Below are 72,089 nucleotides of genomic sequence, written 5' to 3'. Positions count from 1 at the left end.
ATTATCCTTTAATTTACCCTTGAAATTGACTTCAATCTCTAATCAAAACCGAATCCAGATCCAAATACCACTTTCTCAGCCCATCTCTTTTTAGTATGCAAGGCTGATGATATAAAATGAAGAAAATGGGTGCAAAATGCAGACCCCTCAAAGTTCTAAGAAAGACCAAACTAACTCCAAACTGTTGGTTAAAAGGAAAACAAAGTTCAAGTAAATACAGCATCAAAGAGACAGCATTAGGTTAAATATAATATTTCTTATTCATAACTTCTTTAACATCATAGATAATCCTTGAACTCAATGACATTACACTGGAGACCAAAATTTGGCCCAGTGGTTAACGTGGAATGTTCTAATCTTCCATTCGGTCTTTGCTCTGGAACTAGGGGTCCAATAAATTTATGAATTTTTTGGAGTTCAAAACAAGGCATCCAAGATGTCTATAGTTTAACATCCAAATTGACAAAAGATACCCTGTCCTAAAAACTCCCAGTTACAAGGAGCAGTGATGATATTTACAACTTTTAATCATGGGTTTGAATTTAACTTGCAATATGACAGCAGTGCTTTTGCTTTTACATTTGTGTATTACTGACTTAACTGAAGAGATTATTGGAGTTTATAATTTTATGAAAAAGTTGTATTTTTAGGAGTGATTTATGCTCATGGAAGTGAAAGAGCTATTTGCACTAACTAGATACTGCCATCCACCACAAAGCCTAAAGTCCTTATTCAAAACTTTGTTTAGGCAAAATGTCCACTGATTTTAACAGGAATTTAATACGAAAAAATACTGTATGATTAGGCCCATATTGTGGGCAGATTTTATGCAAGTTTCCCCACGCTGCTCTGCCAGTGACTCTCAGTCTTGCCTCGGAGTACCTTCTATATTCTAGTCCTGGCCCTCTGTGTCACAGGTTGCCCATTATTCCACACTGTAAGATTGTTTTACAATGTATACAAAGGAGGACTCAGATCAGATCATTTTACTCATTTTCTGCTGTAGCCTAAATTGGCTTTACCTTGATTCTTGAGGTAAAATGCTAATGCATCTGTACTTTGGGGGCCTAAACCAAATCCCACTGACATTAAATAAGAGCATTTCCATTACTTCAATGGGCTTTGATCAGTCCCAATGTGCACCCCATGCTACATCACTTAATGGGCAAAAATTATGAAACTTGAATTCTATGAACGCAAATCCACTACTGCTTATGGTCTAGACTGTGGCACAACTGGCTGCCCTGGATAAGGAAGAGTCACAACTCATTCCCTGGTTCCTCCTATCCTCCAGAGGAGAAATAATCTGCTGTTGGTTGTTAGATGTAGTAATTTACTTCTCCCTCAGTTGGCTCAGCTCCACAAGCTGCTGTAGCGAGGGCCAGAGCAAAGGCTTCACCCATTCTATATTCTTGCTTGTCTACTTCCTGCCCACCTGCATGGCAGGGGAAGTAGCTGCCCCTCTGAGGTGGCCCTCACTGAGGCCTGTAATGTGGGTAACCTGCCTATATAGGGGAGGAAAGTAGCGCCTTAAGTCCTGGCAGGGCACATAGGCCAAAAGACTATCATGCCCTAGGTAAACAGATAAGGACTGGGCCCTTTGAAATGCAGCTTGAATGATAAATGATTGGGGATAGGTCTACACTTAAAATCCTGCAGCAGTGCAGCTGTAGCGCTCCAGTGAAGACGCTAGTACACTGACAGGAGAGCTTCTCCCGTCAGCATAGTTAATCTACCTCTGTGAGAGGTGGTAGCTATGTTGACAGGAGAAGCCCTCCTGTTGACACAGGGCTGTCAACACTGGTGTTTGCATTTATTAATAAAGGGTAGATCATATTTAAGACTTAGAAGTCATTGTCATTCTGATACGTGACTTTATCTACCTAGACTCAGGAAAAAATGCAAATTTACCTTCATTAAAACAAATTTGATCCCTCTAAGTCATATCTCTTGACTAGTGCTAGGAAAGCATAACAAAAACTATTTGTCAAAGGGAATGTTAAACTAGATAATAAAATATCTAGGCATGAATCCATTTTGTATAAGGATCTCTCTGACTTTTAAGGTAGTAAAATTTTTCTTTGTGGTACAGTGAGAAACACATTTGTTTCCACACTCATCTGAGATATAGTTACTGATTTTCCTGATGATTATCATAGATTTTGATTTGCTTTTTCTTTTCACAGTCACGACTCCTTGCCTCTTTTGTCTAATGCCATTGCTCAAATATTAATGTAACCCTAGTGGCAAGCTTTCAGTAGTCCAAATGAAATGCCAAAGGTTACTAATGACTTTTGAACAAACACTGTTAAAATGGCAATACACACTTTAAAAAGACACAATTTTTCCTAACAGTTCAATATTTTACTTTAACATTGCACGCAGTTAGCCTGTGGGTGTCTTTTTCATTTGCCAACAATGAATAACAGAGCACTGTCATTGTGCACTATAGTTGGAGAATGTTACTTCAAGTTAATTGCTTCTTTTTACTGCATGAAACTTATTTACCTTGCAACACTACAGCAGAGGGCCAAGCAGCGTTTAATAAAAATAATTACTTAGATTTTGTTAAAGGATTAAAAGTTGTGTTATAGCAGTAGCAGCCGTTATTTTTAAAGTTAAAAAGCAACAACCATCAAACAAATGCCTTTTACATGGATATTTTCCATATATTGTTGTGATTATGATGATAATGTGTGTGTGCAAGACAGACGGGAAGTTTCAACCAAGTCCATTTTGCCATGTTTGAATTATGTTGCAGTCAATACTTTGGGCATGCATCACTGAACAACAACAGTTATTTTGGATTGAATCTGATTTATTTTCTAGATCTTTTTGAGACTTAAAAGCCAAGTTTGAAGATTGAAGGCATAATACCCATACTGTAATTCACTCTGAGTTGCCAACTTTCACATGGTAAATAAGCATCCTGACTTTCACAATAAACCAGAAATCAAGCTAATCCCATTTCCAAACAAGGACCAAACAAGCCAATCCCTAAGAACCCCAACACTCTATGTGATTAGATCACCCCGGCGTGCAGTCTGGGACTGTGGTGGGCCTGCTGTGCACCCCTGACTCTCTCTCCGCCTTGCCCCTGCTTGCCCCCCCTTGCCAGGAGCCGATTTAAAAAAAAAACACAATAAGCTACAAGCCAAAAACTAGCCAACAAGCAATTCACAAACCACTTAAGCCAAAAACAAGGCCAATTTCTGCATTGGGTTTTTTTTGCGGGTTTGGTGTGTCTGCTCACTCTATTGGTATGTCTACATTGGAGCTGAAAGGTATAATTTCCAGCTCATGTATACATATCCGTGCTAGCTCTGAGCAAGCAAGTTTACTAAAAATAGACATGTAGGTGCGACAGTACAAGTGCTGTATGGACTAGCTGCCTAAATATGTGCCTAGGGTTTCGGACAGGCTTGTACATGGAGCAACTAGCCGCTTCTGCTACTAACCCTGCTGCAGCTACTGTAATATTTGTAACACTCTAGCTCTAGCAGAATTAGCATGGGTATGTCTGCTTGATCAGGGAATTACACCCCTAGGTTCAGTGTAGACCTGTCTAAGGTTGTAACACATAAGAAATGCCAGTTTATATTGTATAATGTATTCACTGATTAAAAATGTAAGAAAGATCATACTTAAGCCATAAACACACAGAACATTAAACCTTCCACCTTAATTCTCTTACCAGATTTTTTAGTGGCATTAACATTAGTTTTTGTTGTTGTTCCCTTGTTTATTGGCACAAAATTATAATAATTCAAATGTAGCACCTGTAAAGCTTTACATTTTTAAAAGCATATTGATAACATTAAATAATTATTCCTCACAACTCTCTTGAGAGGTGACTAGCCTTATTCCCAGCGCCATTACACATGGGAAAACTGAGGCACAAAGAGGTAATGCAAATTGCTGAAGCCCCATCAGCAAGTCAGGACTATTAACTCAAATATATAATTTTAATCATTATTTCTAGAATGTGTAATACAGCATAGTATAGTAGTCTTGTGAGAGGTAAAGTAAACTGGAATAATCTAACTTTACAACTTTGAGAAGTTGCAATACCGCAGTGAACATGGTGATATTGTCTAACGAGGCCAGTGCTTTTGCATTCCTGTGGGACAAATACCCATTTAAGTCAACAGGAATTTGGTGTGTGATTGAATGATCTAATAAATTAACTTTGGATGCTGTTTGCTAAATTTCTGATTCTGTTCTCACACACATGAAAATCAGAAATAACATCACTGAATGCAATGAAGTTACCTCTGTGTAAACCTTAGCAAGGGAGAAAGATCAGGCCCATAATTATTCTGACAATTGTCTTCCGCCCCATACACTCTTCAAGTTGACTTGCAGGTTTAATGGTTTTGATTGATTTGTTTTTCTGACTGACAATGTATGAGTATTCGCAGATTTGCAGCTCAGAGGAGATATATACAGCACCGTCAGTATTGCAGCAAAAGATCTGAATGTTTGTTCTTTGATATCATAAGAAGACTACATCATCAACTTCAACACGGCAAATCCCCAAAAGATGTAGCTTTCTTGCAGACTGAGCACCATCCAGATCAAAAAACTGAAAACTGGGGGAGCTGCACTATACGTCTTGTGAGCACACACCACCTTTACATCTGCAGTTTTGTGCTGCTGCTGCTGCTGGTGGCACTGCCTTCAGAGCTGGGTGCCGGTCAGCAGTCACCGCTCTCCAACCAGCTAGTTCTGAAGGCAGTGCAGAGAAGTAAGGGGGCCAATGCCATACTATGCCATCCTTACTTCTGTGTAACATTTGACCTTTGTGCTGGGAGGGGAGGCTACAGGAGAGCCAAGGTAAATTTTTGGGTGGCTATAGCCTCGTCAAGCCCCCATTCTGAGTGATGCCCCAGTCTCTAGCTAGGTCCTTAATATCCATCTGTCTGGGTGTTTGCCAGTGATGGACATGGACCAATCTAATCACGGCACTGAAGCTTTCACTGACCAGGTAACCACATTCCTTGGTAAACACATGCATAGCCGTTAATACTTATCACATAATGAGTACAATTTTGTAAAGGTATCCTTTCTATCCCCTCATATGTTTTATTTATGACATATTTACCAAAAAGAACACTGCTAAATAAAAAAAGATAAATACGTTTACAACCTCAGTGTGCAAATGCAAAAATATCCAGTGTTTACACTGGTGCTATGGTATACTCTGAGAACTACACCATTATTGGTACCCTTCTCCAATTGATGTGTCAGTCCAGGTTTTCTTTTCATTTCTAGTGGCCATCCAAGAAAATTATAAAGAGCCTATGGTATTATTTGCATATCGCATGGGATAACCCATTGTCCTGGTAATGGTTACTTTTCTCACTAAAACAGTTTCTAAGGAGCAAGAGAGGTATGCGTTATGGCTGCTTCATTTGCTTAGGTTGTTTTTGCACTACTAATATCTAACAATGCTCTGCAAAGCACTTTGGGACTCATATTATGAAAGCTGCTAAATTGTACCAAATCCGATTTAAAGAACTAGACTCTAAATGGTAACAAAAGAGCCTGAATTTTCCTTGTTTGTATCAGGATAACCTTAATTATTATTAGGTTTCATTCTTTTGGTCCATTATATTCTTTGTGTTCTGTGATTACCATGGGAGGGGTTTTTTGGTCAACTACAACATTTAAAAGTCAATATAATACATTTATTTTTTTCCATGATCACATAGTATGTGATCCTCTAATTATGAACTCATTTTTAGAACTTGTTGCACACCGCATGGTAGTATGACAAAGCACCAAATTCATCCCTGGTGTAACTCTGCTGACCTCAGTGCAGGTTCCTGAGGAATGAATTGGGCCCTCTGGGTTTTAATAGGCTGTTTATACAATTACAGTGAATAACTAACACAAATGAAACTGGATTTTCTGGGTGGTTGTATAATACACATGCCCTGAAGTTTTCTACATTATTAATTTCCCCTGGGCTGTTTTCCTGGAAATAATCCTGACCGTGAACTATGGATCCCCCAGTTCCTCCTCCAATGAGCTGATGATAACTGCAGCAGATGTGTCTATTTTTCAGCCCAATGAAAACCCGATGAGTTGCTTTCACCACATTTCCAGAGAGAAACAGACAGCTTATTTAAAATACTTCATACCCGTAAGAGTGTGTACTCCTGGAGTAGTGAAGGTCACTCACAAGGACAGCTAACTGAAAGTTACACATGCAGATTTTTTTTTAAAAGGAGATAAATAGGGAGATATTAAAATAGTCTGGATTGACGTGTCAGTTATCCACACCCACACAAGAAGTCCCAGATGCTGCCATTCCCCACTTACAGCCCCCTGTAGTGGAAGGGACAGACAAGCATACGAGTAACCGTGTTGAGGGGCAGGGCTAGAGAAAATGTAGACTCGAAGCTGCTCTGGCTTAACTTCCTAGCTAAGGGGAAGAGACAAGGCTGAAAGGGGAGCTGCTTCTTGGGCAGAATCCCCACAGCATCAGGGCAGAGAGAAGCCATTCCTGCCAGCCTTGGGAGGGAGTGCTATACAGCAGTGTTCCTCTACAAACCATTTCCCTTTGTCTTCACCGGCCTGCAGTGGGGCAGAGAAGAGAATAGACCACCTCTCCAGGCCACACAGAGAACTGGACCACGAGGCATATATACAGTCGCCCAGTGGCTGAATTTTTGCTTGTGAAGCAGGGAAGGCAAGGGGAGAGGTTATTGATGGATGAGTTATTTTGTTTGTGTTAGTTAAGACTGACTCGAGTAACATTTATGGCCTGGTCGCCTCTTTTTTGTAGTTATGGTTCTATCCCTACAATTGAATTGTGGCTATAAATCAAGAAGTGAGGCACCTAAATAGATCTGGATGAAAAAAATTTGATGCCATAGTTTTCCATCAAACAATGTTATTTCATCAAAACCAAACATTTCACAGGAACATAACATTTTCTTATGGAAAAACTTCAAAATGTTCAGAAATCAAAATGGAGTATTTAGCTCTGAATTTCTCACTTTGTTTCAATTATATTATAATTGGGCTGTCAAGCAATTTTAAAAATTGTACAATTAATTGCACTGTTAAATAGAATACAATTTATTTAAGTACTTTTGGATTTTTCTACATTTTAAAATATATTTATTTCAATTACAACACAGAACACAAAGTGTACAATACTCACTTTGTAATAAAAAGAAACAAATATTTGCACTCTAAAAAACAAAATAAAAAGTATTTCAATTCACCTAATACAAGGTGTAGTGCAATCTCTTTATCCTGAAAGTTGAACTTACAAATGTAGAATTATGTACAAAAAAACCTGCATTCAAAAATAAAACAATGTAAAACTTTAGAGCCTACAAGTCCACTCAGTCCTGTTTCTTGTTCAGCCAATTGCTCAAACAAGTTTGTTTACATTTGCAGGAGATAATGCTGCCCACTTCTTGTTTACAATCATAGAATCATAGGACTGGAAGGGACCTTGAGAGACCATCTAGTTCAGTCCCCTGCACTCGTGGCAGGACTAAGTATTATCCAGACCATGCCTGACAAGTGTTTGCCTAACCTGCTCTTAAAAATCTCCAATGATAGAGATTCCACAAACTCACTAGGCAATTTATTCCAGTGCTTAACCACCCTGACAGTAAGGGAGTTTTTCCTAATGTCCAATCTAAACTCCCTTGCTGCAATTTAAGCCCATTGCTTCTTGTCCTATCCTCAGAGGTTAAGAAAAACAATTTTTCTCCCTCCTCCTTGTAACAGCCTTTTATGTACTTGAAAACTGTTATGTCCCCTCTCAGTCTTATCTTCTCCAGACAAAACAAACCCAGTTTTTTCAATCTTCCCTCATAGGTCATGTTTTCAAGACCTTTAATCATTTTTTTGCTCTTCTCTGGACTTTCTCCAATTTGTCCACATCCTTCCTGAAAGGTGGCACCTAGAACGGGACACAATACTCCAGGTGAGGCCTAACCAGTGCGGAGTAGAGTGGAAGAATTCCTTCTCGTGTCTTGCTTACAACACTCCTGCTAATACATCCCAGAATGATGTTTGCTTTTTTGTAACAGGGTTACACTGTTGACTCATATTTAGCTTGTGATCCACTGTGACCCCTCATGCAGTACTGTATGTACATACTTTAAAAAAATCTCTATTTTCTTTTGAATGCTGAATACAGTTTGTTTATGTTTTGCGACCATCATGAAAAAGAACACTTAAGAACATGGAGGCACTCACACACAATTTTTCTGAGATGTGACTCTCCGGAGACTAAGGTACTTTCACCAGAGTGCTGGAAGGTCACCTTCACCCTCACCCTGACCGTGTGTGACTAAAGCTTTCTGCTCAGCCATTTTGTATGTAGGCAACTGATTGTTCCTTCCTAAGTGGAGTACTTTGCATTTGTCCTTATTGAATTTCATCCTATTTACTTCAGACCATTGCTCCAGTTTGTCCAGATCATTTTGAATTATAATCCTATCCTCCAAAGCACTTGCAACCCCTCCCAGCTCGGTATCGCCTGCAAACTTTATAAGTGTACTCTCTATGACATTATCTAAATCATTGATGAAGATATTGAACAGAACCAGACCCAGAACTGATTCCTGTGGGATCCCATTCATTATGCCCTTCCAGCATGACTGCAAACCACTGATAACTACTCTCTGGGAATGGTTTTCCAACCAGTTATGCACCCACCTTATAGTAGCTCCATCTAGGTTGCATTTTCCTAGTTTGTTTATGATAAGGTCATGCGAGACAGTATCAAAAGCTTTATTAAAATCAAGATATACCACATCTACCACTTCCTCCCATCCACAAGGCTTGTTACCCTGTCAAAGAATGTCAGCTGAAAGTGAGAACAGGCATTCACATGACATTGTTGTCGTTGGCGTCACAAGATATTTATGTGCCAGATGCCCTAAATATTCATACACCCCTTCACGCTTCATCCACCATTCCAGAGGACAGGCGTCCATGTTGACGACAGGTTCTGCTCAATAACAATCCAAAGCAAAGCGGACAGATGCATGTTCATTTTCATCATCTGAGTCAGATGCCAGCAGCAGAAGGTTGATTTTCTTTTTTGGTGGTTCGGGTTCTGTAGTTTCCGTACTGGAGTGTTGCTCTTTTAAGATTTCTGAAAGCATACTTCACACCTCATCCCTCTCAGATTTTGGAAGGCACTTCAGATTCTAAACCTTGGGTCGAGTGCTCTCGCTATCTTTAGAAATCTCACATTGGAACACTTTGTGTTTTGTCAAATCTGCAGTGAAAGTGTTCTTAAAATGAACAACATGTGCGGAGCCATCATCCAAGACTGCTATAACATGAAATATATGGCAGAATGTGGGTAAAACAGAGCAGGAGACATACAATTCTTCCCCAAGGAGTTCAGTCACAAATTTAATTGATGCATTTTTTTAAAATGTGCATCATCAGCATGGAAGCATGTCCTCTGGAACGGTGGCTGAAGCATGAAGGGCATATGAATGGGGCATATCTGGCACATAAATACCTTGCAATATGGTCTACAAAAGTGCCATGCGAATGCCTGTTCTCACTTTCAGGTGACATAAATAAGAAGCCAGCAGCATTATCTCCCATAAAGGTAAACTAACTTGTTTGTCTCCGCAATTGGCTGAACAAGAAATAGGACTGAGTGGACTTGTACGTGCTAACGTTTTACATTTTTTGTTATATAACTCAAAAATAAAACAAAGTCTACATTTGTAAGTTGCACTTTCATGATAAATAGATTGCACTACAGTACTTGTGTATGAAGTGAATTGAAAAATACTATTTTTTGTTTATCATTTTTACAGTGCAATTATTTGTAATCAACAATAATAATATAAAGAGAGCAGTGTACTTTGTATTCTATGTTGTAACTGAAATAAATACATTTGAAGATATAGAAAAACATCCAAAATATGTAATAAATTTTAATTGGTATTCTATTGTTTAACAGTGTGATTAAAACTGCAATTAATTGAGATTAATTTTTAATCGTGATTAATTTGAGTAATCGCGTGAATTAACTGTGATTAATTGACAGCCCTAATTATAAATATAAAGTTTCAACATTATTGAAACAAAACTGTCAAAATAGAATGTTTTGATGAGATCATTCAGCTGTTTCTGAATAGCAATTTCTGCATTTCTGTTCAGAGAAAAAAATCAAAATCTGAACTTTTAATTTCAATTCCAGATGAAAACAAAATTGCAAAATATCAGAATTTCTAGAGGAATAGAAATTCCATTTTCTGCTCAGCTCTACATCTAAATATGAGCCCTTATGCACACAATTAGCTGGAGACATAAAACTGTGATTCACAAAAATACAAGTCAGATTTTAAAAAGTCAGACCTAATAACAGTTGATTGATAGGTGCACTGTATAATAAAGAAAAATGTTTTGGGGGAAGAAAAATTGTTATTTATAAATACTGTGTTTGTAAAAAATAAAGTAAATGAGTAAAAATCCTGAAAAGTTGTACTTTCTTGTGACTAAGGTAAGGTTGAATTACCAATCTATGCATTTTAAAAGAACACAGTTGCATTAGCCATAAAAGAAAATGTGCATGAGAATTTAGAAGGTGAGGAATCTACTGAGTGGTGTGTTTGTATATCTGTCTCTAACTAACAGAGACATATGATGGAGGCAGTAAGAAAATGAAGTTGCTATTTTATTTCAGCAAGTTTTTTGGCATGAGACCATCTACAAGACACACTCACCTCAGTATTAAAAATGGTATTTAGCTGGAGTTCTGAGAGGGGAATTGTTGCTGAAGCTTTGTTGCTGCTTTTCTTTGTTCGAGAATATAAACATTTTTGAATTAAAGAGACTAGGATTGCTGTGTCTTTTGTTTCTCTCTCTGCCAACAAGAAATCATCTCACTCCAGAAATCCAAAACATCTTCAACCATTAATAAGACAAGATAATAGATAGAATTCTTCAATAAGGAAGAAAGCTAAATAAATCCAATACACAGAAAGAAACTTCAGTCTTTTATGAGAAATGTTGGCCATGATCTATGATTAATCTGAACAGATTGTTCAAGAGCCTTATGACTGGTAAAAATTCACTATTTTCTGCCAGAAAGTTATAATCAGGAAAAACTATTTTTGAGATTACGTGATCTTATTCTTCTGTCTCTTGCAACTCTTTCTGTATAATTTCCTTCACCTCTGTACTAATTCTGATTGCTCAGAAATCTACCTCCTCACTCCTAACTTGTTCCTCAGTCAGTTCCACATTTCAGCCTGTCTGAAATCTCTCCAACCATTGAAGCTTCATGTTGCTAACTCCTTATTTTTCCACCCAAACCTTCTCCTTTTGCCTCTCCATTTGCTACTATTGACACCATTACCATTTTACCCAAGTTTGGTGCCATCTTCAAAGCTTTCCTCTCATTCTCCTCTAATATCCAGGCCATTTCTAAATATTTGTTTCTTCTTTCATCATATTTCAAATAGCTGATCCTTTCTCTTTGTCCCAACAACTAAAACTCTTGTCCATATTCTGATCATCTCCCATCTTGATGACTGCAATCATCTCCTCTCCAGCCTCCCTGACACTCACATCACCGCTCACTCCATGCTACACAAAACACTGCCTCTAAAATTACTGTCTTCACCTGATCTGACCATGGCACCCCATCTCCCAACTTTGAATCTCTCCTATTGGCTCTTGCTTTTTTCGTCACATCAAATTTTAAGTTCTTGTCCTTGTCCCTAAATATCTCTGTCTCTTCCTGCCTCTCTGACTTAGTTTCTAATTGCATCATTTAGTGCTCAACCTAGTACTCTCTCCCTTTCAGCTACACCAGCCTTGATAACCCATTTGTCCATTGTGAAATTCAAAGATCTGAGGAATAGAAAGTCTGAATGTACCTGTTATGGTGCCAGATGAGTAATGGGATCCAATGTATGCTGTAAGAAAAGGAGTACTTGTGGCACCTTAGAGACTAACAAATTTATTAGAGCATAAGCTTTCGTGAGCTACAGCTCACTTCCGATGAAGTGAGCTGTAGCTCACAAAAGCTTATGCTCTAATAAATTTGTTAGTCTCTAAGGTGCCACAAGTACTCCTTTTCTTTTTGCGAATACAGACTAACACGGCTGCTACTCTGAAACCTGAATGTATGCTGTATTTGTCAAGAATATTAAAAGAAATCCTATCCTTACTAGAAAGATACACAAGAAGTTGATTGCAGCAGGTGCCGTTTCTATTGACATGCCAGCAATAGATGTCATGAAATTTCAGAGGTGCAAATACTGTAGTATGCAAGTGTAATGTAAATTTCAGTGTGCTACAAATAAATGGCCTCCAAAGGATACTATGTAGGGTGCCATTAATTTGATTAAAATGAATTGCCATCAGAGAAGAATTGAATCTAATCTTTCCATGGGATTAAATGATACAACATGTTTTATATTATACATAATGTGTAAAATATAAAATGAAAATGTTATGTAATATGCTGTGCTCCTGCAAAAATAACATCAACATAATTCTTTCCTATCCCCACTTCAGACTCAATACTTATGATGATCTGGTTCATCTGGAGAACACACTTCTCACTAGTGTTCTCTGTTATGTTGATTACCACCTAGTTGGGCCAGTTTTCTTGTTTGTCCCTCTTTATCAGAACATTCTTTCCGATAGTGTATTATCTGCAGTCTGTATTCATGATTGCAAAATCCTGGCAGTAATTTGTAAAGAAAAAAAACTAAGCAACATATAAGCTTTAAAAAGCAAGAAACTAAGAACAGAAATAAGACACTAAACTCAATGTTCAAAGATGTCCAGTACTTTCACATTAACAATGCCCCGTCCTGCAAGATACTCACTGCCCTCAATTTGCAATGAGGTCAAGACACCACCTAGGAGACTGAAGCTCTGGGCTTGTAACTATGTAACAAACTAACCTTAAAGGACATTTTCACATCCTGGAAAACAATCCTGCCTATATTATATCTCTTTGCTACATTTTTTTCCCTTCATTTTCAATCTGTTCACTTGCTAGCAAAACTGAGGATTACATCTTCATGAGGGGAACTAAGCAACAGAAACAGATGAACAGAGGCACAAAGATACAGTTTTTATACAAACGTCCTTAGTAATTAAGAGCAGAGAATGAAAAATATGGATTATATACAATATACATACATAACTTGTCTCTATATTGAATATTTTCCAAACATATTTATGAGGCAAGAGTAAGTCATTAAAAACATTCCCACAGCTGTTTTGACATATTGTCACCGTCAGTGATGATTATTGTTAGTGGTTTTCAGTTTAGCTTGAGGTATAGTTTAAATTTTTACCAGTTTACAAGTTTTGGAAGTGGCGATTCTTTATACATTGGTTAAATTAGATATTTTTATTTTATGGGGGTTTTAGTTAGGGTGACCAGATGTCCCATTTTTAAGCGCTCCTGCAGGAGTCTTGACTTTTTCTTAAAAATGGGCAAATTGTCTCGTATTTTCTGTCCTCTTTTTCCCTCCTCTCCCCAAATCAGTACTGGCGGGTCCTGCTGCTGGCCAGATCCCTGCTCACAAGCCACCCTCCCATTAGCAGTCATTGGGAAGTGGGGGGGGGTCCAGTGGCCAACAATGGGAGTGGGTTTGCAAAGCTGGGGAGGGGGGAAAAGATGCAGTGTGAAGGGCCAGCTGCTCCCCTGCTGCGTGCCGGCTCTCAGCCAGTAGGGCCCTGACTCCTGTCCCATTTCTGGCTGGCGCTGACTGCGCACTATGAGCTGCAGTGGCTGGTGAGTGCAGGCAGGCTCCAGGCAGTAGCCAGTTATGTGTCACCTCTGCTACCCACCCATCGGTCTTTTATATGCTTCCCCTCTCCCTGTCCTCTCCTGCTTTGCCCCTTTGCCCCCACAGCCCCGCTGCTCCTCCAAATCCCCACCAGCGGGGTGTGTCCCAGTGCAGTGCAAAGAACCAGGCCCTGGTCGGAGCGCTCAGCTAACTAACAGCCTGGCCGGCAGAGTCCTTCCTTCCTTCCTTCATGGCCTCTGGTTGGGCTGGCACCCTGAGAAAGCCCAAGACCCTCTAGCCCAGGGTCCTGGTCAGGAGGAGCTGAGGCCTGCATGTGCCAAAGTCCCGCACAGCGCTGGCATGGGGAAGCCTCTTTACCCTTCAGCTAAGCTCTGGAGTGGGGGAGAGAAGCGATTTCCAGCCTGTTCATGATCCAAACCTGCAGGCTCCTCGGCAGCCCTCTGGGCAGGTACTTAGCACCCTCTTTACACACACATCCACCCTGGGCCCTGCCCCCTAGGGAGCCCAGAGCTGTTCCATCCCTAGGCACTCTCCCCTGCTGAACCACATCTCTGGCCGGGTTCCCTGGGCACCTGGTGCACAATGCATCCTTAGGCTTAACCCCTTCTTGCCCATGCTGTAGCTGGGGGACAGGGTTATGTCAGTGGCCAGCAGCAGCCTGAAGGTGTTAGCGACACTGTGTGGGCAGAAAGGGACAAGCTGCTTGCAGCCGTGGGGGATGGGAGGGGAGGGGGAGAAGACAAGACGAGCTTTGCAAAGACACATCCAGGTCATCCCTTCCCCTCCTCCTCCTTCCCTCCAGCTGGAAGCAGCTCTCATCCCTTTCCTCCTGCACAGTGCCGAAAGGCTTCTGCTGGCCACATTCTGGTGTGAACCCTGGCAGAAATCTGGGGAGGGGGGCATGTGACCAGGGTGCTCTCCACCCCACCCCAATGCGTTGCCTCGGAAAGACACAGCACAAGGTACAGAGAGAGGCAGGTCCATCCTGGGGGCCCAGCCAGGTATGAAGGGCGGAGATGGCCAGGCAGAGAGGGTCATGTCAGTCAATCACCCCCACTGTGTGAGAGAGGTGTACAGGGTGTGTGTGTCACCTCTCCCCGTGTATGTGGGGGGTAGGAGTGTGTATGTCACCTCTCCCTGTGTGAAGCCTAAAGCCTTAAAGATATGAAGGTAAATTAAAGGAATCCAACTATGCAGTATTTCTTTTTAACAGGAGCTCAGTCAATTTTAACATTTGTACTTATAGTTCTGATTGATTGCCGTCGAACTTGAGTAATTTTACCAGTTTTCCCGTATTCAGCATATTCTATTCTGTGGTCACCCTAGTTTTTGTGCTGTACTGACACTTAAGGACTTTTCTTCCAGTTGCCCTCTTGGGATCGTCATGAAGCAAAGTGATCTGCTGGATAGAGTTCCTGGACTTAGAGCCAGGACATTTGGGTTCTCATCTTGGCTCTGCCACTGAGTAAGTCACTCATGTTCTCTGTACCGTTCTTTCTCCATCTGTAAAATGAAGACAATGATATTCACCATCCTTCATCAAGTGTTTTGAGACTAAAGATATATACAGCAGCTAAAACATGGAGAACAGCTGATCAGATCTGAAGTGTCCCTAAGGTAAGTGGCCTGTATTTTTTTATACGACAATACTGAAGCATGAACTTTCTCTGTGGCATATGAAACTTACAATAAAGATGTCTGATCGATTTCTGAAAATTGTATTCCAGTCCAGTAATTGAATAACTTGACCTGATAGCATGGTTTGTAATAAATTGCATGACTTTTATTGAATCATTTTAACGCAGCCTTGCAAATACCCACTGCTTCCCCCCCATACACACACACACACAAAATAAACAAATACTGACAACTGAGTAAAATAGCCTTTCAGCAAGAGCATTGTAAGGAGTGGTGGACAAGCAGATTTTGTACCTGGGTTTGCAAATTTTCATGACCTTTTTATGAGGCTGTTCTATTGTACCTTCAGGTGACCCAAATTCACATTTGAACCCACATACTTTACAGTTTCCTAATTCACTTCCTTCACATGACCCTCTTACAGTCATTGTCATGGATTTATATAAACTTGTGACTATTGTTGGCCATGCTTTAAAGTCTCTCCCTTATTCAATTAGTTGGTCACAATTTTTGTGTCTGATGATTTGTTGCCATTGTGAACTAGAACAACTTCGTCAATTTAAAATAGAGACAGTTTCTGGATGAATATCTTTGCCTAGGTCCTCAACTCCCTTGCTCGGCATAGATCTGCTGTATCAACAGTTCAGTTTAGCTTCACTCAGTAGTCAATTATGCTTTTCCCCTCAGTCAGCAACTCTCATACAAATCTGCCAAAGTCAGGGTCTTCAAATTAATCTCATTTATGATAATGAAGTAATCTTCACTTACTCTGCAGCTATTTCTAAACTCCATTCTATTCAGTTTCACATATTTCATCTATTACCACAGCATATGAGTGCCTTTCAGAATAAGATTATTAAAGGAAACTCATATCTATCATATGCTGTTCCTCTCCATTCCCTACCAAAGGGGGAAAAGGCATGTAGGTTTCTTTCTAAAAAAATTCTTATTTTGAAAAACTTTACATGTGATATTCTTCTTTGAGCAGGCATGGTGGCCTTGAACTGGAATGCTTGTGGCAGTTCATAGTTCCTGTTGCAGAAAGTTCTATAGTTCAAGAGCACTCATTCATGTGACTTATCTTTTGTGGTAGCTGTCACAATCCATTCTTGCTTCAGCCCTTCCCTTAAAAACAGGAGAGTGTTGTTAGGTTTAACTGCATTATCATAAGTCACATTTATTGCTGATGGCTGATAGAAGCTTCTGTCATAGATTGTTCTGTACTACTAGCACCTCTTTGATCCTCGTCAATAGGTAAACAACAATAGCATAGTCTCACTAACCTAAAGCTACTTTCAGAGTAGCAGCCGTGTTAGTCTGTATTCACAAAAAGAAAAGGAGTACTTGTAGCACCTTAGAGACTAACAAATTTATTAGAGCATAAGCTTTCATCTGATGAAGTGAGCTGTAGCTCACGAAAACTCTAATAAATTTGTTAGTCGCTAAGGTGCCACAAGTACTCCTTTTCTTTTTGCTAAAGCTACTTTGCTGTTCCCTCAGATAGAAAGAACGGAGTTGGCATTCCCACTGGTGAATCATAGAATCATAGAATTATAGAATATCAGGGTTGGAAGGGACCCCAGAAGGTCATCTAGTCCAACCGCCTGCTCAAAGCAGGACCAAGTCCCAGTTAAATCATCCCAGCTAGGGCTTTGTCAAGCCTGACCTTAAAAACCTCTAAGGAAGGAGATTCTACCACCTCCCTAGGTAACGCATTCCAGTGTTTCACCACCCTCTTAGTGAAAAAGTTTTTCCTAATATCCAATCTAAACCTCCCCCATTGCAACTTGAATTTAATAAGCAATTGTTAGAAAGCTTTGATGATGAGATGCAGTACTGAAGAGCCTAGAGGTAGTACAGAATTCAGATGCAAGTAACAGTGAAAAAGTGTTTGAAAGGTGACTCAAAAATTAAGAAGATGGGAGGATATGAAGAGGTGGACATACTGGGGTTATTAGACCCCAGGTCCAAATACGGGGCAAGGAACCATCACAGTCACCTAAAATATTAAGGTACATCATTTTACTGACCCCAAAGAACCCCAAATCAATCCTACCTTTAAGTCTTCAAAACACACACCCACATCTCTGCCACCCACATCTCTTCCCCAGTATAAAGCCTGAGTCAGCAGGGTTTGCAATAAGGAGGACTAAGGCAGCCAGACAAAGCAATCCTCCCTCCACCCACTGCTCTTAAGGCTCATCCACCTCTGCAAATCTTTTTTTTATTTCTCATTTATGCACTTAAAGCTGGAATTAGGAACCTAACTTTGGACACCCAAAACTGAATGGATTTTGACCCTGTGTGTGTTTGTCTTAATTCACAGAAAACAAAAATGTTGAATTACTGTAAAAAGGAAGGCAGTGGCTTCATGTTCACAGTATCATTAGAAACAACATTTGTATCTTTTAACCTGTCATCTAGAAGAGCACATTTAAACAATGTGTTAGCAGCAACTTTAACCCCTTCATCTGTTCCTACCAATAGCACAGTCCCCCTACACCTGGTTTTGTAAGTGTGACCCTTCTGCCAGGTGGAGTCGGCAGAGGGAGAGAGGAGTGGCATGTTAAAGGGATATTTCTTTGTTGGACTTTCACACCACAAGGTGAGAAATGGAGGCAAGGACACTGCCCAATGTAGTGCGGGGTGGAAGTTTTGCTCATGGTCAGATGTGTTCGAATCATGGTTGAGGTTTCCCCAAATTAATGCCAGGTTCCTTTCCCCTTTGTACTATAAACAGACTCAGTGCTTGTGAAAGGGGAATCACTGGAGGGGGGCTCAAACAAGGGCAGCTTTAGTATCCATGGATCCCTCTTAACAATACAACACAGAATCAGTTTGAGCCCCCCTCCAGTAATCTGGGAAAAGTAAACACCACTCCTAGACACCTGAAAGAGGCAATGATTCCCCTTTCGCAAGCACTGAGTCTGTTTATAGTACAAAGGGGAAAGGAACCTGGCATTAATTTGGGGAAACCTCAACCATGATTCGAACACATCTGACCATGAGCAAAACTTCCACCCCACACTACATTGGGCAGTGTCCTTGCCTCCGTTTCTCACCTTGTGGTGTGAAAGTCCAACAAAGAAATATCCCTTTAACATGCCACTCCTCTCTCCCTCTGCCACATCCCCTTACAGCTGGGTCTTCACTGACCAAGGACAGCAGAATTCAGAGTTGCGTTCACATGAGTTCACCTCCCATCCAGAGGGAGAAGAACCGTCGAGCTATGTCTTCATTGCTGCTGGAGCAATTGGCTCACAGTTGCCCTGTTCTCTGTGTCACTGCCTGCTGCCGTGCCATCCTTCACTCTGCTGCTGTGGCATGTGAAACCCTTCATGCCATTGTGCCATCTGCTCTGTCACCGATGGCCCTGCGCTGTCACCTTCTGCTGCCACCTGCCTCTCTAGTGTGACCTCGGCAAGTTGGTCTCTTGAGGTTTCACTCAGCTCTCAGTGGGGGAATCTCACATCTAATGCAGGCTGGGCAGTCTCTTCTGCAGAAACTACTGTCCCACAGCAGGTCTAAGCAGCACTTGGACCTGATTATTGGTGACTGCAGCACTAGTGATTACTTAACCAAACAAAAGACGCTCAATGGAACCTAATTCACTCTATCTTTAAATGGTGGAGAGGAGCAGGTTAAATGGTACTTAGGACTCTTAGGCAGAGCCTATACCTCCAGGCAGGAACATCTGTCTCCACCCCCTCTCACTCTCCACTGGAATCTGGCATCCAACCCCCCTGCTTAGAGAGTTCAGTTCAGTGGAGGTTGATCCCCTTCAATCAGGACAGGCTAAGTATGCTTCTGCTACCCTTCACTCGTACAATAAGGGTAACAACATTTAATTATCCATACATTCAATACTCAAGTGATTTGTAACCCAACACCATCCAAAACTGATCACCTGGGCAACAGAGCTCTGTCTGTGGGATACCTAGGCAGAGTAGGTGCGTGCATGTAAATAGAGTCTGGTCTTGAAGTCTTTTCCTGCCAGATCATCATTAGTTGTCAGGGGAGAGCTCATTCAGACCTTGCTTACATCAGCAGTTGCGCATCAGACTGGAGGAGTAAACTGGTTTTCCTTCCACATCAGCCAAGTGTGAACACCACTCAAACCATTTAATACAGTAGCAAAAGTATTTCAGAATCATCCAGCAGGTTTGGATTTTAAAGTGCAATGCTGACAAGGGGACAATCCCTGCTGTCATGTCAGATGGTACTATCAGATAAATCAAGTTGAGGAAGGACTGAGCAAGAACCACAGAACTCATTCCAGAACATACTCTGTTGTCTCATAAGATATCCAAATTTTGACTGTGCCATTTCAGAATACAATAATAAACACTGACTTAACATGACAGATATGCCATGCCATTCTTTTTCTCTTATTCAGCAGCATTTTGAAAATGAAGTCATTTTTTGATTGATATTCTGTCTAACAAGTATGTTCTTCACACAGTGGACCATGGCTGATTTCATTGTCAAGCTACATTTAGTATAAGCATATAGCTGTCTATGGTTTAAACATGGATTTATCTAAGTGAGCCATGGTCATTAGCTCTCATTTTCCTAGAATGCATATCATTTCACACATAGCTGTATTATTCTGCAATGTGAACATTTCTGAGCAGGGTCATTTTAAAGACTAATTTAAAATATCTCAAAAAACTTCATTTTTATAGCACAGGGTTGATTTACGAGTACACTGAAAAGTTATTTACACTAAGGTATAATATGATCAGAAGCTAAGTATCATAAAATTTGAAATCAAGTCATTCCATCATTTTTAATATCTGACTATCCTTCACTGATCATTTCCTTCCTCACTCTATCTGCATTTTCCAGTGTTCTTTTCATACAGTTCTAGTAAGAGAATTCACTCCATAGCTATTTTAGGGCTACTTGTCAATCTTTCTTTTGATACATACAGGATGATGTAATTTCCAAATACTGAAAATACACCATGTATTACCACTTATTAGAACTTCTTAATTGTATGTTTACAGCAATATCACTTTAAATTAAATAAATACGATTCGACAAGATCAAGAAGACAGTCAGAGGTCAGGTCATCTGGGAACAGCAGGATTTTTTGCAGTTTCACTTCACTATCCACTTCACTTACCAGTGTCCTAGGAGTTTCAAGAGCTCTGAAAGAGCCATGCTGTCAGCTGAAAAGCGTTGGCTACCCTTGTATGGTTAATGGGATCAGATAGAATACCGTAGGGTTCTAAAAATCTACATAGTCAATTTGCAATGCTTTGCAGAGCCTGTGGTTGGAACTGGCACAAATTTTATCAGCTCAGCATCCTTTAAGGTGATAGCAATGTAAATCATAGACTGAAATATAAAATAACTAATGATCTTGTTATAGGATTGCAGTTATGCAATACAGAAAAGCTGTGGGACCAGGTTTAACTTTATTTCATGGCTTTGATTATTAAAAACCACCCATATCTTTTGAGCAGGAAGACTATCTGGAGGCAAAGGATGAAGTTGTGGTTAAAATCTTGAACTGGGACTCTACAGAGCTAGGTTCAATCCCTGCTCTGCTACCAACTTCCTGTGTGACTTGGGCAAGTCATTTGACTTACCTGTGCCTATCTGTAATGTAGGCATGATAACACTTCTTTTCTCCCATCCTTTCCTTGTCTTGTCTAGTTAGACTAAGCCACTTGGGGCAGGGCTTGTCTTTTACAATACTTGTCTGTACCATGCCTAGCAAAATGGGGCCCCAGTCTTTGTTGGAACATCTAGACATTGCTGTAATAAAAATATTAATTAGGAGATTGCTATGTGAAGAAAATCAACCCATCCTCCTCCAGCGATTTTTCTGATGCCAATGGAGTCCTAATGATCTTCCTGACAATTCAGTTATCCCTTTAATTCCTTTCTCCTAAGGTATACCATGGCCCTGTGTCATAGTGTAACCTTCCCCAGGGTGCCTCCTAATGACCTCCAAGTGGCCCTACAAGCAGGCCCTTGGTCAATTTCCTCCTTCAAGGGGTTTCTTCTTCAATAACTCACAGAATCTTTTGTCCACTCACACCACTTCATGAGTTCTGGTTTATTAAATTAATGTTCAAAACAAAGTTCTCAAGTCTCTCCTCAAGTCCATCCAGTTACCTTCTTATCAGGTCAGCCCTGAGGCCTTTCCTTCCTGTAGTCTGACTTCACAAGTCTCAGGCTGGAGCCTACTCATTCCTAGCACCTTCTGTATTCTTGCTCTTTTCTCTCCATCTCCAATCTGGTTTCCCTGGAGATTTTCTCTCTGCAGCTTCCAGCTGCTCTTTAAAGGGGAATCAGCTGATCTCTGCACAGGTGATTAAAGGGACAAGCAAGCCTGTTACACCCTGAAACCGGTTAAGAGGAAATTGAAAGGCTTCTTTTTATAGTCCTTCAAAAACACTCCCTTATTTAATTTAGTAATTCACAAAATGCCTATGCTCATGACAACTAGGTGTTTCATACAAAAAGTAAAAGCTTATGATAGAATCATAGAAATGTATGACTGGAAGGGACCTTGAGAAGTCATCTTGTCCAGTCCCCTGCACTGAGGAAGGACCAAATAGACCTCGACCAAGTAGACCTTTACCATCCCTGATAGATGATAGATGCTAGGGATTCAACAACCTTCCTTGGAAGCCTGGTCCAGTACCTAACTATTCTTCTAGTTGGAAAGCTCTTCCTAATATGTAACCTAAAACTCCCTTGCTGCAGATTAAGCCAATTTCCTCTTGTCCTGACGTCAGTTGTTCTCCATGTCCACTGATCACCATCCTCTTTATAACAACCCTTAACTTATTTGAAGACTTATCAGGCCCTCCCTCAATCTTCTTTTCTCAAGACTAAACACCCCCAGGTTTTTTAGCCTTTCTTCATAATCCTACTATATAAACCATCCACAATAGGTAGCACAAGTTAAATCACCACTGTTGGTGCCATTGAAAGCACTGACAGCCAAAGGAAATGGAATTAACAAAACAAAAATACAAATCCATAAAAAGATAAATAAAATCAGTCCAGCATGCATTATGTCTGGAAGACCATCAAACCAGTGGTCTGGCAGGCTGTGAATGCCAAAGTGGAGCCCTTTCTTCTAAGAAAGCTCTGCCACCTGTCCTAGAGAGTTCACTACCAGGGACAGAGAGAATCTCAGCTGATGTATAGGTGAGAGGTGGACTCTCAGACAACAGGGTCACAGGCCATTCTGACATCCCTTGTCAGTTAGTTATTCCTGAACTGTAAAAGCATTTCCCTTCCCCATGGAGATGAAAGCAACACCAATACACTTATAGTGCACAGCTAACCTAAGGAGAGCAAGAAGTGAGATCTGAAAAGGAAGATGATGTCCTCAGCATGCTGGGGACGAGTAATGGCACATAACTGGGGGACTAACTTAAATCACAACCCTTTCCATGATTTCCCTGTCCCATTTCTAAGATGCACACCCTCCCTTACATAGCTTAGTACATCCCAGGTATCTGTATAGTTTCTGAATGCTGATTTTGTGTAGTTATAAAAGAAAAGCCTATGAGAGGTAGGGAGTTTTAAGGTCACCTACGTGCAGGGAAAACAAAGTCTTACTTAATTTACTCAAGAAAATGATCAGACCAACAGAGGAAAATAAAATCCTTATTCTAAGGAGTGCTCGTCTAGAAAGGCAGCTTAATCCTGTAAATTAACCATGGGACTGGACAGTACCAGCTCAGCAGAGACTGTTACTGAAATGCTACTTGTCCCGGGGCAAGCCACTAGGAACCACATTTTTGAACTTGGGCTACTAACATGAGGCACTGACAACCATATTTCGGCATCTAGGCAGGTGGCTTGATTTTTGCAGGTGCTGAGCACCTGTAGCTTGTACTGACCTCAACAACTAAAAATCTGACTTCAGTGGGAGCTCAACCTTCCCATGGCACTCCTGTTAACCAATAGTATGTAACACAGTGAATGTAGTCAAAAGGCTACTGGACACCGATTTGTAGATCTCCCTGTATGATGAGCAAGTGAAATTTGTTAATTGAATGTTGCTAATCATGTCTCTTAGCAATAAGTTTAGTAGTGACTAGATGTCTAACATAGTGAATGCCAGTAAAAATGAGGTTGGATCAGAGGCTAAAATAGGGAAAGAACAAGTTAAAAGTTACTTAGACAAGTTAGATGTCTTCAAGTCACCAGGGCCTGATGAAATACATCCTAGAATAGTCAAGGAGTTAACTGAGAAGATATCAGAACCATTAGCGATTATCTTTGAAAAGTCAAGGAAGAAGGGAGAGATTCAAGAGGATTGGAAAAGGGCAAATATAGTGCCTTTGATAAAAAGGGGAATAAAGACAACCTGGGGAATTACAGACCAGTCAGCTTAACTTGAGTAACCAGAAAGATAATGGAGCAAACAATTAAGCAATCAATTTGCAAACACCTAAAAGATAATAAGGGGATAACAGTCAGCATGGATTTGTCAAGAACAAATAGTGTCAAACCAACCTAATAGCTTTCTTTGACAGGGTAACAAGCTTTGTGGATAGGGGAGAAGCAGGAGATGTGGTATATCTTGACTTCAGTAAGGTTTTTGACACTGTTTCGCATGACCTTCTCATAAACAAAGCAGGAAAATATGACCTAGATGGATCTACTATAAGGTGGGTGCGTAACCACTTGGAAAGCCATTCCCAGAGAGTAGTTATCAGTGGTTAAAAAATCAAGCTGGAAGGGCATATCGAGTGAGGTCCCTCAGGGATCAGTTCTGAGTCTGGTTCTGTTCAGTATCTTCATCAGTGGTTTAGATAATGGCATAGGAAACTTATAAAGTTTGCGGACGCTACCAAGCTGGGAGAAGTTGCAAATGCTTTGGAGGACAGGATTAAAATTCAAAACAATCTGGACAAACTGAAGAAATTGTCTAAAGTAGGATGAAATTCACTAAGGACAAAATCAAAGTACTCCATTTAGGGAGGAACAATCAGATGCACACATAAAAATGGGAAATGACTGCCTAGGAGAGAATACAGCAAAAAGGGATCTGGGAGTAATAGTGGACCACAAGCTAAATGTGTGAGTGTAACACTGTTGCGCAAAAAAAAAAAAAAAAAAAAAAAAGCAGCATCTTGCTAGGATGTATTAGAAGGAGTGTTGTAATCAAGATAAGAGAAGTAATTCTTCCACTCTACTCCATGCTGATTTGGCCTCAACTGGAGTATTGTGTCCAGTTCTGGGTGCCACATTTCAGGAAAGATGTAGACAAATTGGAGAAAGTCCAGAGAAGAGCAACAAAAATGATTAAAGGTCTAGAAAACATGACCTATGAGATAAGATTGAAAAAAATTGGTTTGTTTAGTCAGGAGAAGAGAAGACTGAGAGGGGACATGATAACAGTTTTCAAGTACATAAAAGTTTGTTACAGGAGGAGGGAGAAAAATTGTTCTCGTTAACCTCTGAGGGTAGGACAAGAAGCAATGAGCTTAAATTTCAGCAAGGGAAGTTTAGGTTGGACGTTAGGAAAAACTTCCTGTCAGGGTGGTTAAGCACTGGAGTGAATTGCACAGGAAAGGCAACATGGAATCTCCATCACTGGAGATTTAGAAGAACAGGTTGGACAAACACCTGTCAGGGATGGTGGCCAATGGACGTACCGGCCACCGCTTCCAGCAGCTCCCATTGCCCTGGAGCAATGAACCACAGCCACTGGGAGCCGTGATCGGCCGAACCTGCGGACACGGGACGTAAACAAACCAGCCCGGCCCACCAGGGGCTTTCCCTGCATAAGCAGCAGAACAAGTTTGGGAACCATTGGTCTTGACAGTACTTAGTCCTGCCATGAGTGCAGGGGACTGGACTAGATGACCTCTCAAAGTCCCTTCCCGTCCTATAATTCTATGAAAGAAAGAAGTGGGAGCTATGGGGATTTATGACCTCTGAATAGCAAGCCATTTAGTTAAGTGTTTACATATCAATTTTAGAGAGAGACAAGGTGGGTGAGGTAATATCTTTATTAGACCAACTTCTACTGCTGAGAGTTACAAAAAATACCTAGTTCATGTTAATGTAGTCCTGTTTGAAACTAGGTACTTTTTAGTTCACACTTGCAAGGTCTACCCAGGACAGTTAAAGTGAAGCACATTAGAGCACTCTACAAATCACCTCTCTCTAATACGCTTTACTATTCTGTGTAGACAAGTCCTTAGATTGAGGGCATAGTACCTGGATAAGGTATGGAACTCATATGTAATAGTGTTATGAATACAGAGATGTAACTATTTTATGAACAATGTATGTGACTTGGTCATTGAAGTAAAGTTACTGTAGAACTATGGTGGATTATTATAATTTCCTCAGTGGGTTTAATTTATACTGAGCATAATGGAATGTTTCTTATTTGCCTATAGTGCTCGTATGCAGTGGGGTCTATACAGGAATGTGACACATTGGCTTCCGAGGTCAGAACACTCACGCACACACTTGAAAGACAATGGCATCCTTCTAGGCCAAAGTGACACAGCTGTAGTGCCAGGCTAGAGACCAAAGGTCTATATACAGTTGAAAAGTGTCCATGTGAAGGATGGGATGAGTCACCAGGGACTGTCCAGGGTGCTGTCAGTGAGCTGTGACAGAGAGACAAGCTGACACAGATAGAGGCTCTGCAGAAGACTCTATATGGACTTACAATGGGATCCACAAGGTGCTTAAACTCTAGGTGCTAAGTGCCTAGGTGCTTAAACCCCCAGACTTAAGTGTCTAGGTCCCAGTTTTGGCTCCACCAAACTCCTGCCAAACCCTGTAGATGCCTAAGCTTCCTCAGCACCTAGATTTTCAGAGTAAAAATTTCCTAGTCTCCGGCCTCTGTGCACATGCACGGTGTCCTCACTCTAGCTGTCTGAACACCTCTCTCCCATCTAAGCTGCAGAGCGATTCACAAACTCAGAGTATAGGTGTTCAGTCACTCATGTAGGTCCTAATACAGTAGGCATGCTCAGAGGCTGAATACTAGATCGGGTACAGCTCAAAATCCAGCTGGAAGAGGTGGTGTTGATGTCCACCTTATAACGTTTAGGGCAGTGGTTAGAGCATGCACCAGGGATGTAGGAGACCCAAGTTCAATTCCCCTCTTCTCCTGAGAGGGAGAAAGGATGTATGTGCTCTAACCACTGGGCTATGGGGGTATTCAGAGTTGAGGCTCCCTTACTCTTTCCTGTTGCAGCTATTTCATTGTGGTATAAATAATGAAACAGTGATTGGAGTACGGCAACTGGACCAGAGGTCTCCCCCCGCCAGGTGAATGCCCTAACCTCTGGGCTACAGAGTCATTCCTCTCTTTCTCTGGCCCAATGCCTGGTAATCATTAATGTTTACAGGTATGTTTATTGTTTGTAAGATAGGCTCTCCCTGCAATGCTTTTTGTCCTAAATAAATGATATTTTGCTTTATGGAGGCTGTTTGGCCACTGCTTACCATGGTCATTGCCCTAGAGAGAAGAAAACTGAAGGGTCTGAGCCTAAGTCAGATCTGCTGAGGTAAATCACTGTTAGTACAAGGAGACTGTCACCCAGGATCCTATATGATTCCATCTGGAGCCCGGTGATGACTGGAGGCCTGAAACCTGGGAGAGGGGGCACCAGGAGAGGTTAGAGGTACAGTTGGCCCACTAACTGTGGCAGCACCAGTAAAGTAGACATTAAAACTGATATTTTTCAAAATTAATAAGATATTTTAAAAGGATTGGACATTTACATAAATAATGAAAATATCCCAAATTATATTAGTAGGGAGAGAAAAAAGCAAGAGTAGTTTGGCAAGAATAAGTCCCCATGTCCCAAGTCACAAGCCCTATCCGTTAGAGTTTGGTTTAGGAATAAATTACCCTAAGAGTAAATTATTCAATAATTGCCTAATGCTGGGTTTCCTGACCTTGAACTCAGAGCACCTGATACTGTCCGCTGTCCGGAACAGGATACTGGACCAGGTGGACCTTGGGTCTGATCCACTTTGGCACTTCCTGAGTTCCTAGGAAAGTGTAATTCTCAAGAGGGAATAACAATTTAATATTTTCACTGTGGTTAGCAAATAAAATGGGCAAAGGCCTTGTTTCTGTTTGAATCTTTAACCGACAATCCACTACATCATCTCATGTATAGGTATAAAAGTGTATCCTGTTCTTCGGCCTAAGGCTGTCACACATCAAGTTATTGTGTTGTCCAAGAGCAAGTTAAAAAAATAAAGAAAGGAATCATGCAGAAAAAGCTCAGGCATCTTATTTTTCAAGCCCTCTGATGACTCATAGTCACACGTCTGAGTAATCAGTTTTCACTAGCACAGTTCCCAAGTTTCCAAGCTGTAACTAAGACAACGCTGTGGGAGACTGAAAAGGATTTTTTTTAAAAAAAAACAAGTCCTAATTTCCAGGGCTGCCTTTAGAATCAGTTAAATATAAGGTCTTTAATCATGCTAGCAAAAAAAGTAAATCTTTGGGCACAACAATAACCTAAGAAAGAGCAACTGTGGCCATTGGGGCAAAACATGCATCTTTTCTCCACTCTGTTGTCTCAACATGAGCCCATAATTAGGGGATCCTTTAAAAACTAATAGTGTGTGACTGTGTAATTAAAATCTGTGTCCCAGTACATATGCACTGAGGTAGAATTACAGTTGCTCAGGAAACCTTGATTTTGGTGTTTCCTAACTTGTGGGTGCTTTACTTTGCAACCTTAATATTCTTTTAATTAAAAATAAAATATTACTTTCCAGTGGGTCAAAAAAAAGGTGCTTTTGTGGTTAAGCCCCAGGATGGGACTCAACTACAATTCATGGCTCTGCCGTAGACTTCTTTTCTAATCATGGGCAAGTCATTTTACCTGTCGATGCCTCACTTCCCAACCCCACCCCTTGTAAAATGGAAATACTGCCATCAAACAAGGTTTATTTTCTCCCACCTTTGTCAGTCTTACCTATTTAGATTGTGAGCTTTCTGGGCAAGCCCTGCTTTTTATTGTGTGTACGTGTACAGCATTTACAATGGGGTCCTAATTTCAACTGGAGTCTAAGCACGACTAACACCAAATAAATAATCATGAAAACAGGAGATCGAGGTAGGTATGCACATGGACATACACAATTTTGGATTAGAAGGAGAAAATCAAATTTAGGTTGCTTTCATACATAAATAAGTACCAAAAATATGGGCAAACTCCATATCTAGATTAGATACTTTATAAATATACTCTGTGCGTATTGGCATCTGCATTTAGTTAGAGGCCATCCGTGTCTATGTAATGGTAGATAAGGGTTGTTATTTAACATGCTTTACTAGAGAATTATTCATGGGAGCCCATATTTATGTGGGCATTCAAATAAGCCCAAATCCTAGAGAATCTTTGTGACCAGCACTAGTACTTTCCAGATTTCATCAACAGTTATTTAACGGTGGCTGAAGTAAAATATTGAAGTTCTACTAAACATGTCAAATAAAACCTGATTAAAATGCTTAGCAGTATTAAATTGGTGGGTTGCTATACCAACAAATAATTTCACATCTCATTATGTTTGGTTCAGGTAGAGTTATCAAATTTACAAATTCTTCACTGCCCTGCCCCCTCTCCTGAGAAAATATACAGTTAGGAAAACTAAAAACCACATTGACATTTTCTACTGTATTCTGTAAGGATCTCAGTGCACAGATAAGTTCCCCTTCCAAAAAGAAATTCCTCCCTCTATTGCTTTCCTCTCTTCCATTCTCTCCAGTGCATGGTAGGTATAGCATGGACATATCCATATTCCCACCCTTTGTCCAGTGGTATTCTCAAAGGTCAGATTGACATTCACATCACAAGTTGAACATTTTTTCTGCAAATGTAAAGGCTAGCTTTATTTTTGTTTGTTCCTAAGGAGAGTTTAAATCCTTCAGAGAAATTGGTGGGGGCCACCAAAAAAATCTTTTTGGTCAATCTGCATTGTCTGAGTCTTCAGTTAGGCAGATAGAAATAATGTTACTGAGCTATGAGAGCCACCCTATCCTAGGTATTAATTCGGACACCTAACACTGATATTTTAAATATCATTAACTATGACATTAGTGAGACAAGGTGGGTGAGGGACAATATCTTTTATTGGACCAACTTCTGTTAATGAAAGAGAAGCTTTCGAGCTACTCAGAGCTCTTCTTCAGGTGATCATTTTAGCGGATACATCTAGCTACTCCGGGACCGTAGGTGGAGCTGTGTCTGAATACCACTCGTTTTCCCATCTCTACCCCAGTTATAGCTGATTGTTTCCTCTGAAATAGCCAGGAAGAAAGATATTGAACTGAGCATGCTTGGTGCAGGAAATTTGCTTTTGTCTGTAACTGCATGCAGATGACACTACTGAGGTGAAGGACATGTGGCAAAAATGTATGGACTGACCTGAACTGTTTATTCTTCCAATACTCATGACCCTATATGATAATTTTTCATGACACATACACACAGATGGTTGAAAAATTACAGTTTTGACAAAAAGGAATATATTTTTGAAAAAAAAAACCAAACCACCCATTTTCCGCATTTTTCAACCCCCTGAAGAGTTGATTGAAAAAATTCAAAATTTGTCAGTGAAAGAAGGGGCATGTTCTTCTTTAAAGTTTTCACCAACAAATATATTACTTCTTTGAAAAAGCTCTGCACACAATATACCAGATTTAGGGGCTGATCCAAAGTGCATTGAAACAAATGAAAAGATTCCTATTGATTTCAGTAGGCTTTTAATCAGGTTCCTACTATAAAACAGATTTTTATTTTATTCTTTTCCTTTTGTAGGCATATGTATTCTACAACCAATAACTTGAGGGGCTTCAGGATCTACCCACCATGTAGATTTAACTGAAGTAGTCAAAGAAAGCTCTGATGTCAAATAGAATCATAGGACTGGAAGAGAACTCAAGAAGTTATCTAGGCCCTCCCCCTGCGCTGAGGCAGGACTAAGTAAATAGAGACCATCCCTGACAGCTGTTTGCCTAACCTGTTTAAAAAAACTGCAATGATGGGGATTCTACAACTTCCCTTGGTAACCTACTCCAATGCTTAACTATCCTTATAGTTACAAAAGATTTTCCTAATATCTAACCTCAATCTCCCTTGCTTACATCTTACTTGCAGTGATCATGGAAAAAATTGATTACAATAACAGTCCTTAACATATTTGAAGACTTATCAGATCCCATTTCCTCAAGAGGAAACTGGGCATGTTTACTTAGCCTTACCTCATAGCCCAGATTTTCTAAACCTTTTATCATTTTTGTAGCTCTCCTTTTGACTCTTTCCAGTTTGTCCACATCTAGCAAGAGATGTCAAGAGTAACAAGAAGGGTTTCTTCAGGTATGTTGGCAACAAGAAGAAAGCCAAGGAAAGTGTGGGCCCCTTACTGAATGAGGGAGGCAAGCTAGTGACAGAGGATGTGGAAAAAGCTAATGTACTCAATGCTTTTTTTGCCTCTGTTTTCACTAACAAGGTCAGCTCCCAGACTGCTGTGCTGGGCAACACAAAATGGGGAAGAGATGGCCAGCCCTCTGTAGAGATAGAGGTGGTTAGGGACTATTTAGAAAAGCTGGACGTGCACAAGTCCATGGGGCCGGACGAATTGCATCCGAGAGTGCTGAAGGAATTGGCGGCTGTGATTGCAGAGCCCTTGGCCATTATCTTTGAAAACTCGTGGCGAACGGGGGAAGTCCCGGATGACTGGAAAAAGGCTAATGTAGTGCCCATCTTTAAAAAAGGGAAGAAGGAGGATCCTGGGAACTACAGGCCGGTCAGCCTCACCTCAGTCCCTGGAAAAATCATGGAGCAGGTCCTCAAAGAATCAATCCTGAAGCACTTAGAGGAGAGGAAAGTGATCAGGAACAGTCAGCATGGATTCACCAAGGGAAGGTCATGCCTGACTAATCTAATCGCCTTTTATGATGAGATTACTGGTTCTGTGGATGAAGGGAAAGCAGTGGATGTATTGTTTCTTGACTTTAGCAAAGCTTTTGACACGGTCTCCCACAGCATTCTTGTCAGCAAGTTAAGGAAGTATGGGCTGGATGAATGCACTATAAGGTGGGTAGAAAGCTGGCTAGATTGTCGGGCTCAACGGGTAGTGATCAATGGCTCCATGTCTAGTTGGCAGCCGGTGTCAAGTGGAGTGCCCCAGGGGTCGGTCCTGGGGCCCGTTTTGTTCAATATCTTCATAAATGATCTGGAGGATGGTGTGGATTGCACTCTCAGCAAATTTGCGGATGATACTAAACTGGGAGGAGTGGTAGATACGCTGGAGGGGAGGGATAGGATACAGAAGGACCTAGACAAATTGGAGGATTGGGCCAAAAGAAATCTAATGAGGTTCAATAAGGATAAATGCAGGGTCCTGCACTTAGGATGGAAGAATCCAATGCACCGCTACAGACTAGGGACCGAATGGCTCGGCAGCAGTTCTGCGGAAAAGGACCTAGGGGTGACAGTGGACGAGAAGCTGGATATGAGTCAGCAGTGTGCCCTTGTTGCCAAGAAGGCCAATGGCATTTTGGGTTGTATAAGTAGGGGCATAGCGAGCAGATCGAGGGACGTGATCGTTCCCCTCTATTCGACACTGGTGAGGCCTCATCTGGAGTACTGTGTCCAGTTTTGGGCCCCACACTACAGGAAGGATGTGGATAAATTGGAAAGAGTACAACGAAGGGCAACGAAAATGATTAGGGGTCTAGAGCACATGACTTATGAGGAGAGGCTGAGGGAGCTGGGATTGTTTAGTCTGGAGAAGAGAAGAATGAGGGGGGATTTGATAGCTGCCTTCAACTACCTGAAAGGGGGTTTCAAAGAGGATGGCTCTAGACTGTTCTCAATGGTAGCAGATGACAGAACGAGGAGTAATGGTCTCAAGTTGCAATGGGGGAGGTTTAGATTGGATATTAGGAAAAACTTTTTCACTATGAGGGTGGTGAAACACTGGAATGCGTTACCTAGGGAGGTGGTAGAATCTCCTTCCTTAGAGGTTTTTAAGGTCAGGCTTGACAAAGCCCTAGCTGGGATGATTTAACTGGGACTTGGTCCTGCTTTGAGCAGGGGGTTGGACTAGATGACCTTCTGGGGTCCCTTCCAACCCTGATATTCTATGATTCTATGATTCTATGATCTTCTCTAAAATGTGGTGCCCAGAATTGGACACAGTATTCCAGCTAAGGCTTCACTAGTGCCAAACACTGAGAGCGATATCTCCCATGTCTTACATACAACTCTTCTGTTAATACATCCCAGAATTATATCAGCCTTTTTGCAACTGCATCACACAGTTGTCTCATTCAATTTGTGATCCACCCTAACTCCCAGGTTCTTTCAGCCGTGCTACTGCCTAGCCAGTTATTCTCCATGTTGTAGCTGTGCTTTTGTTTTTTCCCTCCTAAGTGCAGTACTTTGCACTTGTCTTTATCAATTTCATCTTGTTGATTTCAGACCATCTCCTATTTCTGAAGGTCCTTTTCAATTCTAAACCCATCCTCCAAAGTGTTTGCAACCCCTCCCAGTTTGTTGCCATTCTAAATTTGTAAGCACACTCTCCACTCCAACACTTTCTTTAAAAATTTGGATAATGAACAATACCAGACCCAGGACATACCCCTGTGAAACCTCACTAGATGCATCAGCAAACTATAACTCATCTTTGAATGGTTTTTCAACAAGTTGAGCACCCACCTTACAGTAATTTCATCTAGACCACCTTTACTTAGTTTGCTTATGAGAATGCCCTGTAGGATTGTGTCAAAAGCTTTACTAAAAATAAAGCTATATTTTGTCTAGTACTTTTCCTGTTTACTAGGCTGATAACCCAGTCAAAGAAGGAAATTAGATTGGTCTGGCAGGATTTGTTCTTGACAAATCCATGCAGGCTATTTATCACCTTAACCTATGGGCTTATGAACTGATTGGTCCTAGAAATATTGGAAAAAATTATTAAAAACAAAGTTAAACTGATCTGTAATTCCCCTGAACCTTGTTGTTCTGATTCTTAAAGATACATTTGTCCTTCTCCAGTCTCTTAGGAGCCCACCCATCCACCATGAGCTCTTGAAGAGAATTGCTGATAGTTCCAAAAGTGCTTCTGCTAGGTCCTTAAATACCCTATAGTGAATTTCATCAGGACCTGGTGACTTGACAACTTAAGTTATCTAAAGATTCTTTAACCTAATTCTGCTCTACTGCAGTTTGTATTTGCACCCCCTTGTTAATATTAATTGTATTAAGCAACTGGTCATCATTAACCTTTTTAGTGAAGACAAAATCAAAATAGACATTAACCCCTTCAACCTTCTAATCTACTTTAAAACTGGAAATATATTAGATACCCAATATGTGGTATTTGTAAGGGTGACTTGTATGACAAGTGATGTGTATTTGTAACACTTTACTTCTTGTTCTTCACTAAATCAGAGGTAATGAGGTGACATTATGCCTGTCTTCTGTTTGCGAAGGAATGGCCAAGTTGTAAGATTTTTAAGCCCTAAAATAGACATCTATAAATATTTCAGATATTTATTTAAAAACAGGTTTTAAAAGTTTTAACACCGTTTTTAAAAAACCTACTTAATTTCATTTGCAATTATAATATGTTAAGGCCTAAACTTACAATAATTTAAAGAAATATTGAGTACATATTTGCTGTTAAAATGTTATAAAAAGTCAAATCACTGAACTGGTAAAGTCACTAAGCACCTGGAAACAACAACATTTATTGAAGTACAAACCCAGCTTTTGTTGTTGCAGGTACAGAAGAATATTTTCCTCATTTCAGTTAATTCAGTTCAATTATTATAGTTCATTCCAAATTAAGAAACCAATTCAGAGTTGTAGAAGTTAGTTTTCTTCTTCTAATCTATGAATAAAAACTAGTTGTAAGAGGATGAGATCTACTAGTGCTAAATTGTGAAGGATATGGTGACCAGAAACAAGTCAGTTCAATCCACTAACTATGGATAATATTTGTTTAATAAAATCTATTGGTTTTAAATGCAAAACGTGTTGATAAATCTGTTGTTTTCTTATACATCCAGAACATTTAAGGTTATTTAAGCAATAAAAATTTTAATACACTGTTAGTTGAATCCAATTTCCATTCAAAAACACAAATCAGAGTAAAAAAGTAATCTAGTAAAGAAATGCATTGTTCACCATTTTCCAACAAAAATATGTAAAAATTAAAAATCTGAATAAATGTGTGTTCTGCTGTGTAATTTGCTAAAAGTCCTCCTGGTTAGCAAAAAAGTATCAAATTTAGGATAGAGGCTATATTTAGTTGCAAATCAACATGTTTTAATGGTTACCAATCAATGAGAATCAGCTGGTCTTTAGGAAAATAACTGAAAAGTACAAATTCAAAAGATGACTAACATTGATTTAAATCAAGGTTTTCTGCTTGCTGATTTCAATCAATCCACCCAAAAGGAAAAATGAATCCAGCTTACTTCTAAGTGATTGAACAGAAAATGGTTGTCTGGTTTTCTTAAGCAATAAGAAGTTTGGATAAGATCATGAGCAGCTGTGTTTATTCAACCCACTAGTGAATTTATTCTCTCATTGATGTGTGGTGTTAGGCAGAACACCCACTAACCTCATTGTGAATTGCATGTGTAAATACTCTATGCATGGATGACAGAAGAATAGGCCCCTAGCATCAATGAGATCCAAACCAAAAAAAAAAAAAGTGAGCAGAGCACACAAAAGAAAGAACCTTACCTGGCTGAGCTTCAACAAGATGTTCAGATAGCTCAGATCACTGATGCCTCATACAATGTGATGTGCTCTTGTAGACACCTAAACTCCTTTTCAGAGAGATTGGATACTAAAAGCTCGATCTAGCCAGTTGCATAGGATCAAAAAGGCAGAGTTTCAGTAGGATTTGTTGATCCTTCAGTGTGGTCCAAATTCTCTAACATTAGACAGTCTCAAACCTACACAGCTGCTGCATGGCACTGCACCCCACTCCCTATCATATTAGAAGAAGGTGACCTTCAAGGGGAAATGGTGGGACTGGTATATGCATGCAGTTTCCCCATCTTCTATAGTTCAGGTGGAAGAGGGCTGTTTTTCAGGTGCTGAAAGTTCAATATTCTAGTTCCAGTTTCCTAGGTATCTGCAATTTATCTAGTAACAGTGTCTATTATGGAACATATGGATTTGTTACAAAGTGATAGCGTATTAGGTAACAAATAGTCCATCTCATCTCCTTGCTATATGCTCCGATTAAGAAACTGGGACCATATTAAGACATTTTAATTCTTCAAAAAAATTTACCACCAAGAATAAGGGCTAGTCTGCTAATTGACAATATAAATAGGCACTAGAATTCCAGCTCCAGTCCTTACTGCTACATTAAATCTTTTGCCCATATTACTTCCACACAGGGTGGATTTGATTTAAATCACTAGTCAGGGAGAATCGCTTTAATCATGGATTTCTACATAAAAGTGCATTCTTGTTGGTTATAACCTTAGTACATATTCTTCACAATGCAGAGATAGATTTAGGTTTCATTTTAGAAGATGAACACTATACATTTTAAAATGATTTTGAAAACTTTTCAGATTAGTTTTACAGCTATATCAGAAAAAAATGGATTGTTCAGTTAGTTTACCAAAGATAATTGAAGCAGATATTTATGCAGTCACTGGGAGGTGAACTATCATTAATATCTGGAGGATTTTCTTGCCATGCTGTATTAGGAGGAGAACTTCACCAGATAGACATTTAAATTGTTTTAGTTAAATAAAATAATGTTAAGAAATCTGGATTTTCTTCAACAGCAAACATATTAAGAAAACAAGCATATGAATTTTTGAATTTAGTTAAACATTCAAGTTTTTTTTTTAAATCAGGTTTGTTAATGAAATGTTTTTTTAAAAAAACAAAAAAAAGTTAATAGACTAATGTCAGTCAGGTCAACATGAGAAACTTAAAATATTGGCTTCTGCAGCTTTTTCCTGTTTGTTCATAATCTGGAAAAGACAACAACAAGCTTTCCTGCTTTTTCAGGTCCCAAACAATTTCTCAATTTGGAATGAATTAGTCCAAAGGAAGAAAATATTCTTTCTACACCAGCAGAAGAAGCTACTGCAGTTAAAAGTGAGACCACCACTTCAACAGTCTCTGAATCCAACTGCTTAAGTGACTTCCACCAGTTCACTGTGGCTGTTTAAAAGATCATGAGCAAACATTTCTTGAATGGTTCACCCTTAGCTCTGAAGTTTATTATAGTTGGCATTACGGGGAGATAATTGCTAGAGGTCTATGTCATAGCCAACTCCTCTTCTTCAGCAGTTAAGGTTTGACCCTGTTACCAAGTATTGAGAATATTTGCAAGAAAAGGAGCTGGAGATGGTGCTTGTCCCATTCATTTTTTTTTTAATGCTTGTAATTTAATTCTGTCATTGTATATTTCTCTTTTTAAGATCTCACTCAGTTCCTTCCAAATTTCAACAGAGTCAGCAATAAAGCAGCTATTTCCCTGCATTTTGTTCCAGGCTACAGAAATAAGCTTCAGGGTACTCAGCATGTGTTCAACATTTCTCTCAAGCCCAATGTTGAGAACTTTGGTTGTGACAGTGCCATCTATTTTTTCAAGATTTTATTCACAAACTCATCAGATTAAGCCAGTTTTGATATAGTGCTTAAAAACAGTCCACTACTGAGTTCTATCGCACGTCTTGTGTGAGAGTTAGCTTGGTTCCTCCCACTCTTTTCAGAGCAGCTGTTGCAAAGTGGTTATTACAGAAGTATTTTGCAATTTCAACATTAGCCTTTATTTCTGGAACACTGAAGGCTTTGGCTAGAAGGTGCATCAAATGAGTACTGCAACCATATGTTATTAGCTTGGGACTCTAAATAATTTCTTCTAATCTTGCATAGATTTGCAGTGGTGTCTGTGATCAAACTGTGTAGTAGACATTTAAATCCCCCCCCCCCCCCCACACACACACACACACACACACACACAGTTATAGCTTTCACTGCTACTTCTTGTAAGTATCCTGCTATGTGCGCATTTCCTGGTGCGTCAATTGTTTCTGTAAGGAAGACATTCCCTTCTTCTGTTGTCACACAAGCACATACAACAGGATCATTGTGGACATTGCTCCACCCATCAAAACTCAGATTAACAATTTTACCCTCTAGACCTTTTGCACACTGCTCATTTTCTCTTATCCAGCAATTTGCCTAGGACATCTGCTCTGTTGGGTGGACTGTATCCTGGTCTTAATGACTGAACCATGTTCATGACATGTGGGTTCTCAATCATACAGAAAGGAGAGTTTGTTGCATAAGCCAAACTGGGCAATTTTTTCCATCAACTACCTCTTTTTGTAATCTGCTGATTCTTATCACAAGATATCTATGGTTGTTTCTGGATGATGGAGATTCGTTTTTGCTACAAGTGATAATACTGTGGCTACGTGACATACATGATGTGACTGAAACACTCATTGGCAGATAATTCAAACTATAGAAAATGATGGTGATCTTGAAGGTGGAGAGTCTTCAGAATGCTGTATGTTGAGGATCAATTCTCCTAAACAAAATAAGTCAATGCATTTATTTAATTATGATTACCATACTGCTCATTTAGTATTACTCATTGCATTCACTGACATTCAGTACTACTTTAAAGGTGAACTTGTAAAAGGAAGATCTGCCTATTTCAGCTATTTTTTTATCACAATTGCAGCTGATAGTACCATAGAGTAACAACTATATTTTTTGCTCAAACATGAAAATTCAAGAATAGTCTGAGACAGGCAGTCCTTAAGGAAGAGGTATGAAAACAAAGTTTACCAACCTGAAGGTCCTGCATGTTCAGACATTTCCTTTCATCATCTTCAACACAGCTTCTTCCTGAGAAGGAAGACTTCTCATGATGTTGTTTCATTTGGGCAACCAGGCCTTGCATTTCTTTGTTACATTGTGTGCATTTTGTACACATACCCGTCTTACCCACATGTAGAGAAACTTCATTAAAATATTTCCAAACTGGGTCTCATGTCCTGGTGCCATTATAGGTTTTCCCTTCTAGTGAGAGAATGGTATGGTAGATCTCAAATCAATGAAGGCTACTCTCAACAAGACCTCAAGATTTCTGGAATATGTTGCTTGAACAGTTTCACTTTTGTTTCTACTGTCTGTCCCTCCCTTCTCAGATTTATCTCCAGACTTCTACTTGTCCAAATCTTTTCCACCCCCAACAATCTTCTATTCATTGAACTTTTGGAAACTTTGCACTTTGAGAGAGGTAAGGGATTGACTCTGTACACAAATTTGCAGAGGGACAATAGGGTTGAGATCTGTTATTTCGCCTCTAGTTTTAGAAATAAATTTTTGCTGTTAACAAGCACGTTATCTCTAGAGACACAAATCCACAGTTTGAGAACTACAAAACTAAGCATCTCTGATGGTATCTTCAAGACTGAGCACTGAATCCCATTGGGTAGATTGAAAGATTAACCTAAATAATCTATACAGAAGCCCTTGGAACCCCATAAAATTGGGTCCCTAATCCATGAACTATTGGAACTCATTTACAAAACACGTTTCTTAAACATTAATATATTGTCTCATACTATAGAATTAATAATCCCCATTCCATGATGAGATCTTTGAGCTATAATATATCTTAATGAAAACTATCTTGAGATCAGATTTTTTTTTGATAAAATGCTTTGAGGAAAAAAATTTAAATTAAAAAAAATTAAAAATTCATTGATTTTTATCCACCCTGCTTCTACAAGTGCATAACCTCTACTATGTGAAATCAAAGTGACCAGCAGTTCTCTTTGTGGATTGAAATTACTCAATCTTCTACCTACAAGCATTAATATTTTTCCCATTCAAAAAAAGAATTCATCTCACTTCAGTGTTCTACAACCACAAACAGGTAACTAATCTGACCTTTAATACAAAAATCCCTTCAGTGAAACCAAATCACATTAGTGATTAGTTTAACCAATCACAACCACCACCAACCATGCCTACAACAAAATGTTCACCCAGTTATTGAACTACATTTTCCAAAATGCCAAATGCTGAATATCATTCATACTGTCTTTCCAGATATCAAAAATATCTTCTGGCTGTATTGTAGGGAGCTCCAAACTAAGGGGCAAGGAGGGAAGAACCGTGGTACATTGCATCTTCCCATCCAACTGGCCACAGAGTTGCATCAGCAAACCAACATTTTACAAACAATACTATTAGGTACCTTTAAAAATATGAAGCTCTTCCATTATATAATAAGCCTTCCCTTGATTGCTTAATAGAACATTACATTTCAGATCCTCCTCTTATCTACTCTAATCCCAGAAAAAAAAAAACTACTAATTTCTTTTAAGGTGAAAAGTTGTGACAATCAAAGTGTTGATTTACATGGAGCAAGTTAGATTCTTACATAGATCAGATGATTTCTCAGATTCTCAGTGGTTCTGGTCTATATTACATATGACAGAAATACAACTCAAAATCCTGTTTATATATTTTAGTAAAGTTAAACTAAAATAAAAAAATCAAGAAAACATACCACTAAGGCTAAACTACTATAACCACTAACAAACTGACTAAGGATTAAGCAATAAAATCAAACTAAGGTGAAATCAGTAAATCAATGAACAATTACATTGAATTTGAATCAAGTAATCAGATGAGTACAGTAAACACCTATAAATCCTAAAACAAAACTCTAGGTAGGTGACTGTCCACTTAGTTATAAACCCCAATTAGAAAACTTATGGCAGAGTAGCAATTTAGCTAGTTGAATATTTTAATATTGAAACTTGTTTACGTTGAAGCCATGACCTCAAAGCCAATTGAAACATCTTCCTTTAATTTCACTAAAGTAAGGTAGCTAATGTTCTCCCACACTCCAAGAAAAATACAGATCTTAAACATTCCAGTAAGTGGAATTTTAACAGCTCTCACTTAACAGTCTACAGCTGACTGCTGAGTTTGTATGGCCATAGTCAATGATTTTACAAGGCAGAGATTTAGACACTGTGGGGTCTCTCCTGGTCCTCACACATGTGTCCACACTTTCATACCCTAAAATAATAAAAGGCTGTGATGGAACTCCCACCCCCATTTTTCTAGCCTGCTTTTTCAGTAGATGGATCAGTCCAAGGACATGCACACACAAGACAAAAATAGGAAAAAAAAAAAGATACATGTAAGGTAACAGGGGTCAAACTCTTCAGCTCTTGAAGTCTTCAGACTCACAAGAAGCAGGAGCTACATCTGCAGCCAAGGAATTAGATGACAAATCATGACTGCTGTACAGAAAGTGTTATTTACTCCTTCTCATAACACAAGAACTAGGGGTCACCAAATTAAATAGGCAGCAGGTTTAAAAACAAATAAAAGGAAGTAACTCTTCACACAACGCACAGTCAACCTGTGGAACTCTGTCAGAGGATGTTGTGAAGGCCAAAACTATAACAGGGTTAAAAAAAACAAACTAGATAAATTCATGGAGGATAGGTCTGTCAATGGCTATTACCCAGGGATTCAAACACCATGCTCTGAAGCGTCCCTAGCTTCTGTTTGCCAGAAGTTGGGAATGGGCAACAGGGTTGGATCATTTGATGATTACCTGGTTCTGTTCATTTCCTCTGAAACACCTGCCATTGGCCACTGTTGGAAGGCAGGATACTTGGCTAGATGGACCATTGGTTTGACCCAGCATGGCCATTATGATAATGTTGCTGGCACAACACTTCACACTAGCAGTATCCTCTGGATAAAGGCAGATTGGTCAAAACTGTCTCCCTTTGAGGTCTTTGAGCAGATCAGGTATGAAGTACACTTTGGATACAGACACTACAGTCCAATCACATTGGAGGCAAGATGACCTTCAAGCTATCACCAGTTTGGAAAAAAAATCCTGCTTAAACCAGCAGCTTTCCTAAAATAGCTGTTCTTGTGTACCACATGATTTGGGAATCCAAAATACCTTCCAAAAATCAAAAATAAAATAGGTACAAGACTACATTTCAGGAAGTTGACAGGACAACAGTCAGGACAGATAACAGTCATGCTCCGACATCTGACAGCAAGGTCTGGAAGAGGGCCTTAAAGTCCAAAGTAGCAGATTGCAAAAGTTCCTAATAAAGAAACCAAGCTCTCAATCACATATTCATCAGCATTCTTAAAAATATGATCATGGGATGGAAAAAAATGTATGTCACATCTTTCCTTTGCAAACAAGGTGGCAAAACAGCCACAACTGACCTGGGTAACAGGTCACAGCTTGTCCCTTTTAATAACTCAGCAGAAAGTTTTACAGCTTACCAATAAGAATCCCCTGTGAAATTGGAATGCTTGATGTTTATAATAGGTCTACATTTTCATATTGGCTATTTCTCAGTCATCTTACAGTTAAAGAGGCTTTTAATTATCAGTTATACCAGAGATACCCTGGCACATACAGGTTTTACAACATGGCAGGGAGTAACTGCAGCATGTGTGAAAACAGGAAAAGTTTGTTGGGGGCAGGGGGAGAAAGAAGAGGAGAAATGAAAAAACCCACCTTTATACACACACTCTACAGTAACAACTACATTTCCTTGTACATTTCCATCCAGTTATCAGACAACTTTTAAAGTTCAGACCAGAATCATACAAGGTAGATTAGGGATTGGCGACCTTTGGCCTGCCAGGGTAAGCCCCCTGGCAGACTGGGCCAGTTTGTTTACCTGCAGCATCTGCTCCCACTGGCCGCGGTTCGCCACTCCCACTGGCCAATGGGGGCTGTGGGAAGCAGCACAGTCCAAGGGATGTGCTGGCCGGTGAGAGCTGCGATCGGCCAAGCCTGTGGATGCAACTGGTAAACAAACCTGCCAGCCCACCAGGGAGCTTGCCCTGGTAGCATCACGGGCCAAAGGTTGATGATCCCTGAGGTAGAGTTTGGGGAGAAGTCTCATCTCCCAAGCAGTCTAATAGAATGTATTCTCAAGACGACAGACTTTACTAAATAGTATGGGGATCCCACTGCAACCAGAGTGTGATAGCTGGTAATCAAGTTGTGTTATTAGATTTTGCTTTTAGACAGTTGAGGAATCTCACCTGTTTCCCGAGATAAGATGCAGAGCTATGATTACAGTCCTCTTGTTTCTATCTCCTTTTATTGGTAACTAGCAGGAAGGACACGACTTGTGTCTATTGTGTAGACAGACAATTTCTTAAATTGAACTCAACCCCCCCCAGTTATTCTGGCATGCCTTTTAACTAGACCCATTAGATGACAGACATGCAGATACAAAAGCAAATACTCAATTTCATGATAGACTTCATAAAATCATTTTTTATTTAGCTGGTTTTGACTGTTTCCAGCATTGATGCATATGATTGACAACTTGATGCAATATTTTTCATGCCACATCTTTCTCACTCAGCTATTCATGCATAGATTCATTTCAAGGCCAAAACAGTCCATTGTGATCTAGTCTGATCTCCTATATAACACAGGCCATAGAACTCCCCCAAAATATGTCAGAAATGTGTTAAAGATGTACACTTCATTTCCAGTCTAAGTTGGTCTAGCTTCAATTTCCTGCCATTTGATCACCTTTCTCTGCTAGACTGAAGAGCCCATTATTAAATGTGTTCCTTATGTAGGTATTTATAGACTAATCAAGTTATTCCTTAACCTTCTCTATGTTAAGATAGAGCACCTTGAGCCTATCACTGTAAGGCAGGTTTTCTAATCCTTTAATCATTCTCATTCTTCTCTAAATCCTCTCCAATTTGTCAACATCCTTCTTGAATTGTTGCCACCAGAACTGGACACAGTATTCCAGCAGCAATCAGTGCCAAAAACAGAGGTAAAATAAACCAGAATCTCATGTAGGAGTAGAGAGGTTATATATCCAAGGACTGCATTAGTCCTTTTGACCACAGCATTAACCTGGGAACTCCTAATCAGCCGATTATCCACCATGACCTCCAAATCTTTTTCAGAATCACTGCTTCCAGGATAGAGTCCCCGATTCTGTAAGTATGGTCTATATTCTTTGTCCTTAGATATATACATTTACATTTAGCATTATTAATATTGCTTAGGGTTTATACCCAGCTCCACTCATTTTATTGAGCTCAATCATCCCCCCTCGACCCTTAGTCATCTTTTTCTTTATGACTATGCCACAGCCTTTATTAAATGTTGCATTCCACAAGTTAAATGGACAGATAGGAATTAATTTTGCTATCAACTCCCCTGCCACACCCTCCCCCTGAAGAAATACTTACTTTCACCCCTTCCCTTCTTCAAAGGCAAGCCATTTATCTAGAGGGATGAGAGGAGGAAAAAAACCAAGGGAAAACGTAGGGGGAGCAGTAGAACAGGGTTGCATTTAAACCCAGGCCCCACAGGCCAGTGGTAGCACAGTCTGAAAGGGCAGACACTGAGCAATGTGTCGACACACAGAGTTCAGGAGTCCTGAGCAAAGTGCTGAGCTTTGGGTGCTGCTGGTCGTTTTTGGCACCAGTGAACTTGTTTTAACAAACCCCTTTGGTGCCCTTTTTTGCCACTCTGAGAAGCCACACACACACAGAGCCACAACCTTCCCACTTAACTAACTAGCAGCTTTTCTCCTTATTTCCAATGTAGAGTTACAAGCCCCAATACTCACAGCCCCATGCAGCTTTGGGTAGCAGTGATGCTGGGTTTAGCTTTGGCCTGTCCTTCTTGGGTAATTTCTTCCCAACACAGTGCTTTTTTTGGCATGTTTTTGAGTGGCCTCCCTGTCCTTCCCAGGCTTCAGGCAGGTTTTTTTGTTTTCTTTTAAACTTTGTTTAGGACCTCCCTGCTGCAGCCCTTTTTTGGGCTTTAGAGCCACTCCCCCAAGGTGGGTTTTTTTGTTTACTGCTTCCCCTCCCCAATAGGAAAAAGATTTAAAGGGGTCATGCTTTTTAAAACCCAATGGGTTATATAATGTACAATAATAAAGGAAGCTTTGCTTCTGGGGTCAGGGGGGACTAATAGCCAGCAGATGTGTGGGTTTTTTTGTTTCTCTGGTGTAAAGTATGTATGTGGTTGTTTACCAAATATTTTCCAACAAAATAGTCTAATGGTTTCCCTTAATTACAAAAGACACTTTATAATAATTTGCAGTCTCTCTTCTATAAGTTTTATATTCTATAGTACATAATCCCCCTTTTGTTTGCTGAAATACAAATTCAAGTAGTAATACTAAACCAAGAGCTGTTTGTAAGTTATCTAATTTAACTGTTAGTACTTCAATTATAAATCCAGAAACCTCAGATTCTCAACAACTCTTCTATGACACAAATAGCCTAAAACTGATCTATGGCAGGATCCGTATTACTCACCAATCAGCAGTACCTCCTTGGGGCTCATCTGGGGAACTAGCTCTGCAACCCCCTGCTCTGATGCCCTCTCCTGCAGTTACTCAGACCATCATTCCCCTCACTTACTCTGTGGCTTCTCACATGCTGGGAGCTGCAGCACTTTCCTCTTCATAGCTTAGTCCTTCAGCCAAGTCCCATTAAAGTTCTCCCCACTTCCAGGGTATCCTCAAATCTCTATACCAGGTTCCAGTCCATGAACCCTGATCTTAGCAGCTCTGGCTTTTATTCTTCCAGCCCTTACCACTTCCTATTCTGTCCTTACAGCTGCCTGCTCTCACTCACCCCTTATATCAGGAAGTATATCTGCAGGTTTCTGCCCCCACAGCCTACCTCTCTTTATAGCTCCCGCCCAGCTACTCTCCTAGGTGGACTTCATCAGCAATTAGGCCCTAACATGCCCTGGGTTTCATCCAGGTGCAGTCTAAACTTAATTGGCCTAATTTACCCCTTCAGGACTGGGGGGGGGCGCACAGGACTCCCCATCACATGATCCTTTTCCCATTTTGGATTCTGTATTAAAACAGGCAAAATAGTGCAGCCATCTTTTAATGCTTTTTAACATTGTGTTTTCTCCCATTGACGTTAATGGGAATAGAATTGGGCCCTTCAGCACCTGATATATAGTATATTGTGTGGTAGTCATCTAAGCTTTCCTCTCATTTCCTAACTTTTGAATGTATAAAATTTCCCTATATGAGTAAATGTTTTCTTTCTGTACATTTACATAAGTTTGGAATGGTATTTCTTTTAAAATGTAAATATGTTCAGAAACTGTCAAATTCCCATCTACTGGGCACCTTGTTTTAAAGCAAACAGCAATAGCAATAAAAATATAAAGAAATGAATACAAATGAGGTAAGGGAGGAGAAGCCTTTCTAAAAAGCGACATCTTTGCAAGATCTGGTAATCACTTTCAAACATGAAATTTCCCCTTTCAATTAACTTTCCTTTATAACATGATGATGGACATGATATAAAAACCTGAACAAACAGAACAGAATTATAAATTGGTAACTGGAATTTTCTTTGAATAAACTCTCATTTCTTGTTCTCCTGTAGCTTTCCCTTGAGTCCCTCATTCTTCCTTTCTGTACAATCTCTCTTTCACTCCTCTTCTCTCTTTGTTATGTGATCATTTCTCTATTATGGTTAATGCATAGTAGTCCCCACTTTATTTAAGGTTGAAAAATGGATTCCACAACAATCCCTGTTTCAAATATAATAGAATAATCCACTTTGGAGAATGAAATTTCTATGCTTGTTTCCTGCCAATTTTTGTTTTGATTATTTGAGGGCGATACCTCCAGCAATGTTGAACCTGACAGTGTTTTGAATATAAGAATATCTTCTGTGTAAAAAGATCCACAGTACAGGGCACAGTACCTGTCTTTTTAAAGAAACCAACAGCCTTCAGGTTATGTTTTTTATAATGTCCGCTGACAAGAGAAATGCATATATGGTGACTGAGAGAGGACTTTGGTTGGAGTTGTGTGCTCTTGCAGATAATTTGCTGAAAGACTAGTTTTTTTCAATACATCTTCATTTCTGTTACCTCATCTGCAAAACGGAACTCCCTAATTCCTATTCACCTTTGTGAAGCACTTTCAGATCCATAAGTGAATGCACTATTATTGACAGCATGAAAAAGCTGAGAAAGAAACCAATTTCAGAATCTAGATCCCAAGTCATCAAGCCTCTTAAGCATGTACTTAACTTTAATCATGTGCTTCAGTCCTATTCAGCAAAGCGCTTAAACATGTGCTCACTTTAACTTTGAAGTCTATGGGACTTTAGTATGCTCTTAAGAGCTTTGCAGAACTGGACCCTAATAAATACAACTCTTCTTATGGGAAAATGCTCCAGAAATATCTGTGATGTCATTTCTATGAGGCTTCTCTTTCAGGGGTCTCAAGTGTTCCATAGAAAACAGCAGCTTTTTGAAATATCTTCTAACAGAGTCTAATAATCAAAGTTTGATATTTTACAACAGTATTATTTGAACGACTCTAAGTGTGAGAACTTTTAGTACCAGAATGACTTCATCTGAAGGCAAAGTTTCAATCTTAGACATTTTCCCTAGAAATAGTAATAGGTTTACAGAATCATGAAAATAAAATAAAGGACTTAAGTTTGGACTCCCACACTAGAAAACAAAAAATCTGGAATATATTACTCAAGTACTTTGCACCAAAAGACTTGAATCTTGTTCCCTCTAAATGTTAAAGCTTTGAATTAAGTGAATCCTCAAGAACCAGTTAAACTAGAAACAGTATGACAGATTCCTCTTAAGAAAATTGATGGCAAATAAATGGAGTAAATAACTTCATTCACTATGAGAAATATGATCTTGAAAGTTAGTTGATCAGCAGTTCTATGACAAGGCTTTAAAGTAAAGACCCAATCCTGAAATTGAGGTCAATGTGAGTCAGGAGTAGCTCCAGCAATTTTGGTGTTATACTGGCGCAAAATAAGTGGGATCAGGCTACACCAGTCACAGAGTCAGCATTTAATGTGCATTGCTTACAATGCCTATATGGGCAGTTCAGAAATAAGTCATTATTGAGAAGAGTTTGAACCTTCTGTAGGATGAGCCAGTTGGCAACGGTCTATACTGTAGGGCATCAGCCCTCAGCCTTTGCCATACTATTGAGCATAGCCTGTTATTTTATTCCAACAACAGCAGTGATAGCTGTGAGCAGATATGGTCAAACTGCAGGATCCTCTCACAGCTTTGCTGATTCATCAGCTTGCTCAGTATGATTCATGGTGTGTAATATATTGATGCTACCTACCTCCATGTGTTACAAAAAAAAATTGTGTGTGTGAATTTCTGACAGAATTGCTGCCCTTGTTTATGTTGCATTAGCGGACTGTATTTTTGGCAGCAGCAGATCTCATCAAGCAATGGGTGTTAGTTGTGTATTATAGGTGCACTACTAGCAAACTCTCCTCAAAGACCTATCCATGTCATAGTTCACAAATTGATCAAATTTTGCCTGCCAGTGAAAAATGAATCAGAAAGTCTGCTAATGAGCCCATCTGTGCAGCTAGAAAACTTAAACTGCTTTGAGCAGAGGAGCCAATGGAGAACATAAAAACTGTTCAAACTACAAAATAACAGCTCATTTAAAATCCCACCCAAAACAAATCCCAGATATAATGCCTTGAAGATTTGGTGGTACATATTCAATTCAACGCAGAATAATTTAGCTATGCAGCTTCCAATGAGCAATTTAACATTAATGACTGTCCTGGGACTAAGTACTCTTCCAGTACCAGATCCAATGCCCACAGAACTCAGTGAGAGTCTTTCCCTTCATTTCAGTGGACTTCAGATCAGGCCCACATCCACGACTTCTTAAAATTTGTTTAAGGCAAAACCTTCAGGAAGAGCTAGAGGACAGAAAACCTGACTGAAATCTTGGATCAAAAAGCACTTTTAGGAGGAGGCAAGGAAAGGGCAAATATCACCCAGTTCAATTTGGATAAGCATCTAAAAGTTTCCAGAGGCATTGATCACAAAATCTGATACAAGGATAGTTCTTGACGAACTTTTATTAAAATGCTTCAGAGCTTTACATTTTTATTGCCTATTTTGTTTTAATGGATAGTACTTTTAACTGTGTTCTAACCTATCAAATTCTCCATGGATTTGCTGAGACTTTCCACTTAGGTAGTTCTGCTCTTGAATCTGAAAGCTCAGGCAAATCCTCTCAAATCCTCTACCAACTTTACACTCCTCAAATTCTGTTAAATTATTAAATTCCCTTCAATGCATTCCTTAAATACATAACACTGAATGTAACTAACTCTGTAAGTGTAATTTTCCTTTAATGTAATGTGGAGATAAGAACCTCGATAAGGTTTGTTTTCATTGTTGGTAGCCTTTGCTAAACTTGGGATGTTGACTCCAGAGAAGCTTTGACAAGATCTGTTAACTCTCTTGTTGTTTAAGGATGAGTCTGCCTTGAGGACTATCTGACTCAGCAGACATTTACATGTGCCCATCACAATTATGCCTGGTCACTAATAATATTACAGAAAGATTGAAGGCTAGTGGGTGTAACAAGATATAAGTTATTTTGTTTCTCTTATTGTCTTGTTTTGCATGAGGTTAAAACATTAATGTGAAATTGGGAAAAGAAAGGCTCAGATAATAATGGTTCCAGAGCATACTTTTTAAGCAGTGATGGTAATTAACCACTGGAAGAATTAACCAAGGGATAGGTGGATTCGCCATCAAGTGTAGTCTGTAAAGTATGGCTCAATGTCTCTCTAAAAGATACAATAAAAAATAGTTGGTTTGGTAAAAAAAATTGCTGGGTAAAATTCTATAGCTTGTGTTATGCCAAGTCACAGTTGAGCATAAAGGTCCCTTCTAGTTAAACCTGTGAATCTTTGCGTAATGGTTCAACATGTTACTCATGAGCCACTTGAGTTCAAGGAAGGCCTTTCATTATTTCAGGCCTGGAACCTACTGTGATAAGTTCATGAAAGTTAACACACAGAAGGTTTTTTATTTAACTCCAAGCAACAGGATCAGGCCTATTATATAGTTAAATGCCAGTGTTTCCTTTCTTTATACCACACCAAAAAGTGGGTCCCTAGATGAGTTTATTTCAAAGTGGACAATTGGAGGTGCCTGAAAGAGGTGTCACCTATTTTGGAAGAGACTTCCTGAAAAGTGGGATGGATTGGGTTTAAGAGAAGAGAGATGAGAACAAAGTCATACCCTATGGTTTTGTCTCAAGCCCTCACACAGTTGTTTATTATGCACACAACTCAGTGGGTGGAAGAAACCTTCATTTTCAAAAGGGATTTTGCATGCTCAACTAGAGAAACGTAAAGGGGCTGGATTTTCAGAGGGCCAATGCTCACTCTAAAAAGCGTCACTCCAAAATTGATCCAGTATCAGTCACTTCTGGAAGTTTGGGCCAAGAAGATTGGGCTTTGAGACAATGTAAAATGAAACTAGGGCACATAAGTATTGGACAGAGCTGTGCAGGGCTTTGAAGTCAGAGGCAAGAAGCATGAACTTGAGATCAGTGGAGTTACTTGGATTTACATGCATGGAAGTGAGACTAGAATCTGGCTCTTTCTCTTTTTGACTGTTGTATTCCACAGGTGGTCATTCTTTGCATTCCTGTTGAAGCCATGTTACGAAAAACACATCCATTATTGGTGTGAGGGTTAGTTTTCATTATCCAAGACAAGCAAGGAAGTGTTTAAATCTCAACTCTGGTGCATATAGTTTGTTTTTAATTAAAGACAAGCCAGCTAGTTTTGTAGCACTGTAGCATAATCTTGGATGTTCACAGCAGACTTCAGAATTTGTCATAAGATCAAGTGTTTAGCAGACATGGGGCTGAGGTATCTGGGAGGTCTGTCTGTTCACTTACATGACTCCTACCACCATAAAATGTGAGCATCTCCCAAGTAAAAATAAAAATAACAATATCAGTTTGTCTTTCTCCCCCTTCTCCAGCCTGTTGGAAAGGTAACTTGATTACTTTACAAGAGTCGGAGGAGTGCATATTCATGGTGGTAAACCTGGCTATTGTGTTTGAGGAGATACTTTTTTTCTAGCCTCCTGTTTTGCCTTTTCTGCCTCAAGACTTCAACAACCCCTTTTGATCTACCTATGCATTCAGGCAGGGTAATATCACACAGGTACACTAAGGGTCATGAGACTTGTAAATATCAGTTGGTCAAACTCTCTACTGTTCATTACACCAGCCTCATGATGTATTTCATTTAAAATATAAGACTGTAAACTCTTTGGGGTAGGGAATGTGTTTGTCTTCTGTAATGTGCCTGGCATGCCCTTGGCTCCTATAAAATTCTTTGGCTATGGCTACACTACGAGGCTTTTAGCGACACAGCTGTGCTGCTACAAGGCATGCAGTGTAGCTGCTGTTTGTCGGCAGGAGAGAGCTCTCCTGCTGACCAAAAACTTCCACCCCCATGAGCGGCAGCAGCTTTGTTGGCAGGACAGCGTTCCTGCTGACAAAGCGCTGTTCACACTGGTGCTTTTCGTCGGTAAAACTTTTGTCATTCGGCAGTGTGTGGTTTTTTAACATTCTTAAATGACAAAAGTTTTGCTGATGAAGTGCTAGTGTAGAGAAAGCCTTTGTCCTGAACTGCTGTCATTATATCAATCCATACTGACTGTTAATCCTCATTTCCCTGAAATTTTGGCTGCTAGTGAGAATCACAGTCAAAGGAGACATCATAGGCCTTTTTAGACATAACAAACATGTTTCAGGAGCAAGTTTCAAACTTCAAAGCAATAAAGTATTAAAGAATCCTCAGATCTGTGGCTTTGCATCTGCTTTATTGTTTTGCTTTATCATTAGATAAACTCATTAATTCTCTTGAGCAAAACATGTTGAACTTTTCCTCCTATGGTACCTTCTGGCTTTACTCTCATACGCATGATAACTCTTATATTCTGACTGAGAGCAAGGAAAAGTAAAAACACTACTCACCAACTCAAAATAACTAGGAGTAGGAAGAGCACTACTGTGAGCTTGGTATATTGTATAGCTGAAACTGACACATGCTTCTTAAACCGTAAACCACATGTTCTTGATCCATCTGGATTTGCTTTGATTCCTGATGGGCAGATAACATTGCTGAAAGGAATTGTGTTAAAACAGAGCACAGTAAATGTGTCCAGTTACCAACATAGAGCTTTAAACAGTCAGCTTAAATATAACACACTGAAGGCTTGAAAGCTTGTCCTCATGCTGGTTAAGAAGAGATTCCTGTTAGTTTCTGAAGACCTTTTCCCTTTCAACAATATGATATAAAAACCTCAGCTTCTTAGTCAAACAGTATGTCCATCTATCTTTATTACAGCAAAAACTGACAAGTAAAACATGCTGTAGTATCCTTTTGGTTCTTTATCACATCACCAATGAGGAAGGAGTTTACAATGAATAGATGCCTGCCCCTCAAATCCAGTCATTGTATGTGACATAACTGTAAGCAGTAAACTCGACTCCAATGAGCATGTTGTAACTAAATGCAAACTCTTATGAGAGCACCTCCTTTGCAGAAGGCATTTGCTTCTGTTTATGCCCTTTTGACCATTGCATCCTTTATTTATACATAGTGGTGTGTGGGTGTGATGTTTCACTCGATATTCATTATGAAAATATGCTTATGATATGAATATAATATAACTGAAGTATACTCTAGGCAAGATGGCTCATGTGAGATATCATTGGAAAGGATATGATTTACTGAATGTGATTATCCAATTTGTATGTCTGTATCATTTCTGTATCTGAAGTTAGGAATATTAACTATGTATCCGTATTTCAAATGTGTTACTTTGAGTGTCACTCCCAACCAGCCCTTCAGGTGCAACAATGGAAAAGCCAGACAGGGCTAATGGGCCATTAGCAGAGACAATAGACCAGGGGTTCTCAAACTGGGGGTCGGGACCCCTCAGGGGTTCATGAGGTTATTACATGGGGGAATTGCAAGCTGTCAGCCTTCACCCCAAACCCCACTTTGTTGCCAGCATTCATAATGGTGTTAAATATATAAAAAAGTGTTTTAATTTATAAGGGGGGGTCACACTCAGCAGCTTGCTATGTGAAATGGGTCACCAGTACAAAAGTTTGAGAACCACTGCAATAGACTGTGAAAGAGCTTAGTCTTCCTGTGTACGCTGGAGCCAACCTACGAGCAATGGCTGCCACAGCCATGCAGAAACATGGGTCTGAGTCACCTGGAACTGGATACCCCTCTGCCCCTTTTGGAATGCCAGTGGTTTTCCACTAGAAGACAAAGGGTTCATGCCTTACACAAGAGCTATATAAGGCAGGAGAGTGGCATCATCATGGTTCTCCTCTGCCTCCCCACCTAAAGAGACACTGAAAAAACACCTGGAAGCAAAAACTTAACTGAGGGGAGAAGGGTTGAACCCAAGCTGAAAGGGTGTCTAGCTTGTGAGTAACAAAACCTGAGGTCTCAAGAGGAAGACCAGTGCAGCTGCCTTTCCAGACTTTCTATAATCTGCCTGCAATAATAGGGTGAGAAATTACTTTTTGTAACCAATTTCTTTAGTGAAACAAGCTTAGTTTGCGTGTTTGGTTTCATTTGTTTAGTAATCTACTTTGTTCTATCTGTTGTCTCTTATTTTCACTTAAAATCCACCTTTGGTAGTTAATAAACTTATTTATTGTTTATAGTAAAACCCAGTTTATGTAATTTCTAACTGTGTGGCAATAAGTGTGCACATTGAGGAATAGGGTGGTTTTTATAAGCTTGTGCTGTGCAGATTTTCTATATAGCACAAGACAGTATTATTTTGGGTTTACCTTTCAAAAAGGAGAGTGCACTGGAGTGCTGGGGGAGTCCTCTCACAGACAGCTGACTTCAGTCTGTGGCTGCACCTGGAGGTGGCCCTGTGTGTGTGTGTGTGCACGCGTGCGCTGCAAGAGGCCGGAGAGCCTAATTCAGCAAATCAGGGAGAAGGAACTCAGGCTGATTGAGCAGGTGAGGCTCAGTTAAACCCCAGCACATCACGTGGCATCCCAGAATGGGGGTCCAACCCATCACAGTGGGTTTTTCTAAAGCTAAGTGCTTTTTAAGACTAGAACCAATTTACATTAAATATGACAGTTTTTTATACAGAATAGTTGCCATTACTGTTATATTTGTGTTACTCATGTATATTTTTAAATGTGGTTTTTAAGTAGTGTTGAGCTCCAGCCAAAGCCCTTCATCTGAACACTCAGAATTTGAGGGAGTTCTGGCTCAGTCCTGAAGGCCATGCTGAGTTTCTGGATTCTGAATCGAACACTTAAGGTCTTTAGGTGTTGCAAGATACACATAGGTACCTGTTGGGATTGTAAAAAGCACCAAACAGAGGTAGGCATGTCACTCCCATTGCCTTTCAATAGAAGTTAGGTGCCTAACCTATCAGGGCTTTTGTAAACTCACTAGGTGCCTAGCTCCCTATCAGACACCTTAAACACCTTAGTAATCTGGACCTGGGTTCTTCAGATCATTCAAGCAGTACTGGATACAAAACAGATGTGGGAAGTAATAGTGACTTGAACCCACCATTATACTCTCCCAATCCTGGGATCAGCCACAGACCAGGCCAGTTCTTAGAGCCATCCTAACTGCGCTGATTTTCATCCAGCTGTCCTGGGCCCCAAATGGCCATTACAGCAGATGAGGGTAGCTGGGGTGCAGAAACATGCCAGCCCTGCCCCTTTTCTGTGGTCATGCTCACCACAAAGGTAATCATCAGGGAGCTGGGTCTGCTGATTTTCCTGCTGACTTCCACCACCACAGCAGTTCAAATCAGCCATGGACTAGTACCTAGTCCTAGATCCAAGCCCTTCAGCACTCTTGACAAAGTTCAGATCTGAATCTCAGCTTTGGGTCACTCAAGCTCATCTCTAGTTGTAAAGTTATTTTCTAGTAGAAAGGAGCCTTTTCCTTAATCTAGAAAGAGAAAATATAATTTAGGAGACCGAAAAGTATTGTTTCCGGTTGTTTGAAAATGTTCCATGCTGAATACCACTTTCAGAAGCTAGGGAGGACTGCATGTTACAAAATGATTATTTAATGACTCATAATCCATGTGTTTTGGATGTCTCTCCTGAGGAATTAGTTTTAAATGGTGTAACACTGGCAAGATGTGGTGTTAGATGTCAAATCATTGCAATAGCTACATTTTTGGATCAACCAACATGAAATTTCAGCAGTCAGTTGCTGGAATGCATGCATCTATTTAATCACTGCTGGACTTGATTCATGGTTGCAGAGCAAAACAAAATAAAAAAAAAAGTAGGAAGAACCTTTCAGTGCCAAGTATTACTCTTTTTTATTAATTAAACTTGAAACCAAATATTTACCTTCCCACTTTTTGAATATCCAATTCAATTTGGCTCTTGCCAACAGAACTGGCCACATGCCTATCTGTAATTGATATCAAATCACTACCTACTTTAAAACAGCTTTTATAGTTCACAGAAGAATATCCTGTAGCTTTTACCACAGACATATAAAACAACCTGGAGGCAGCAAGTCTTGTAGGCAACATTTTAAAAGAATCATAATTTTATTTTAGAAATAGCTATAATCCTATGCTATACATACAACATAACAAATTATTGATTGTAGAAACAGTGCTAGTGTAAAGCAATGTTTCCATTTAGAAAGGCAATTATCAGAATATTTTATTTTATAAATAATGACTGCAGAAAGTACATTGAATGAATAGCTGGTCCCTAAGATCCTGACAAATACTCCTCTGGGCCCTGATTCAGGAAAACACATAAGCATGAGTACAACTCCAATGGACTCTAACCACATGCTTGAAGCTAAGCATGTATTTAAGTCGTGAACTGCTGAATCAAGGCTCTGGTTTTGCTTTTTTTTTTAATTGGGCTAGTCCTCACTTCTGTTCACTGAGCCAGGGCAAAAAAATGCTCTGTGTAGCTATGTAGGTCAGAAAGTGGCAGGATTCAGTATTTTTCGTTTCTATGCTCTTTTCTTGTCTATCACTGCATTGTTTGACAACTGTCCACCCAGTTACCAGCACATCCTTTTCTCTGGCTCCTACCATCTGTAATAGCCTTTAGAGCAGAGATGGGCAAACTATGGCCCACGGGACGGTCCTGCCCGGCCCCTGAGCTCTTGGCCCGGGAGGCTCGCCCCCGGCCCCTCCCCCACTGTTCCTCCTCCCATGCAGCCATGCCGCCACGAGGGCGATGGGGCTGCAAGCTCCTGCCGCTCTGAGCGGCATGGGAACGGGGCGGTGGTGGCGTGCGCATGTGGGCGGTGGTAAGGGGGTTGGGTATAGGGTCCTGGGGGGCAGTCAGGGAACAGGTGGAGTTTGATAGGGCATGGGAGTCCCGGGGGGCCTGTCGGGGGCGGGGGTGTGGATAGGTCAGGGCAGTCAGGGGACAGGGAGTGGGGGGGTGGTTTGGGGTGGGGGGGTCCTGGGAGGGGACAGTCAGGGGACAAGGAGCAGAGGGGGTTGGATGGGTCAGGGGATCTGAGGGGGACAGTTGGGGGCGGGAAGTGGGAAGGGGCAAATAAGGGGCAGGGGCCAGGCTGTTTGGAGGCACAGCCTTCACTAGCCGGCCCTCCATACAGTTTCACACCCCGATGTGGCCCTCGGGCCAAAAAGTTTGCCCACCCCTGCTTTAGAGATATAAGATCTCCATTTCTGTTTTTATCTCCATTAAAAAAACCACACAATTTCTCCCTTGCCTACATTTGATTTTTTTTTCTCTTTGCACCACATTGTGGCTGTCCCTGCTCAGGTAGGAGAGGGACACTCAAGGAGCCCCTCCCCCCCACATCTTTTGGGAGTCTGCATGAAGGTCAATCACAAAAGCAGTCTCTGAACTCAGGAGGAGGCATAAAGGAGGTGGGACCTTAACCCTACCTACCCACCCCCCATCCACACCAACCTGTTGAGCAAAACAGATATTGTAATGTTTTTCCTTTGCTGTGCTAGAAAATCAAGAGGATTTTAAAAAGATGTTTTCAAAGGGAGCGTCAATTGTTTTCTTTTTTAGATATTTACTCTCTGTTGAATGTGGAGATGTAAGATACATATTCGATTGTAGCCTGGATGAATGGAGATAAGAATAGAATTTACTCCCTAACTAAACGTGGGATCGGATGCATGCTAAAGATCAAGACTCACTTCTCTAACGGCTAAGAGCCTAACACTGTACCACTGAATTCAAGTCATATTTTGACTTCAGTGGAGGTAGGCTTGAGTTTTGGCTGCCCACATAGAACTGAGGGGTGTCATAGCTCCAATTGGAGTGCCCTCTACCATCAGGCCACAGCAGGAGAGGCATGCCTCAGTTTCCCCCATCAGTATCACCAGTAACTCTACTTCAGGCTCTTTTCCTAAAATAATACTCTCCTTGTAGCTAGTTTACTACAAAAACAAACACAGACTCCAAGCAGCCCATAACAACAGTCCATTTTTCACCCCTGTGAAAGCTAGTGAATCATTAATTCTCAAGACATCTGATCCCTGGATGCACCACATACCACACACTGGCACCTTCAACCACACCCATGCTCTCTGTCAGTCCCCTCCCGTCCTTGTACCAGAACAGCGACCCCAGTTTTTCCAACTGGAGTGTAGCCCCACCCTCCCAGCAGGAACCCCCATAGCCTCTCTGCTGAGGAGCCTCCTTGGCCATCTCATGGTTACTCTTGGTCCAGCTCTTCAGCCCTGGAAATGTCGGCAGGTAAACTCCTGCACTCCTCCAATACTCTCCTGCCTTCAGTCCTCTCCACTGCTGGCTTGGGGACTCCAGCCAGCAAACCCCTCTTGCTGCTCCCCTGCATTCTGCCATCTCTCAGGAACCACCTTCTGCGTCCTTCCATGACTCCTTCAGTCTCCCGATCTCTGGCAACTCTCACCTGCCCTTCCTGACTGAACAAGTCTACCCGGACACATTGGATTTCTCCTACCCAGTGGGTCTCTTCCTGTGGTCCTTTGTAGCCCGAAGTGATGCCCCATCTTAATTGGTCAAATGGAAACACCTGCTCTGACAGAGGGGCTTTGGACCTACTTCATTTACATGGGCCAGCCATCCTGTGTCCAGGGGTTCCATCAGGTAATCTAATTTTATCATCAAAAACAAAAACTTTCCTGGTATTGAATGGAGTACAGTGAAAAGGCTGCTACTAATTTCCAAGCAGATGATGAGTGGTTATAGAATATCTTCTCTTCACTTTTGTCTGGTCTCTTGTCCCAATTTCAGGTAATGAGATGGGTACTAACTGATGGGGGACAATGGATCAGTGTTCACAACGCAGCCCCCTGTAAGGACCCAGCAGCAGTTTGTCTGTGGTCTGGAGAAACAGATGATCCAACAAGCAGACTGAATTTGAGTATTACTACAAATCTTGATCAAACAGGTTCCGGATGATGATTTTCTATGATGATGATAGTTCCAGCACTGAATGTTGAAGGGTTATCTGCCACCAAGCGGGAATCTATTGGTGTTTTGACAAAGGAAGTTCTACCTGATGTAATTTATCTACAAGAAACTCTCACCACGCTGAATGAAGCATGTCGGTTTGAGATCATTTGTTTCAATTCGTTAAGTCACCATCTTCACGAGAAACACTGTCGAGCCACGTACATCCATAGTGATATACTGGATGCTGCCCACATTGAATCTTCACCCTTTTGCAACCTGATTGAAGATTGTGGGTTTCAAATGGCAAATGTATATAAGCCACTGGGTGAAACATAGGATCCACAGGTTCTGCCAAGGCTTAAGAATCCATCATCATAGCGAGTGGGGTTATGTGACTGCAGACCCAAACAGTGGACAATTGTTGGACTGGGCAACAAATAATAATCTTGCACTGATCCATGACCCTAAGCAGCGTGGTATCTTCCATTCAGCATGTTGGAATAGGCACTACTGCTCACACCTATGCTAGGTCACATCACCCACAGCCAGTAGCATGTACTGTACTTAATGATTTTCCACATAGCCAAGATGGTCTGCCATTGATTCAGATGGGACTGTATCTTCCAATTATAAGAAGCGTACCAAAGCCTAGATGGAACTTCCAGAAGGTAGATTGGGGCTCCTTTACAGAGTACTTAGTATGGAGATGCAAACTGTCATTTCTGCTGTACCATTTTTAAAGCTGCAAGTGCAACAATTCCATACAGCTTCTGACCGGTGTACATTCCATGTTTGAACGAGGATTGTGCAGACTTGCTGAAGCAGTATGAGCAGTTAGGTGATCCAGAGATTGCAGACCATCTTATAGAACCATTGAATACCACTTACCAGGCTCAATGGGAGGAACTGACAGTAGCACTTGACTTTATGAGGTCAAGCCAGAAAAGTTAGAGCTTCATTCATTGATTAGGTGCAGCTCAACATTCATGTGCACAAAGCAGGGTGGCAGCTACTCCAAATCAGATTGCCAGTCACCTGTTGAGGGTCACCAAAGATCCTGTTGACAGAGTTGTCAAATGACAGATACATGATGAGTGGCAGATTTCCTAAGGAGCAATCCAGCCAATACTAAGATGGAGCCATTCACTTGTCTGGAATTGGATAAACTGTTGAGTGATTAAAAAATGGGTACAGATCCTGGATATGATCAAATTGCACCTGAATTCATGAAAATCTGGTCCTCTCTTTTGGGAATGGCTCATTCAGTTCTTCAGAGTTCTGGGGGAATCCAGACTGCCTAGAATCTGGTGCCAAGCAAAGGTCATTGCCTTGGCTGAAACCTGGGAAAGATTCACACTTGCCTTTGAGCTACAGACCAATTTCACTTCTAAGTGTCTGCTTTAAGGTGCTTGAATGTCTGATTTTACAAAGAATTTCACCAGAGCAAGCAACTAAGATCAAAACGTGCAACAACCTGCTCAGAAAACTGGCCAGAATGACATGGGGTGCCAATGACCAAACATTACACACTTCAGCCTTGGCACTCTGTTGTTCAGTGGCAGAGTATTGTGCTCCAATATGGGCTCACTTGTCTCATATAAAGATGATTGACATACAACTTAATTCCACTATGCATATTATTTCAGGCACACTTAAATCGACTCCTCTACCATGCTTTTCAGTTCTCTGCAATATTGCTCTGCCCAGTATTCACAGAGAGGAAAGCGAAGCAAAGCTTTTGATGAAATTGCATGATATGCCTCATTTACCATTAATTAAAGACTTGTTTAATCCATCACATGGTCATCTGTGATGGTGCCCATTGTGGATAACTTTACCAGGTAAGGGATTTACAGTAGAGGATGCAGAGCGGGTTTCATGGTCTGCAGAGAAAATGACAAATAATTATCTTGTCTTGGACCCCATTCAACGTCAATACCGTGAAGGCAATGGAGCCTTCTGAACGGTTCTGTACCGGACATCGAATTTGTGCTGCAGAAGAATTTTGGTGGTGTTTTAGAGACAATTTAGAGTTAATGTGGGCAGCCACAAACTATGGCACATATTGTTGAGGACTGCAAAATGCTTCAACTTCCTGGAGGTCTTCATGCCTTGAACATGGCTGATAAGAACACTGTGGCTTGGCTTGACTGGATTGCACACACCAAATAAATACTGATGGTGACTCACTGACATCTCCAAGTCTGAACTGTCATAAGGGAAAAAAGAGACTGAGTACTAAGTTAAGAATAGAAATCCCAGTACTTGCTGTCTGTGGATTTAGCAGCCTTGGTCTATCCTTGGTGCTAATGCAGGAGAAGGACAAAGCAAGGAGACAGCATTTTTTTCCAAAAAATTAAATTTTGTTTAATTAAAGTAGTAATATATGCGTAAATAATTAATACAAAGTAGCACAAACAAAAAGGGAAGACAAATGTGGGAACCTAAATGCACCTACAGCCTTCTATGCCAGTTCAAGCATGTAGTAAACTTTGATAAATATTTGGACTATCAAATTAAATTCATGAAAGCTAAGGCTATGGATGTACAGTTAGTTCAACATGGAATCAGAGGTTCACGTACCTGGAGTTCATTGCAGGAGTAAAGCCTTAGTGTCTGATCTGTGGAGGGATTAAAACAATGTTTTGGGGTTGTTTGGGCTTTTTTTATTGTACTGTTTTCAGGGAAGAAACTCTGTCTTCCTCTTCTGGAGTGCTGCTGGAATCTGAAAAATAATAATGTCTAGCCTAGGGTTTTCTATTGTGCCCAAACCATGATATAAACAGTTTTCCTAACTAAAACAAGTTTCTTTAAGAAGTTGGACAAAATAGCCAACTTAAACTCAGATATAGCCAAGATTATAACAGGGGTCAAAAAAGAACTAGGTAAATTCATGGAACAAAGGTCCATCAATGGCTATTAGCCAGGATGGGCAGGGATGGTATCCCTAGCCTCTGTTTGCCAGAAGCTGGAAATGGGCAACGGGATGGATCACTTAATGATTACCTGTTCTGTTCATTCCCTCTGGGGCACCTGGCATTGGCTACTGTCGGAAAACAGGATACTGGGCTAGATGGACTATTGGTCTGACCCAGTAGGGCCGTTATGTTCTTATGTTCAAAGCTCTGGTCCTGGCTTCTAAAAGAGATGGGATAGCATAAACATTGGCTATAGGAGGCAACAAATATTGTCAGGAAAGACTCAAAGGGCAGACATTCTTTTCTGGTTTTCAAAATATAAAGAACAAATGGCATTTTAAATTAGTTTCTGAATGTACTAAAATCTTCTAGTGGTAATTAATTTGTATATTTAAACAATAAATAGCAGTGTGTTCTGTTATTTTATGTTCCAGTTTGAGAATGAGAGTATAGAAATCTCTTAAACTTCCTAAATGTACTTAAGTCTGTCTTTAGTTTTTCTTCTGTCATGGACCAAAACCCCACTGTGCAAAGTGCCATATAGAACTAAAAGATGGTTGCTGTCCAAAGGGCTTATGTTGTCTCAGTAACATCTGTAGGATTGAGTTCATTGTTCCCAGGTGTCATTTCAAGAGAGAATAGGACCACATTGACTGTGAAATTATTGTTAATTAAGTTTTAGTTTTCTAAATCTTGCATAGAAATATTGAAACTGCAGACAGAAACAAACGTAGGTTTACGGAATCTGTCTCCTGTCTTTTACCAGAATGCTCACTTTTCAGTAAGCCTGGACCCTGATTCAGGCAAGCACTGATTACTCACTAATTAAAGTTAGTCATGTGTGCAAATGTCTAGATGAATCAGGGCCTATATCCAGAAATATGGCAAAATTAATAAAGGCTGAATTCTGCCCTCCACTGTGCAAGCTGGGCTCCTCTTCAAGCTGAAGAAAACCTCCAGTGCATACATCAAGGACAGATTTTGGCTCCCTCTCATCAGGCTGCATTTTTATTCTGCACTGATCACTGTAGCCTCATGAGTATTAAATGATAAAGCAGCATCTCTCTCATAGCTGCCAGATTGGGAGGAGTTATTTGTTTAGAAGTGAGTTCATATTTTTAAACATCATTTTTAATTTAAAAAAAGGCTTAAAAACCAGATTTGTTTGTGTAAAACTGTTGACTTTTCTGAACTATTTGTGGTTTTGAGATTATTTAATATTAATATTTTATCAAATACATAGTTAGTGTTCCATTTTCCAAAATATTTATGTACATTTATATTGCATTTATATAGCCCCTTTTATCCAAAGATCATTTACACAGGGAGGTATATGGAGGAGAGAATGCAGGAGGAAATGAGAACAAGAATATAAGTGGAGGAAAATTGTACAAGGTGTTGAAGAGGAAGATTCATTTTAAACTCCTAGTTTAAAAAAAATAAACTTTTTAGTGGTCGGTTTTAATTTGGTCAAAAATGGGGTAAATCAAAACAGATCCATGCTTCTGAATCCTGCATCTTTGCTGCTTTTGTACAGAGCACTGCAGGATATTTTGAGTGGTTCAGGTTAAAGGAGGCAAGTATTGTGGCAGTCCAAGTTACAATGCTCCTAACCAGCAGTCAAAAATATAACCAGAGTTGATTGGTGCAGCAGGGATAAACCAACTGGAAAAAAAAAAGTATGGGGGCCTATTAAGCACAATCTGCTCTTCTTTGAGTAGTTTTGCTATACAAAACTTTTCCAAAAGACCAAAACCTCAAACCTACACACCCCTCAGCCTGTCTAAATCCTGTTTAGTGCATGAACTCTCCATTATGAATTACATTCTTAGTTCCTCAGTGTAGTTCAATGTCAATCACTGACATGGAACAGAATCTCCTTTCTCTCAAACAATATATGTCAGTCCGAGGCTGTATCTAGGTCATTTCTGTCCGGTATAGCTCTGCATCTCAGCAGACTAGAAAGAGAAACAACCCACCACTCTACTAGAAATAATTCAGCTGACAAATATTCCAAATATTCTACATCTGTTTCATAACTATTTACAGAAGGAACTGTGGGAGTAAAAACTTGAGTGGCCAGCAAGCAGATTTCATAGTCTCCTTCTGAATATTAACTATGGACTTTAAATACAAAGTCCATGAACAGCATTTTTCTCTTTAATTCTGTGAATCCACATCACAGACTGTCGTCATAGTGACAAATTGTGTTGTCTGTATAATCATGCATGTACTCCCGAGATTCTGAGGGTTTAAACAGATGGAGATAAAGGTAAGAATCAAATTCTGAACCAATAACAACAGTAGTAATAAATTAGATCTTGTATATCAGTTTCCGTAAATCTCAAAACACCTTGTAAAGCAGCTAAGTATTATTACCCCCATTATACACAGTAGGAAAGAGACTTGACAGGGGACATAATTTGCCCAAAGTCACCAAGCAGACCATTATCCAATCACTTTTGCTGGCATCCGATATAGTTCTCACTCTTTTTTGCACAAGGTGCACACTGTATGAAAATTAGACATTTTTTGTATTTCTTTGGGGGGGGGTTTCTAGTCACAGTTGACATGTGCTCTAGGTGTTTGTCTTGCAGACAATCTTACTACTGAACCGATGGCTCTGTCCTCTGTCAATTAAGCCACCCCCTGCTCCTCTGTACTCAGGAGAAGTTCAGAAGCAGAGCAGCTGGTGGCCACAGGAGCTGACAATTCAACAACTGGCGGAGGAAGGAGCTGAGGTGCGGAGAAGCCTGAGAGGGAGAAAGCTGAGATTCAGCGAAGATACTGAGTGGAAGGATTTAATGGGCTGGCACTCAGATTGATGACATAAAGAGGAAGGACATGATATTGGAGGAGACTTGGTGTGACAGAAGGGAAAAGTTATGGAGAAGGAGACAATGTGAGAGACGGAGTGGACATACCATGAAAGAGAAGGTGAGCAGGGACAGAGAAAAAATTCAACAGGGCACACACAATGAAATAGGGTTGGGGGAGGACACTCCATGACATGGAAAAGAAGAGGAAAAACAACAAAAAATGGGAATCTGAGTAATAATAAAAATAATTAATAAAGGAAAGGGGGTAAAGAAAAGCAGGAAGAGAAGAGGCAGTAGAGCAAACACTAAGCAGCAAAGGAGGGAAAGGAACATGTGGAAAGAGAAAGCAAAGGAATAAAGAAATGGAGAATAAAGGGAAAGAAGATATGGAAATGAAAGGGAAACAACACACTTGAGATTAAGATTTGAACATTCTATTTAATTTATTCAGGTTTCTACATTTTGTTTTTTTCTTTGGCAAAAAAAATGGAGCTGACAAGGAGGAGAAGGGCCAGTCACAGTTCTAGGAAATAGAGGGGCCTAGTGGAGAACCTAGAGAATCTACAGTCTTCGGCTTATGGCATCACATGCACACTCCAAACCATGCTCTATTCCCCCAGCTTTGGCCCCAGTTGTTAATATATGCCCCAGAAGATGTGAGACTAATCAAGGTATCATAATCCTGCATAATTTTTATTGGAACTCAAAAATGGCTGAATGTTAACATCTGAAATGTTCTCATGATTCCTCATCAATAAGGAAAGAGATTCCATGCTAATTTTGAACATAAAATAATAAAACAAGCTGAGTTAGACAGGCCAGACAAATCATTTTTATGTATATCAAGCATGACAGTTTTGCTAAGTTAAATTGCTCTTTGCATAACTATGGGCTGCTGTAACTGCAACATATCGTTAACAGATAGTTACACAGTGAGTTTCTGGGGAGTTCTAGATCACTGGTTTACAACCTGTGGTCGGCAGACCCTTGGGGGGCTACAGACTATGTCTAAGATTTCCAAAGGAGTCCGCACCTCTATTTGAAATTTTTAGGAGTCAGCAAATGAAAAAAAGATTGAAAACCACTGTTCTAGATACATATATGCATTTGACAAAGTGCAGTTGTCAGGCATGTATGTATCTATCTCCTGTTTTGGTCCCTTTATTTTTTCTCATGTTTGGTTTCTTTCCTTTTTTTAAATTTTAACAGAAAAATGAAATACCAAAATCTACTTTAATGCAACATTCAAAAGTCGAGGGGCTTGACTTACACCTACAAGCATTTGTGCACAAACTTACAGTTTAACAAGCCCCTGAGAAGCTTCACTTTTGCATTTCATGAGTCACTTGAGGGTTTAAAATTGTGACCTTTACACTGAGTGAACATGATGTTGTGTATTTTGTGGTGGGATTTCCGAAAGCGCTCAGCGATTACCTAACGCCTCTGCTCCCGCTGAAGAAGTTGGTGAGAGTTTTACCATTGACCTTCAATGGGAGCAGAGTTAAGCCAGTACTGAGCACTTTGGCAAATCCCACCCTCAATAGTACATAGAATCTCTGTGGCTGTTCAGGTGCGCAGGGCCATGTGAGTTATGGGGAGAACTTTCCTGGGATATTTCTGCAGGATACACAAACTCCACAAAGAAAAGGAGTTCTTTGTACAACTGATGTAACATGGAGGTGGTGGAAGGAGATTTTGGACCATACCATCCATGAAATTGTGCCAACATGGAGGAATGTTAGGCTTTGCTTGGAGCAAAGACCAAGGAGAGACCATGACCAGTAGATCCTGAACATACTATATAAGGTATATTAGTCAATACATTAGGCAATGTATTAGACTATCATAAGTACACCTATGTGTGCAATTAAAACTTGGCAAGTCCAATGCAGAAAAGTAAAAAAACTTTGCATTTTCAGGTGCCAATCTGGATCTTAGCTCTGTTTATAATATTTCCTGCCACATTAATCTTTTCAGTGCATACAATATTGGTGGCAATTTGACAATTTAAAAACTAAACAAAGAAGAATATACTGAGCAAGGTTAATTTCGTGCTTTTCCCCTTCTTTCCGGTTGTTAAATGGGGTCTGATCCAGTTCTCTTTGAAGGCAATGAAAGATTCCTATTGACTTCAATGAGAGTTGGATCTGACCCCCAGTGAGGTTTCAAATATCCCTACCTGGTTACCATGGGTGTCAGTGCACCGCTGAGGGTTTGAATTACTTTGCCCACAGATGGGTTAGCACAAAGGTAATCTGTGCCAGATTCTTCCTAGGGATGAGGTCTGTGAAATCTTGAGATCCAGAACAGCAGCTATTGCTACTGCTGACAAACCTTCAGTGGAGCACAATGGAAGTTGTTGTAGGAGCTATGGCCTGTACTGTGCCTGAATAAAGAGAGGATTTTGCCAAGTTAGTTGCTCTTCTATCCTTCCTATGTACTTGAAATTCCCTAGCTATCCTGTCATGGTATGTGAGTTCTACCAGGTCATGTGGAAGATGTAAACGCTTGAAATGTGGATCCATTAGCATTGCAGGCACATAGCATGCCAATTTGAGCATCCATTGGCTCTTTTCCTTACTGTGCAAGGGTAGATCTGTATTGTGATGGGTATTTCACGTACACTTTATCTCATTAAAATGTTCTTTTGAATATTATGAATAATATAATTGTCCTCTAGCACCCACTTACCTCTCTTCCTTCCAGTCCTTCCTGGAGACCCACTTTTGTTGTGACACTTACAAGTAATCAGTCAACTAATGATGGATACGTCAGGAGCTAGAAGCCCAAGAAGACTTTTAAATGATTTCGAAGCACACAGTTGTGCACGCCATCAGACTATATAACTATCTAAACTTATTACTGTTGCCTTCATTTTCCCTTTTCCACTTCCATCCTGTGGCTTATCACACTCATGACTCACGTCTTGTCTTAAATTAGACTGTAAGCCCTTGAGGACCAGGACTATGTCTTTTTATGTCATTGTGCAGCACCCAGTACAATAGGGCTTTGATCCTGATGGGGATCTGGAAGCACTTAGATGCTAACAAGGTAACTCAGGGTGGGTGACTCAGCACACATCTCTTGTGGTGGTTTCAAATCGAGAAAGACTCATAACTATTACATCCATTGCCACTGACCTGGGAATAGGGAGGATGATCATGCACACATTAGTTCTCTTCATAAAGGTAGGTAAGATAAGTAAGGTAGAATTCCCTTTCATCGTGTCTTCTTAGAATGTGTATGTAGCTTTTAACAGTTTCCCAGTGAACCGGATAAATGGAATATTCACAGCCTAGAAAGCATGAATACAATGTTTCAAACTTTTCTTGCCATTGAAAACATTTTCTATCTGTTCCATTCTCTTCCCAGAAAGCTATGAAGCATAAGACTGAAACCTTCCACATTTATTATATAACTCTCACTTACATTAGTGTAAATCAGAAATAACTTCCTGAAGTCAGTGGAGTTACACTAGTCTAAAACCTGTGTGAGAAGAAATTCAGGCCTACCATCCTTAAATGCTTTTAAGAACATTCAGGCCATTGTTAATAGAATTGATAAACAGTAAAAACCATTCATGAATATTTTAATAAATAAAAGCACCAAGTTCAATTCCCTATGATTCATATTGTTCAGGCAACCAGCAGGTGTTCATAAAAATGCTCATAAAATCCCAAAAGTTTCATGAACTTTCACATGAATTATTATTCTTTATTTGTTGTTAATGATTCTCTTGTTTAAAATGTTTCAGTCATCCAATCAGGAGATAGAAATAATGCCATGTGATATAGGTGACCACCCATACTGTGTGTAGTCACTATGCATGCTGTGAATAGTTGAAATGTTTTGGTGATACTTATGAATGACAAGTTTTATATGGCTGAAACTTTGCTAAACAATTGATCAATCTCTTAGATCTCTCACTGCTTATTGGGTTTTGGCATTTGAAGAAAATTTGGGATCAGATCACAGACAATTTGCTAACCAAAAATGGGCAAAATTCATAGTGAATATGATTTGTAATGAATTACTTTGACAATATTTAATTGTCAGAAAGAACATTCTATATCATTGTCAGGGTTCCCTCCCCACTCTGAACTTTAGGGTACACATGTGGGGACCCGCATGAAAGACCCCCTAAGCTTATTTTTACCAGCTTAGGATAAAACTTCCCCAAGGCACACACTTTTTGCCCTTGGAGGGTATGCTGCCACTACCAAGTGATTTAATAAAGAATCAGGGAAAGGACCACTTGGAGTTCCTATTCCCCCAAAATATTCCCCCAAGCTCTTACATCCCCTTTCCTGGGGAGGCTTGAGAATAATATCCTAACCAACTGGTTACAAAGTGATCACAGACCCAAACCCCTGGGTCTTAGGACCATAGAGAAATCAGTTAGGCTTTTAAAAGAAACAGAACTTTATTAGAAAGAAAAAAAGGTAAAAGAAGCACCTCTGTAAAATTAGAAGGGAAGCTAATCTCACAGAGCAATCAGATTTAAAACACAGAGGATTTCCCTCTGGACAAAAACTTTAAAGTTGCAAAAAGAAAACTAGGAATACAGCTTCCTCTCAGCACAGAGAAAATTACAAGCCAAAACAAAAGTAAACTAATGCATTTCCTTGCTAGCACTTACTAATTCTAATGGAGTTGGATTGCTTGCTTTCTTGATCTCTCTTCTGCAAGCACACAGAACAGACAGACAAAAGCCTCCCCCCCCCACTGCCCCAGATTTGAAAGCATCTTGTCCCCTTATTGGTCCTTTTGGTCAAGTGCCAGCCAGGTTACCTGAGCTTCTTAACCCTTGACAGGTAAAAGGATATCGTGCCTCTGGCCAGGAGGGATTTTATAGTTCTGTATACAAGAAGGTTGTTATGCTTCCCTTTATATTTATGACAATCATGTACTCAGTCTTTGTGAAGAAAGCCACTTTCTGATCTATTTTCAGAGTAGCAGCCGTGTTAGTCTGTATTCACAAAAAGAAAAGGAGTACTTGTGGCACCTTAGCGACTAACAAATTTATTTGAGCATAAGCTTTCGTGAGCTACAGCTCACTTCATTGGATGAATTCAGTGGATCCGATGAAGCGAGCTATAGCTCACGAAAACTTATGCTCAAATAAATTTGTTAGTCTCTAAGGTGCCACAAGTACTCCTTTTCTTTTAACGGTAATAGTTCCTGTCATTGTTCATGGTGGAAGATTGCTTTGGAAATGATCCACCACTCTTGACTTTTTCTGTGGCAACAAACTCCCAAAACTTGAATTTAGTGAGCAAATGTCCATATTCAGAGTTATTTGGAGACTTGAATAAAAGTGCTCTCTGAACTGATGGTTCCCATGAAATAATTAATGAGCAAATACTCATATTTATTTACAAAATTTTAAGAAATACATATACATATTTAACTCCTTTCTCCCACCTTTGCCTTCCTAGACTGGGAGCTCTTTGAGGCAGTGACTTTGAGTGAAATCCTAGCCCCATTGACTTCACTGGAGCCCCACTAACTTCATGGGATTTCACCTTGTGTTTCTGTGTATGTGGACAGCACCTGAAACATTGTGAACACTACAATAATTCAGAATAATCTTCATTGAATGTATCTCTGCATTTTAGAAAACCATTATTTATTTACACAATGCATTGCTATCATAGAAATCATACAGATGTAGGACTAGAAGGGACCTTGATAGGTCATCTAGTCTAGTCCCCTACACTGTGTCAGGCCTAGGTATTACCTAGAATATCCTTGACAAGTGTTTGTCTAACCCAGTGTTGGGCAACCTATGGCCCATGGGCTGCGTGCGGCCTGTCAGGGTAATCCACTGCTGGGTCACCAGTTTGTTTACATTTGCATGGCCGCCCGCAGCTCCCGGTGGCCGCAGTTCACCATTCCTAGTCCCTGTGGCCCACAGGCCGCCCACCACTGGTCTAACCTGTTCCTGAAAACTTCCAACGACAAGGATTCCACAACCTCCCAAATTAATTTCTTCCAGTGCTTAGCTACCCTTACAGTTGGAAAGTTTTTCCTAATGTCTAACTAAATCTCCCTTGTGGCAATTTAAGCCCATTACTTCTTGTCCTGTCCTGAGTAGTTAAGGAGAGCGATTTATCACCCTCCTCTTTACAGCAATCATTTACATGAAATTTTATGTCCCTCACTCATCTTCTCTTCTCCAGACTTAACCAACCCAGTTTTTTTTCAATATTTCCTCATAGGTCATGTTTTGTCTGTATGCATGGTGCTTTATTAATACAGGTGTGCAGATACTATTATTAGTAGAAGTATTTTATTAATATTTCAGTAGTATCTAGAATCCTCAATCAGGGATCAATGTGGTAGACCCAGAACAAATGGGTAGAACCAAGCCCACTTCTACCCAGAGGGCTCAAAATCTATGTTTATAACAAGACTCAGAAGGTGGATAAACAAATGAGAGTAGGCTGCAATGGGGAGCAGGTAATAGGAAACGAGGATATTTGAACATAAGAACATAAGAATGGCTATACTGGGTCAGACCAAAGGTCCATCCCAATATCCTGTCTACCGACAGTGGCCAATGCCAGATGCCCAGAGGGAGTGAACCTAACATGATCAAGTGATCTCTCTCCTGCCATCCATCTCCACCCTCTGACAGAGGCTAGGGACACCATTCCTTACCCATCCTGGCTAATAGCCATTAATGGACTTAGCCTCCATGAATTTATCCAGTTCTCTTTTAAACCCTGTTATAGTCCTAGCCTTCACAACCTCCTCAGGCAAGGAGTTCCACAGGTTGACTGTGCACTGGGTGAAGAAGAACTTCCTTTTATTTGTTTTAAACCTGCTGCCCATTAATTTCATTTGCATAAATTAGCTGTCTCAATGACAACAACGAGCAGAGTATAAATAGAACTAGAGCCCTTCCCAGTATAGACGCTGATGATGAAATAGTTTTCTAATAAGTTGAGATATACCTTAGTAGGGCCTGTAAATATACATAAGGGCTCTTTCTGGAATTCTAACATCGGTCTATAATCTCTTTTAGAGAGATACATAGAAGTGTGGATTGCAAATGAGTGATTCTTGGAATTACCTAAATAGTAAACCAAAGCACTTTATAATACTTCAGAGGTGTAGGCAGTGAAGATCTTATGTATCTCCTGACATGTACCAGTCCCTTTATCTATGCTGTATGTTCTGGACAATGGATAACTCTTGTGTGGTGGTATGATAGACATGAGTATGTTTCCCTGCTGTGAAATGGGAGATGTAGAAACAACTTTACAGTTGGTCACACATTGACAACTGTCTGCTTTGGGTACAGGTACACATAAACTCCAAGATGAATTCATGATCACCAGGGTATTCTGGATTAACTATGTTACACATTATCTTTTGACCGTCCCTGATCTTCATTGCAACCAAAGCAGAGACAGCAGAATTTGCACCTCATGTGAATACATTTGGTGTGCATCAAGCAGGGACCACACATCCCTTTTGGAACCAAGAGAAACTGAACTAATTTTACAATTAATGAAAAGCAACATCAGTATTAGCCTGTTGGTGGATTGCCCTGGCTGTGCGCCTTTACAAGTACTGCCCGAGGTAAACGTTCACTTAGGTTAGGATTCCAATTCACCAAATGGATGCATTGAGAGAGGAGAAGAAAAGACCCTTTTGGCTAACCCGTGTTTTCTTTATTAATTACTCTGACCTCAGTGCTGAGGCAGTATATATGGATCCTGTTCAAAATACCGACCTGGACCATTTGGAAAAGGACCATTTCCTGACTAAAGGTCACTACTTACATTGTAAGCATTTTGGGGCAGGAACCATCCTATTGTTCTGTGTTCATACAGCACCTAGCACAATGGGATTCTGGTCCATTAGTAATGCTCTGAGGCAATATCACTATACAAATGATATATTATTATTTGCTGCTCTGGATTTCTGGTCAGCAATGGGGCTTTAATTAAAGGATTTCACTCTTAAAACACAGACAAGTATGAACCTGCCCTGAACATACTCTATGTAATCAGATCTCCATGTAATGATTTCTCCAGACAGATTTTCTGTCCTTTTTGATTTCTAATTATAATATCTTTCTCAACACATCCTTTCAGATTTGTTCAACACAACATCCGATGAAGTGAGCTGTAGCTCACGAAAGCTTATGCTCTAATAAATTTGTTAGTCTCTAAGGTGCCACAAGTACTCCTTTTCTTTTTGCGAATACAGACTAACATGGCTGCTACTCTGAAACCTGACATTTTCTTTTGTTTCATTACTGTGTATTCTTGTAGGTAGCAAAAGAGCTCCTGACACACTGGCACCTAAGCCCTACTTTCTTTGCCTCAGCTGGCACAAACTTTATCCAGGCAGCCTATAACCTTAGGAGTGGTACAACAAATACTTTCACACAGCTCATCACTGTGCTGTATGTGTAATCTGTTACACAATAATATTCTATCTATGGTTAATTGATTTATTTTTCATTTGTACTGTTAGACTATCCTGCCAATCAATATCAAAACCATTGTACTTCTTTTGAACAATGTAACCACAGAGATCACCTTAGGTTTCAGAGTAGCAGCCATGTTAGTCTGTA

General features: G+C 40.2%; 1 long non-coding RNA gene across 1 annotated transcript; it reads right to left on the bottom strand.

Annotated features, from left to right (window-relative positions):
• Nucleotides 1-14,756: 14,756 nt before the first annotated feature.
• On the bottom strand, nt 14,757-45,105 carry LOC119848259. Its single transcript, XR_006277805.1, has 3 exons — nt 44,789-45,105; nt 16,388-16,547; nt 14,757-15,287 (listed from the first exon to the last, which is right to left on the bottom strand). It is a non-coding gene; the product is annotated as an uncharacterized LOC119848259 (long non-coding RNA).
• Nucleotides 45,106-72,089: the final 26,984 nt, after the last annotated feature.

Source organism: Dermochelys coriacea, chromosome 1, assembly GCF_009764565.3.
Source record: "Dermochelys coriacea isolate rDerCor1 chromosome 1, rDerCor1.pri.v4, whole genome shotgun sequence".
NCBI classification, from domain to species: Eukaryota; Metazoa; Chordata; order Testudines; family Dermochelyidae; genus Dermochelys; species Dermochelys coriacea.
This window is presented reverse-complemented; position numbering and strand designations above follow the sequence as displayed.